Genomic DNA, 72,089 nt, shown 5'->3' with positions numbered 1-72,089 from the left:
TCAGAAGCGAAATTTGCCCATGTTGTTACAACTCTTATACTAGAATATCAAAGTGACATGCAAACGTAATCACAATTTAAGAAGTTAGAGGATGAACTAGCTAAATAGTGAGAAAAATACAAAGATATCAAGAATATGTTTGCTAATTAATTATCTAAAAAATGGATTTTTTGTCCCTAAAATATCATGGTCAAGAATTACTTGCACAACTTAAGAAGTCAAAATATATAAAGCAATGCAATCACAAAATAAAACCTTGATATATTGTAAGAGCCTCATCCTTTCAAAAATATCGGACCTTGATATAATGTAAGAGTCTTTGCCTCATTGTTAGATAGTCACTCCCTAATCCCTAAGTATATTCTATTAATTCCTTCTATCCATCAGAACCATAGATAAGATCTTCCCTAACCCAAACCCAAAGCCTGAACACTTCCCACCACTAAAAAAATTAGGTTAATATCAATATATACATTATAATTTATATTTTAATTCATTAACTATAAAAATATAATATTATAAGTTACAGATAGATAGATATATATAAGTATTGATTACCATACTATTTTCCAATTGTAATAGCAGGTGAATTACCATATTATTAGGTTAGTAACTATTAGGTTATAGGTTTGAATAAGAATACACTACTACAAACATATTAAGTTGGAATATGGCACATGATCTTTTTCTTTTTTGCATATTTTATATTACAAGAGAAATGTTAATTAGACATAAAAATAAATGGAGAAGTGAATCACCTCTAATTCAAATGCACTACATAATAACACAAATGAACCAAACCACCAATTTTTTTTTTTTTTATTAACTTTTCTCTAAAACATGATATAATTATAATTTATTACTATATTAATCATAAAACTTAATTAATATTATAAGGGTGGTCAATGAATTATCTCATAAAATAACCATAATAACTTACAAATTAAATCATATAGCATCCTCTATAAGATTTATTAAGTTGCCCATGCCTTAGATATGCCTACAACTTAAGGCATGCACAATGTTTTCTATGTTTCAGTTTTCAAGAAGGTGAGTATGAGGTATTGAAAGAAACTTCGTGGAGGAGTTTAAGATAGAGATAACTTTCAAAGTTTTATTTTATGTGGCATAACATAATTGGAAGATTGTAAATGAGCCCACATATAATGATAATAAAAGGCAATTACCCCTTACCCACATTACATTGATTAATAAAAAGGGGAGAGTATACATGAGAAGGGGCAATGCATATATGCGTAAGTAAAATATACTATATGTATATAGTCATATGCATAAATGCTAAGATTATTAAATATAAATATTTAAATAAAATGGAAAATTGAAGAGGTAAAGAAGGTGACTTACAAGAATGTAAGTGTGGAAAAATCCATGAAGGCACCTTTAGAAAAGGGCATATATTCTTGTTGACTAGTTTTTCTATGGCCATCAACATGGGTGGTTATGTACAAGGGAGCGTGAGGTTTCAATGTGTCATACCACATAGTTTTCTATATTTTTTGTGGGGCCATATCTGTTAAAATAACCACAATTTGTAAATAGTTACCAATTATATTGGAATAAAGGGGGAGGTCAAGCCACGGTGATAGGTTTACCAACCGACATTTCCCATAAGCACTGACAAAATTGAGGAGCCTTCTGATCCTTTGAAATAACGAAGGTCAAAGTCAAAACTATAGTCTCTCAATACCTAAAATTGGAATCACTGTAAGAATAAAATTAAATAATAATAACCTATAGTCTATACATGTGATTTTTCTAAAACTCTATGGTCTCAATTCTTTAGCATATTTGGGCAATTAAGTAGGAATAGGAATGCCATCATAGAAATGATTCAAAGATGGAGATCCTCTATGACAAAGAATCATATTGTAAATTGAGCTTGGGTCCTCATTCCAGGGTTTTTGTTATGGAACATATGAAAGGAGAGGAACAATCAAATATTTAATAACCAATCATCAAAAGGGGAGGTAATATGGGGAAAAGCATTGCAAAGTGTCTGTGAAAACAATACTACTCTATCCTTGGTTGTTGTCTAATTAGGAAGTTGAAGATTTGGATGCAACAAATTTTAGTAATCTCAAGTTGTTTCCATCTCCTTATATTGATCATTTGGCTCCAAGAATCTCATATTTTAGTTCTTAAGCCTCTTGGAGCCGTCCTCCCCCTGGATTCCTTAAACTTAATTTTGATGGGGCATCTAAAGGCAATCTAGGTTTTGCTAGTCTTGGAGGAATCTTCCATGGAAACTATGGGAAACTAGTGTTTTATTCACAGATAGTATGGTACATTCATGTGACAATGTGACTGAATTTGTAGATCTAGAGACTAGATTTGTTATCGCATCATCACAGGGCTTCTCGAGGCTAATTGTGGGGGGTGATTCTCAACTGGCCATATAAAGAGTAAAGATATTAATCAATGGAGCTTCTCCAAAAAAATTAAAAAAAAATAACAACTAGAGATTGGAAAAATATATCACACGTATTAACCATCTTATCCATATGATTCTAGTCATTATTCCCTCCCACATTAGGAGAACACTAAGGTAGTGGACCTTTTGGGAAACTTGGGATGCAAGTACATTCACTTTCATCTTTCGGCATGTTGGAAGAGTCACTTATGGGAGGACTAGAGAGTGGGACTTATTGATCTAAAAAGCAAAGATTGAGAAACCCCACAGGGGTGGAAGAACATGAAGAATTGTATTACATTGAGGAACAACTCTGCAACAAACCAAATCTTGCACCTCCAGTCAATCCAATCATTCCAAATACCATTGATATTTCTAGGTCCTCTTGATGGCTTCAATCAACTTATGGTTTTTTACTTCACTTGGAATTTACCAGCACTGTGTATAATAGCTTGCATAATGAAACCTTGGTCAGCATACCTTTTTGTATGTATCCAATTAGTATAACATTTGGAACAAAAAACATTAACTTTTTTCATTAGTTTTATTTCCAATCTAACCAGCCATGGCAAAAATATCTTTATATTATATAATTTAATTTCAGTTTAATAAAAAAAAACTTATTTAAAAACAACTAAATTTCTCTACAATATTTATTAACTAATTTCTCCTTACCAAATATATCAATTTACAAATTTTAAAAATTAATATCTTATTACATTCAATTTACAATTAAAATCATATACTAATAATTATCAAGTAATCCATGTGACTTATCATCAATTTAAAATTTTATTTTAACTACCATATTTCATAACATCCATTTAACCATAATTACTTAATTGTGTTTATTAAGAGTACATTACTTAAGAATATTCTCTCTTATTATCATTATGAGAGGTATTATCGTCACTGTTTCCCATTTCAAGTTCCAATTAGAGAGTGTTAGCTATAGCAGAGGCAAATTGGAAATGAGTAATAGCTGGAATGGTATTGAAAAATAATCATAAAACGAGTTAGCTATAATGTGATGGATCCTCGTCATTATTTGTTGTCATTAATAATAATTATTAATAATAATGGCAATATGATTTCCATTGCGTTATGTTAATTAACCAAACACAAGCAAGTAAATGTCAATATCAAACACAATGACTTATGTAAGTCAAAATTATAGATTTAAGGAGAAAAACATACCAATTTCAAAGGATTATACAATTATATATTGATGACAATTGACAAGGTACCATTCATCGTAGATTTTGTTGAAGATTGTAAGTTTTTGAATTATTGTTGATGATGAATTCTCTATGCCTTTTTTTTCTTGTAACTTGCTCGTACGTCATCGATTAGCGGTGAACCTCTAAGCTTGCTCTTTGGGTACTCTCTTTCCCTGTGGACCCCCGTGCTACAATCGGTTTGAAGGAGAAATGAATAAATATAGCAAGTGGGGAAGAGCTTCACCAAACTCAAGGGGTCTCACTCTTCACAATCTCCACACACACCAAAATCACGACAAAGCTCAATTAGTCACTCAACTAAAGTTTTGTATTAAGACAATTGTCAAACATTAAGGTGCATAAAAAGCGAATCTCTCTTTGTTTGATCTTGTTTATAGGAGTTTTCATTACTACAACTTGTCTTCTCATGCAAAATTATCAATTTCTATAATTTAAAACATCTTATTATTCACCTACCCATGTGTTAATTTTTATTAAGTCTCTCATGAATCTCAATTTCTTGTTTTATTTAAAGACACTGTTTTATCTCATCTAAAACATGTTTTCTAAATTTTCTCTTAGATGTCTCTAGATTCTTTTTAACTTTCTTATATTTTGGTGCTTATGTGTTTCTTTAACTTGATTTAATTATTACATATCAATTTATGCCTTTAACATCCCCTTCTTTTTCTCAAATTTCAAATTTTGGTTAGAGATTCTAATGGTATGTTTCTTGAACCGCGTTGAATGCTCTCATGAATATTACTTTTCTCATTATTAATTAGATTATATTTAATTCATGAATGCTTCCCTTTGAGTGTTATTATTAAATCCAAAAGTTTTATCTTCATTTTGCTTAAATATAATAATTCTCTGTATGTGTTAATATAGCTAGATTATTTAATTAATTAATTTTATTTCATTTCAACTTTCTTAATTTGATAGTTTGTCACAATATTCTCTTTTCTCCAAATTATCTAGAATTTAACACTTCACTAATAAAGTTTCCATTTGTTCTTCACATTAGATTTTAAGTGTTTAATCAATTACTTTGAATTTCAATTACTTTGAATTTCAATTACTTTTTGTTTTATCTATACCAAGGGTCCCAAGTCATTCGTTCCCTTCAGGAATTACATCACCGCAACACTTTCCATTCAAGTATATGTGACTAATTGAGGGGAATTTCGATGAGATAATGGAGACAACTGTTAACTACAGGATCGTCTTTGTTGTGAGACTAATAGTGACTTAGGAGTAAGGTGTCTATACCTTAATGCACGCCCCTCGGTTAAACATTGCAAGTAATTGAATCCATGGTCCAACCCTTACAACATCGTGCAACTTAAAAGTGAAAGCGCTCTACATTTTCCAACCCAAGCAACAACTGGAGTGCTAGTGTGTGAAATCATGGATGTTGTTCCACCCCTTCAAATAAGATCAAATTTGCTTCATACAAACCCATTACCCATATGTGAGTCATTCGACAAACACTTATTATGTGCTTGCATCCATTATACATGTGATTAATGTTTCTTAATTACATTTATCATTGATAATTAAAAGTTATATCAAATAATATTCAATAATCAAACCAAAATCACAGCTCAATCATGCTCTTATGCACCTTCAAGTTCCCCTACCACACTTAGACAATCACCAATAACATCTAATCATAAATTATTAAGAATCATCAAATTTATGCATGATTTTTTTTCTAATATCAAAATTATCAACACAATCTATCCCAATAATCAGTAATATGCATAACAAAAGTCATAATAATATGAAATGAATAACTAGATCTTTGGTATTTGATGTCCTTGAACAATAATATGTAAGTCACTGTATCAATCTTATGACTCATACTATAACTGAAAATATCTATCTCAAAGTGAAGATAAAATAGGGCACTACATTTTTAGGTCCTTCTTCATCATCTTTTCTATCTTTAAACTATTTTTTGTTTATTTAGTGCCTCCATTAATTCCTTCTTTGCATTCATCTTTTCATTCTTCTACATTCAACTTTGGGTAGGCTTTGCATCCAATTTTGCATCTCTTTTCCCATTTTTCATCCTGAGTGCATCTATATTGGATTTTTCCCCCTTTTCATATTGTTAGCATCATTTTTGCATATCATGTTATTCTTCTCATTAAAAAGTTTTGTAATCAGTTATCATGCAACGAAATCTAAGTCCATTTCAAACATATTGTGTAATGTCATCATATATTGATGTATAACCATTTATGTCATACTAGGAGGTCATAGGTTCAAAACCAAAATGGTGGTAGGATATGTACACCTTTGTAGAATTTACTAGTCAAATTTTATGTAAAGGAGGTTCATTGTCCCATAAACAATGGGAAATCATATACCAATTTGGTGTGTAGCTTGGTTTTGACCTATAATGTATATTATTATCATCTTATATATCAATATTCTATATTTATTATATTGTAATTAATGACAATCATACATTTTCTACAAGAAAGTCTTTTATCACTCTTTTTGTGTATTTATATAGATGTCCATTGTAATCATTTAAGAATCAATCATATAGATAGATAGATAGATGCACAAGATTTTTTTATGTGCACCCATGAATGATTTCATGAAGTGAACCATTAGGTTTTCTTCAATTTGTATGGAAGTGATATTTCCCATTGGTTAGTTAATTGCAAGTTTCGCAATTGCTCTAGTGATTTAATCAAGTTTACTTTGCAAACAACATTAAAAGAGAGAGAGAAGAAGAAATGAAAAAAGTTGTATATTATCTTCAAGTTTGTTGCCAGTCTTTAATCTCATAATAATAAATGGTCAAAGAATCAAAAGATTCTATGGTTGATATAAATAAATTGAACTACCATGTATATGTCAAGAAAAGATAATTAAAATGGAAAATTTCTTGATTCTTTAAAAGTGCAAATGATACCACATTGTCGAGATCACCTCGCCAGAAGGCACTGTTCTTAAAGGCACAACTCTGATAAAAGAGGCAACAACCTCTCATTTTAAGTTGTTGTTCAAAGAAGAAGGAGTGGAGGATGAGGAGGAAGCTTAAGACTTCCTCAAGCATGTTCCAAGGATGGTTAACGAGGAGGACAATGCAACTCTCCTGAAGCCATTCACTGAAGAAGAAATTAGCAATGTTATATGGAACATGGAACCAGACAAAGCCCTAGTACCTGATGGATTCTCAATACACTTCTATAGACTCTACTAGGACATCTTCAAGGTTTATTTTTACTGAATGATCAAAGGATTCCTACAAAAAGCCAAAGTGGGAGGAAGCACAAACTCCACCTTCCTAGCCCTAATTCCCAAAGAAGCCAACCCAGAGACATTTGACAGATTTAGACCAATTTCACTTTGCAATGCGTCCTACAAAATACTCACCAAGTTACTTGCTAATAGAATAAAGCCTTTGTTGGAAAAACTCATCTCTCCCAATCAAGGAGGGTTTGTCAAAGGCAGGCATATCCTAGACAATGTGATACTAGTGCAAGAAATCATCCATTCCAACCATCAATGCAAAGAGCAAGGTATGCTCATCAAACTGGACATGGTGAATGCCTTCGATAGAGTAAGACACTTGTTCCTCCTCCAAGTTCTTTCTGCATTTGGTTTTAGCTCTGAATTTGTAAAAACGATTAAAGCATGCATTGGAGAACCTTGGATAGCCCCTCTAGTAAATGGTAGGCCGACAAACTACTTCAAAGCTTCAAGAGGAATCAGCAAGGTTGCCCTCTGTCCCCCTTCCTGTATATTCTGATCGCAGACTCTCTAAGCCAAAAGCTCATAGATGAGAAGTGCAACGAGACTCTTCCTGGCATTAGGGTGATACTCGGAACAAACCCAATCAATCATGCCTTGTTCGCTGATGACTTTATCCTTATGGGAGGAGCCTCCATTAAAATAGCAAGAGCCTTCAGTGGAGTAATCCAAAGCTTCTAAAAAGTCTCCAGAGCTATGGTCAACAAGAGAAAAAGTGCAGTGTACGGATGGGCGGTAGACCAGAAATCTATACTCAGGATTGCCCAAGCCCTGGGCTTTACCGGATATGCCTCCTACGAAAAATTCAAGTATCTTGGCCTGTCTTTAACCTTGGGTACCACTAAGGCCCCTCATTGGATGGAAATTATCAGTAAAATTAAGGCTAAAATGACTGCTTGGGGTGGTTAGTGGCTTACCACAGCTGGGAAGCTCACTCTAGTCATGTCAGTTCTTTCATCCCTTCCTATCTACCAGGCTTCATTCCTTTTGGCTCCAAAAATGATCACTGAACAGCTAGCAAAGTTGATTTGAAAGTTTCTATGGCAAGGAGGAAAGGGGAACCAAAAAGAAATCCATATAGTAAGCTAGGACATAGTAAAAAGGCCAATATCTGAAGGTGGACTTTAGGTAAGAGATCTTGTGTTGGCCAATCTAGCGATGGGAGGGAAGGTCCTCTAGAAAATTTTCTCAAACCAAAGAAACCATGTAAGTCAAGTTCTAATTAAAAATTATCTCCATGGACTCTCAATAAAGAATATGGAAGAAGGAGCTTCCCACAAAGGAACCACACTGTGGAAGTTATGCAGCGAAGGCTGCAAATTCTTCAAACAACAACTCTATAGAATTCCAAGAAATGGGAAAATAATTAGATTGTGGGATGATAAGATCCTGGGACTCCAACCCCTAAATCTTGCTCCGCAAATAGCAGATTTGAGTAATTGGCTCATCCAAAAAGGCATCCACAAACTTGTTGACATATGCATATGGGATTCAGCAGGGAACTGGAGTAACTGGGCCCTGCATCGCCCCGCTGATTGGATGCTCCCTCAACTCCATCAATTATTATCTAAACTCACTGGTCTGGCTCCTGTACATCTCCACTCAAGGGACAAGTGAGGTTGGGGGAAGTCCAGAGCTTACTCAGCTTGGCTGGGTTTTGCAGCTCTTCAAGAACAACAACATCAGATCCATACTACAAAGCTTTGGCAGCATGTATGGGATCCATTTGGTCTCCCAAAAATCAACTTCTTTTGTTGGATTCTCATGCACAGAAGGACCCTCAATGGGGACAACTTAGAGAAAAGAGGAATCATGGGTCCTCACAAATTCCCTCTCTACTGCAAGGACCAGGAAACCATCGATCACCTGTTCATAGACTGCCCCTTTTCTCAAGAGATCTGGTTGCAAGCAATTATGGGGCTCAACGCCCAAATCCCTCAGCAGTCTTCAGTAGTAAGTATTTTCATAACTTGGAAAGAACGTTATCCTCACTCTCTGAATAACAACTCAACATGGACTAAAATCTGGAATGCAATACTAAAAAATATCTTTTGGGGAATCTGGTTGGCTAGGAATGAAGCCATCTTCAACAACAGACTTCAATCCACCAACACAGTGGCTACCAAGGCCAAATATTTGCTGCTGGAAACTTTTGAAAATAGACCTCATAAGCCATACAACTCCCTTCTCCCTGAAAAGCTCAACTGGCTAGGTGAATCCCTGAGACGGGCCAGCATCAAGAAGAATACCTTCTTACCTAGACATAATCCAGAGTGGTGTCTCTGGATCTTTGAGGCAGAATTTAAAAAATCATGGAAAAATCAGGGCAAAGTCATAGTTTTCTTCGACGGAGCTTCCAACGGAAACCTGAGGATATCAGGGGCAGGAGGAACAATTTACTCCACAGATGGAAAAAAAACAAGACAACTTCAGTTGTGGCCTAGGTCAGAGCACCAACAACTAGGCCGAGATCCTCAGATTGCTCAAAGCTTGTTAGCTAGCTCAGAGGAACAGAGGGGAAAACCTTCAAATCTTTGGGGATTCTGAAATCCTAATTAAAATCCTTAACACGGGTGACAAACTCAATAGCTCTGCTCTAAACAAGACCCTTGAAAGAATAAGAAATATGGCTCAAAACTTCACATCCTTCTCATTCTACCATGTCCTGCGAGCTCTGAACAAGGAAGCTGATATAATGGCTAACAAAGGATGTCTTCTAGCTCAAGGTATGCTGGTTAAGAATGATGAAGAAGTTGAAAGGTACCCAATTCCTTAACAGACAAGGAGAGCTAATCAAGGATAGAATTCTGCAAAACAAAGGCTGGCACAGACAGACTTTCACTGACGAGAAAGAGTGGGCCACTCCTCGGCAGGCATTCGGTTTTTCACATGGGCCAATAGTTTTGGGTGTTTTAACAGGGTGCAGAATAGTTTTCAATCAGAGGACGACTTTGAAGGCGCGATGCGTTGGATCTGGGCGGGGGATGATCTGACAGTCATCGCGAGCTGGAAAAGGTGGGGTGATAAATTCGCGAGGAGTCATAAACAGTTTACATTGCACCACTTCTGGCTGCTGGGCAGTATCCCATGAATCAGACGCGATGTACCTTAGGGCCTGATGTGTGGCATGTCAAAACTGCCCTTATCGCGCGCTCTTGTGGTGTTAATGATTGGATTGTGAGGGACGCGATAAGCGTCAGATCTGTCGGGGGAAGATCTGACGGTTTACACGCTTTGTACATGGCGGGGTATTATCCTTGTTGTGGGGTCAGGTACGGAGGTGGGTTCAGGTAAGGATTAGACAGCGAGGGATGCGACAACCGTCGGATCTAGGCAGGGTTGATCCGATGGTCATCGCGCATTGCAAAAGGAGGGGTGTTAACTATGCTGGGAGTGGTAAGCGGTTTTCATCGCACTACTCTTAGCTATTGGGCAGTTTTTTACGAAACGGATGTGATGCCACGTAGTGGCTAACGTGTGGTAGGACAAAACCGCCCATATCGCACACTCCTGAGGTGTTAAGGGCCGGACAGTGAGGGCACGCGATTTGCGTCGGATCTAGATGGAGGAAGATCTGATGGTAGCCGCACGCTGAACATGGCCGGGTTTTAACCTTGAAGTGGGGTCGGGTACGGATGAGAGCCTTGGTACTTCGAAGGTGGGGTAAGGTTATATTTTAATATAGTTTCATTTTTGCAGGTTTTTGGATCGAGGATTAAAGTTTATACGGGAATTAACTTAACCCAGGAAAGTACCAAAGCTTCAAAAAAAAGAGGAAATGTAAGACAAGACTCTAAGATGCCAAAAGCATAAGAAGGATCTCTCAGCCATGCCAAATGCGTCAAAAGCAGTAGCTAATTTCTAATACAAAAGCCAGATTATGAGGACTCTTTAGAGCCAGAATTCTCTCAATTGTCTGTAATCGAGGTTGTTTGGCATGCCCAACCTCTTCTTACAAATAAAATTCAACCGTTTCTGTTAAAAAAAAAATTGCACATGAAAAAACATCAAATCAAATAAAAAACTCCATAATAATATAGAAGTAAAATTATATATATATATATAAGTTGTGAAAATATATGTGTATTTTTCTCAAAGTATAAGAAGAAAAAAGTTATTACCATAAAGAAAAACTATATTAAAAAAACATGTTTGAAAATTAATTATTTAAAATAGAAAAAAATTATTGCATAAAATATCATAATCAAAAACTACCCACACAAATTTATAAAAATCAAAATATAAAAAAAAAACACAATTACATATCAAAACCTTGATATATCATAAAAGCCTCATTCTTTTAAGAGCATTAAACCTTGATATATTATAAAAAACATCTGCTTCATTATTAGATAATCAATCCCTAATCCCAAAACATACTCTATTTCCTTCCATCCATCAGAGCTATTAAAAAAAAGGCTTAGCACTTGCCACCTTAAAACTAAAATAAAAATTAATGTTAGTATATACCATATAATTTATATTTTAATTCATTAACTATAAAAATATAATATTACAAATTAAATAAATATAGGATATATTTATGATATGAGTATTGATCACGTTACTATTCTCCGCAGTAGTAGGTGGCGTATAATAATGTAAGTGTAGAGAAATCCATGAAGCCACGTTTAGAAAAAGGCAAATATTCCAGTTGACTAACTGTTCTATGACCATCAACGCGGGTGGTCATGTACACACGAGGGTGAGCTTTCAATGTGTCATGCCAACAATTTTTAGTTTTCTATATTCCTTTTTGGGGTCCTACGTTAAAGTAACCACAAGTTGTAAACCATTATTACAAATAATATTCGAAGAAAAAGGGAGGTCAAGCCATGATGATAAGTTGGTAAACCGGCATCTCTCACCAGCACTAGCAAGTTGAGGAGCGTTCCGATCCTTTGAAATAAGAAAAGTCAAAGTCAAAGTCAAACGTAAAATATTTTGATACCCAAAATGGAAGGATAAAATTAAATAATAATAAAAGAGAAAGAAAAGTCAAAGTCAAAGTCAAACGTAAAATATTTCAAAGATTGGGGAAGATGCGCATTCCAGGATTGAAATGCATCTAGTTAATTTTTAAATAAGGAAATACTCTTTAACTATATTGATAATATAATGATTTATTATTAGTATAGATTTATTTTAATTTTAGATTTATTAAGTATTAAGAAGGATTAAATTTCTTGAAATGTAAAAATTCTATCGTTTAAGATAAGTCAAGTTAGTTGTAATGAGTTAGTTATAGTCTTACTCAATTTTATAAAAATTAGAGCATAACAACTTATACATATATGAATATGCAAACGAACAGTTTTGATAATTGTTAAAATACTTATATTTTCCTTGTAATAGTTGTTTTACTTAAATGTCATATTTACAATGTTTTTATTTGTGTGTAAATTATCTCTCTATATTGCACTTTTTATGTCTCAAATCTCTCTCTTCCATATATAGAGTGATTTTTTAATTTCCATCTATATCGATATTTGACTAACATATAACTTTAATATTAGTATTTTTATAGGTGTTATATATTTTTTGACACTACATATGATGTTGTAAGCAATACCAACATGACATCTCTATCATAATAGATTGAGATGCACTTTGCTAGGTGAAGTCTAATTCTTCTACATTTTTGTCTTTTTTGTTGGAATTTGACAATACAATTCTTGAAGAGATCACTATTTTTCATCGTTTGAAATGAATTGCAAAAACAAACCTAGTGCCTCAAAAAATGTCTCTTGTCAACTCGTAGGTTTCCTCCTCTCATATCGTCCATCCTTCTCAAGCTTGAAGAGTCATTTTTCTCTTTATATTTAATTCCTTGTTGATTTCTAGACATGAGGGAAGCACTTAATTCCCTCGAGGAACGAATGGACACCTTGTAGGACATGATGAAATTGTCTCCAAGTTCAAATTGGCAATGCCTTTATGCAAGTTGTGGTCACCTTGGACATGCCAATTCAAAAGAGATTGTTGAGAAATGGCAACAATAAATTCCAGTTTAATTTGTGCTTGAATTACACTGAGAATTAAAATCAAATTCTATTCTTATAGCAACTTGTAAATAGTTAATTAAGTTTAATTAACTTAATTAGCTTAGGAATTTCGAGTTGGAAGTCTTTATGTAGTCATGTATATGTTCTACCTAAGTTTTAGAGGTCTAGTATGAGTTTAAATTGAGTTGGAAATTAGATCACCTAGTTTACTGAGTTAAGTAAAATTAGTTCAAAATTGTTTTTGGAACTAATAGAAGACTAACAGTTAGTTGGTGCACTAATGCATCCACTAGTGCTACTCTAGTTAACTGAAGATTCCCTCATGAGAAACTCATGCATGTCAGTTCAAAGAAAGACCAAATTGAGACTAGAGTGTAGGGACAATGTACTATCATTGGTATTATTTACCAGAGTGTAAATATCATGCATGCATCGAAGATTGATCCTATGTTTGGATTGCGCAGTTTTGAAAGCATGAATTCCCTTTAAATACGGGTTATTCATCTTAGGAATTAAACAAGAGATTAGGGGCTTGGAGAGCTGTTGAATAGGCTAAGGATTTAGCTTGAGCTAGCTTGTGAACTGAGAGAGTTAAGCATATTTGTGCAGAAATTTTCTAGTGAGAACAAGTTTTGTATCTTCACTCATATTTCTAATATATGCAATACAAATAGCGGGGTTTTGAGCAGTGACTTTCCCTAGATACATCTTGTGTTATGTGCCATTGATTTATCTTCTTCTTGTTCATATTTTTTTCATCGATCTATTGGTTTTCGCTGGTTGAAAGTAGAAGTAGATTCTTGTCTTGTGCTTTAGTAAATTGCATGATCTTGTGAATCTACAAGATTTTCTACAAATATATCTTCTTCACAAAATGGAAGTCGAAAGTAGTACTTTACATCATTAAATGGACTCAATTATGTTCAAAAGTTCAATGATATGCCATAAATTAGTTGGTAATTCTACAACTTATTCTTCATTCCCCATTCATCTCAATGTTTTTTACTTGAATGTTCCAACTCCAACAAAGGAACATATAGACTCCACACCAACCAATATAAATAATTTCCCAAGTTGACGTTGACTTACACTTTTTTTAGAGTTTGTAAGATCCTCAACATTTTTCATTGGATATATACTACTAGATATAATAAAAAAGCATCATTGCTTCTTATGGGAAATCTGATTTGAAAATTAAATTGTTATCTCTCTTTCGATGTAACTCCACTGCGAACCTCGATTGCAATTTTCTTATTAATATAAATTTCTCAATTCTTGTTTAAGAAGAAGAAAGAAAGATGGTTAAATAACTTCACTCCACACTAAATTAAAGATAGCAAAATCCAAATCACGTGTATTCTTTCAAAGTCTATGAGTTTTATATTTTAAATTGATCTAAATGATAAAGAGTTTTTAATATTTAAATGTTTATGCAAAAAACTATCAAAATAACGTTACAAAAATATATTGATTATTTGATATTAAATAAATAATTAAGGATTGGGTTCAACCATTATTAACTAATATTTGATTATAAAGTGACACTTAGAATTGAAGGATTGGGTTTAACAATTGTTAACTAATATTTGATTATAAGGTGATAAGGTGACATTTAGAGTTGATATTTTAAAATTTTTTTTGGCTCCGCCAATCCATGGGTTGATATTATCATCTCAAAACTCATTGCTTCAATTTAAGTGTTTTTTAGTTAATAAAATTATATGAGACTAACTCTTGACTCGAAATTCCCCAATTGCAACTTAACGTAGAATAACATTTCTCTATTTTTTTTAAGGCAACCATGGTTCGCGTTCACTGAGTGGTCACTACGACCATGGGCAATAATCCACACAGATCCACCAAAGGCGTCCTACTATATCGGGCCTAACCCCAAGGGCATTGAAGAGATTTGACCTCGTGGCTTCCCAATAGGAAAGGTACTTAGCAATGAGGGCTCGACCAATTGAGCTATCCCTTGGGGCTTGAACAAAATTTCTCTTATACTCCATAGTGAGTCAATATTTTTTTTGTATCTTGCATTCTAAATTTGACAAGAATATAGTAAGGCACAATTTTCATTCTATTGTTGGAAGTGATTCAATATTTTTATGTATCTTACATTATAAATTTAAGAAGAAAAGGTAAGACATGATTCTCATTTTGTTGTTCTGTTTTTCCACTTGTTTTTTCATGGTACATTTCATTTTCATTGTATTGATGTTGTGCTCATTTTTTAAAATTGAAATAGATATTTTGTATTAAGTCAAAATGTGGTAGTTGAACGCATTTTGCTAGTGGTACAAAAATATATAGAGACTCTGACATGATAATGTATACTAATAATATAAATTCAATTTTGACTTAAGAATCTTCACCACGTCTTTTGCAATGAAAATTTACTACTATATTGCCTAGTAAAACTTATAAAAGAAAACACTTAAAAATCATTATTACATTTCAAACAAATATTAACTCCATCTAGGGTGTTGGGAAATATTGCACTCAATAGTTCCTCATGAACTCATCAGGACCTATAGTCTAGCCATCATTAGACCCTATTGTATATATTATTAGGGGCACATATGACCATTTTTCATTCACTACTAGGCATTACCTATCATTGCCAAATTTTCTATTTTTATGGTTTTCTAATTTGAGCAAGTTTATTTTTAGTTAGGGGTGCCACCTAGGATGACTGCTTTGGCATTGACAAGACTTTGGTGGAGGATGACATGAATAATTCCACTCCATTTATTAATACTACCTCGTTCATAGGCCTTCCTAGAGTTAGTACACACTTCCTCCCTATGTTGTAGCATTTAACTGTCATTTTTCACTCTTCTCCCCTTGTTAGTTGACTTTTAGTCTTATTTTGGATTTTAACTAGTTAGTTTTTTGTGTGGGAGGGTTATTAATTTGTTCTACTTAATTTCTAACTCCACTTACTTCCACTTCACTTCATTTTAGGATATTTTTCTAATTTTGGATCTCCAAGTCTATTTTTGACTTGTTTGTCGACTAAGGAAAGTGATTTTCAATTATGTTGAGTGCATGCACATGGAACCTCAACCTAATTTGAATCTGTTGGCCTCCTGGAGAGTCTATATATTTTTTTCATGTTGAACACCAACACATAATGAAATTTATGAATGATTTGAATTCTCTTCTTGGTTCATTAGTCAATTTATCAGCAATCTTATTCTCTCTTCTTTCTTGTTTTGCAAGTACTTAGTCTAGTATTTTTTCACATTTAAATCTTGTGATTATGCTTAAAATCCAACATGGTATCAAAGCGTAAGTAATTTAGTGAAAAATGTTGATATTTTAATGCAAAATTGATAATATTAGAGCATCCCATAGAGAATGGACCAACTCACGATGATACTCACTCCTTTCAATTACTTTGACTAGAAGCCAAAGATGCTTCTATTGTTGTGCAGTAAGGGACTTTATAGGATTAAAATGGGAATTTAAATTGATCCTAAATCAACTATTGAGAAATTGAAATATCAATTGGATGGATGAATCCTATGGGATACTTTGTTTGTCTATCTCCCTTGATCTACTCTTTCATGTTGAGTTGTGTTCAACACCTAAGGAAGTTTGGACAAAACTAGAGGGATTTTTTGGCAAGAAAAATGAGCTTAGAGGACATTAGTTGGAGAATAAGATGATTACTCCAGATCCCAACCATTTTGAGACCCTACAAGACTTTTTATCAAGATTCAAGATTCTAGTGACACAAGTAAAATCTTGTGGGATAAATAGAGAGGAGGAAAATTTTATACTTTCAATGCTTTCTTAATTTCATAGTTCATTTCTTCTAGGCCACTCAATCCATTTTTATTTTCTTTAATATTCTCAAACCATATCCCTCTTACTCCCCACCCATTATTGTATGGGACTTATGAAACCATACTATTGAGTCTTATATGAATCACTACTTTCTCTATGAACAACATTTTGATCCATAAGGATATTACTTCTAGTAGTGTATTTCTCAACTTAGCCTCAAATTCACATTTTGTAGTTGTTATGAAACCATCTCACAAAAAGATAGAAAAGATAGATGAACACCTTAGAAATAAGCCTCTTTGAGGGGGCAACCTCCTTTACATTACACAAATGAACAATTCTTGTATGATACAAATGACAAGACCTCCTTTATATATATAGGAGTTTAAGGAGTCATAATATCACTACAAGAAAAAAGGACATTGGTGAGGGGCGAAAAATGTCACCATAAGCTCATTGGTGATGGTCAAAAGAGCCTTTGTCACCAAAAACTGAACGTCACCAAAAGTGGCGTCGCCAAAAGTATAGGTGTTGTAGTGACATTCAAATTCCGTCACTAATAATGATTTATAATGAAGGATACTGACCGTCACCATTTCATATGAGCAATGGTGACAGACCATAGCCTCCATCACCGAAAATGAACGTCACCAAAAATGAACGTCACCAAAGGTGGCGTCGCCAAAAGTATAAGTGTTGTAGTGACATTCAAAGTTCGTCACCAATAATGATTTATAATGATAGATAGCGACCGTCACCATTTCATATGAGCAATGGTGATGGACCATAGCCTTTGTCACAAAAAATTAACGTCACCAAGGTGGCATCACCAAAAGTATAGGTGTTATCGTGACATTAAGGTTTGTCACGAATATTAATTATAATGACGGATAGTGACCGTCACCATTTCATATGAACACCAATGATTTATTGTGATGGATCTTTCATGGCCGTCACTATTGGTGCATATATATGGTGATGTTCGTTGACCCTCACCAAAAGCCACATTGCCATAAGTATAGGTGTTGTGGTGACATTCAAGGTCTGTCACGAATAATGACTATAATGACGGACATCAACCGTCACCATTTCATATCAACAACAATGATTTATGGTTATAGACCTTTGAGGTTCGTCACTATTGATGCATATATATGGTGGCGTTCGTTGACCATCACCATTTCATATTTTGGTGACGGTTGAAAAATGTCACCAAAGCTCATTGGTGATGGTCAAAAGCTCATTCCATATGGATCATGTCAGGGCACGATGGAATCGAACCACCAACCTCCTGCTTGTAAAGCAGGTGCTCTTCCATTGAGCTAGCACCCTTTAAAGAATTAGACTTTTAAAATTAGACCTTGAAACTTCATAAATTGTAAATTCTACAACTTTCAATAAATTAAAGTCTCGACAATATTTTACTAAACAAGCAAAGCAACATCGAAGCTGCAGGTCCCTACCTAATGGTTATGGAAGTTATGAAAAGTGGGTGGAGGGAAAAATAATTATGTATAAGAGAATCAATATGTTCAGTTGAATACTCAATTAGAAGTGAAGTTTGAAGACATTTATAATCTATAAATGACCTATAACTAGAAAATGCACCAAATATTGCAAAGGAAATGTCATAAGTTGATAACATATGGAAGAAGAACATTGATGAAGACAGATGCAATATGTTATAGGTTGAGTGAAAGAAAAATCTCAATGTTGTTGTTGTTTGGTGTTTAGATATCTGAATGATATCTAAACTTCTGTGCAAATGTAACATGGATCTCCGGAAACCATGAACGATATATATATATATATATATATATATATATATATATATATATATATATATATATATATATATATATATATATATATATATATATATATAGATAGATAGATAGATATATATATATATATATCCCCTTTACATAAATAAACATGGAATTTGGAATTTCACAAGTCCACACTTAAAACATGACAACAACAAACAAATAAAAGAAATTGACTTGGACAGAAAGAAATAGCTTCACCTTCATTCTTGAGCTGCTTCTGTTTATTTAAATTTGACTTATGACCTTCTTTATCTAACAAGGAATCAAAATCATCACTAGTATTAAATTCATCCAACACGGACTTTGGATATCCCACTAACATCTGCTTTTTTGTTGCCATGCCTAAAAACCATGGAGTTTCCTGTTGATAGTAGAATAAGATGTGTGTTTGCTGCTCAAGAACACATTCCTTATTAACCATTGTTCCATGACAAAAGCCAAAAAGACAAAACAATATCAGCGTACACAAAATCCCCTACCGAAATTTAATCATAACTTAGCAAAGAAGTCTAAAAGATGTTCTTAATTAATAAACTTTGTATTTGGAAATACTGTTTCTTTAGATTTAAAAAAGACTATGTTGTACAAAATTTCTGTCTATTTATCTAGGCAAGTATATCATAGCATATGTCACACAGTAGCAATCTACCGTAACTAGAGTAAAAAGACAAATTTTCTCAAGAAAATAGATTTAGAAAAGAGATTTGAAAACTATAAGTTTGTCATCAAAGCTTTACTTAATTTAACAACAAACTAGTTGGAGTTTGAAAATCAAAATCATTCATAGGAAATGAATAGGACAATGGCCAAAGTCATTATTCATACAAATAAAGCTAGAGTCACTATTTCCATTGCAGATAATTGAAATTTGGGCAGTGGTCTAACAATTGGAGCTTATTTTCTGAGAAGATTCATCAATACCATCATTTTTTTTCCACGGTCTGTTGTGTCTCTAGATCCAGATTAGATAGCTTGCCATTCTCAAGTTCTACCTTTCAAGTACTGATTTCTGGCTCACCCTTTAAAACACAATTCTACAACTCCATTTTATTTTGTTTTGTCAAGAGAATTGGAAGGACCTCCCCATCCTCTGTTTTACATAATCAATAACCATCCATTAATGATATAGAGAATAACAGATACACAACAAAGGCGAAAGATGTTATTGTTTTATACTTATGTTCTAGGACTCATCTGACCTTACTGGTGCAAAGAACTCACCCTGAAAAAATAACATCCACGTGGAATTTAGATTTTTTTAAAAATCAAGCTCCAAGTAAACCAATCAAAATATGAACATCCTTTTAATTAATAAAATCTTTGACTTAAAATAATAGTGGCCTAGAATTGAATGTTATGTCAACCATGTCAAGTAACTAACATCGGGTGAGAAATACAATCCATGCATATTGGATTAGTGAAATAATTGATCTGGTAAAGCTCAAAAACAGATGACTTAGAGCTAAGAAATGCAAATAAATGACTTAGAACTAAGACATGAGGTTGCCCTTTCAACCCTATCGTTAAATAACTCTTCTTTATGTCACTTACCATTAAAAAAAAATTGATACTAGGTGGAAGTGGTATTGTAACATTAACCTCTGATAGTCTGTTTCCATGACTACTTCTCAAGATCCGCTCCATTACCAGCATTTGGGGCTAGATAAGATACATGCAAAAACCATCAACATGAAAATCAAATCTACATCCTTGTAAAAAAATGGGAGGAAAAAAAATATCCACAAATTGAAACAGACTGTAGGATACCTCATTCTTGCAACATGATTATCTTGTCATGAACAATAAAAAAATAAATCAGGAGAAATGTAATTTTTGCCACATTTTGACAATGAAATCTTTTGCATATTCTATGAACAATTGATGAAAAAAGTCAGCTAAAGCTTGTCAGCATTAGGATTATAGTAAAACATAAAGGAACCGCTCCAACACATATATAATCCTAAACATAAGTATATATACATATAAGTATTTATTGTGGACATTGTATTTTGTGATAATTTGGAAGTCAAATCTTTGAAATAACACAATTTATGGTACCACTGCCTTATGAAGTCAATTCATTTGAGTATTTATGAAGTCCATTCAGGAATTTATTCAAAGTTCAAAGTTCAAACAATTAACATGTAGCCTAAAAAAACTCAAATTTGAAAAGGAGATAACTCAAATATGTAGAGTATATATCTCACATTTATATATCCTAATTTCTAGACATTAAAATGACACTTTTTAGCATACTATTGCGAATTCAGCCCAAAATGCTAGAAAATAATATTGATGGTTATTTTGCTAATATAGAAGTTTTATACATGCATTTATTTAAACAATTAGCTTGCAATGTCAAACATATCTAAGGATGCACACAATACGTTGCATCTTTAGCATTGGTGTGTGAACTTGAGACAATGAAGTCCAACATTAACAGTTTACCTACAATATGCACTAGCAGAATAGGTGAACAATAGTATTGTAGGTATGTGTTATGAATATATGTATTGTAGGAAAATAAGAGTATGGTTGGAACATTCATGTCCAACCCTTCCAACTTTGCCTATAATTTTCACTGGTCTAATAGGTGAACAATAGAACTATAAGTGTGCATTCTGTATCACTTACCTAAATCCAACACCTTCAACATAAAAATTTCAAAGAATATGTCCAGAATTGGTAAGTAATTTGCAAAATGAAAGAGTTGGCTTGATTGTTTTTGGAGAAGACTAGATTCTTACATTGTTAAATGTAAATTCATGACACTTTTCCAAGCTTGGATGGAACAAAAAGGAACCAAGCTAGAAGGTTATTTAAAGAATCCTTACTTAGCTAGGGTAAAATGTTAGCCCTTTTTTGTCAAAAAGCATAAATGTAAAAACTTTAAGAAATTCAATGAAGAGACTGTAGAAATATTCTTATCAAACCACTAACGTAAACAAAGCTAAGAAATATTGCTTTGTAGAAGAGATATTCATGGTCAAATTAACAAGAAAGTGACCTTTTAGCATAGTTAATGCACTAGTGCTCATGTCGTAGTGTCCTAGGGCATGCTAGGGACTACAAGGAGTGCTTGTGTACATCTAGAGAAGAGGTGGGGAGACATCGAGCTGTAGTCAAGAGGACTACAAACGATGAGGGACAGATACTTGAGGTACCCAACCTCTTGGATTATACCTTGCTACTGGAGCCCTGAAGAGAGAGTAGCAGGACTAGCGGATGTTGGTAGAGATGGATGTAGATGAAGCAGCAGAGAGTGCTACAGTGCGGGGGTCCCTAGGCAGCGCGAGGCTAATAGGCTACAATAGTGTGAGCCCTAGATGCAGTCACAAAGGAGCCCTAGCTGCAGTCATGAAGGGAGACCTAGACGCAGTCTTGAAGGAGCTCTAGCCATAGTCGAAAAGGAATCCCTAGCTACAGTAAAAGGCATCCCTAACTGCAGTCAAAAGGAGGCTTAGCCACAACAAGAGAGATGCCTAAGATGCAGTCTAGAGAGAGGCCTAAGATGTAGTCAAGAGAGGCCAAATACACAGCAAAAGGAAGGCTCTTATCCACAACAAAGGAGGCCTTAATTCATGGCAAGAGGGAGGCCCTTATCAGCCATCAAGAAGAAGCATATAGCTACAGTCAAGGAAGGTCTAAAGTAGCACTCAGAGAGGCCCTAGACACAGTCAAAGGGAGGCCCTAGCCACTACAAGAAGGATCCATAAGACAACAAGAAATAAGCCCTAGAAGAAACGTGGAAGTCTTAGGTTTTACTGTAGGTACAACGTGTGAAAGAGAGGTTGTTTTGAGTGTTGTTCTTGGGTGCTATTGTAGGGATAAGGGCCGAAGTTTGAAGTTTAAGATCACAGGAAGAAGAGGCATTCAACGTGGGTTAAATAGGGTTGTTCTATAGCTATTCTAGGAAGACTGAAGGGTTGAAAAGAGGTTGAGTATCTTGCTTGAAGCTTCAATTAAAGGATGACTTAGCCTAATAAAGTTCATGATGGCCTTTTATAATCATATACTTATGAGTGAACCCAACTCTTATTATTGGGACTTATCCTAGTGTCTTGATAGGTGGGATATATAGGACAAATACGATCTCCCTTTCTCCATTACATTCCTCCCACCTTGAAAATCAAAAGGGGACATAATGAATTTCATATAAACATACTTAATAGATATATATTCCCAATCTCTTGCCATCTACTAGTTGTGCCTGCTTGAGCTAGGCTCAAGAAATTAGTCATTCCAGAGCATACATATCCCTACTTATTCTCCACACGCCTCTGGGTGGATCTCTCTATCCTTGTAGTGCCAGTAAAAGGGTTTGTGTATGGTAAGGGTTGCTAGCTAGTTTTTTGAACCTTTATATTTACATCTATTTTCTTCTGGTCTTACCCTACTCTCATCTCTATGTATTCTCAGATTAAACCAACTACACAATCGGAAACTTTGTTCTTGTGTGGTATCTCAAAATACTTTTCAAACATAAAATTACAACATATTGTCACAAGGAGACTAATCATGGTTTAACAGATCAAACTTGACATCTTACATTAACAATTTCCTTTTACGTGATGCCAGTCTTCTGCCCAGGCCTTGGAACCATGCCTAAAGGGGTGTATTACATAACTGGGGGTTTGCACTGCAAGTAAACTTAATTATAACTAATTATGAGAACAAGATAGCATTGTTTATATACCAGATAGCTTAAATTAAAGATTAGCTTCCTGTATGAATTACAATGCACTGATAGAAACATAGATAGTTTCCAACAAAAATCACCCAAAAAAGCAGCAAAAGTCATAGGAGACACTTATTTCACTTCTTCGGTGCTGGTCTTTTAAGAACTCCACCACCATCATCACTTCCACATTCATCCTCCTACACCTCAAGAGTTGCAGGTACCACTCTGCTCCTATTTCTTGAAATCTCTCTGATAGGAGTCTCTACAGCCTTCTCAAAACAAGGAATCATAAGTGGATTGGTTCTGTGAGGCATCAACTCCTCACCACTTTCAACAACTTCCATCATCAACTTCCAGTCTTTAAAATCAAACCGAAAAACAAATTGGCTGTAAGAAGATTCTCCATATGCCATTTCTGTAGCTCTGGGACCATTTTTGGGGACAACAAAATGTTTTCCATTTTCATCGACATTTATTTCAACTCTACCATCCTTTACTAGAAATGATAATGCAAAGATGTTTTCTACTGTATAGGAAAATGATATTCTATTTAGAACCAAATTCTGATCTAATCTAGCTTGATTCTTTTTTTGCAAAATTTTAAATATGCTTGCCATATTCTTGTCTATTTCTGATTTTTCATCTTCTAGGGACTCTTTCACTGCTTCAGGTTGAGTGCTTTCTGTCGGCTTAATCTTTTTTCTCTGTACTATAACTTTCCTTTGCTTGGGTTCATTATCCATTGGTCCAAGCATAATGCAAATTCCTGCCACATGCTGGAAAACAGAAGTAGCTAAAAGCCCAATATTTCTCCATGATATTTGGGTTTGATCATCATTTCCCTCCAAAGACCTGCTTCCATATGCCTGGTCACTATAGTTTCTTATAATATCACTACTAATAAAATCAACTAGAGTATCACCATCATTGTTTTGTGATCTGTTAATAGTAGCAAGGAGTGTGGATGTGAGATCAAAGAGTGTATCAGCATCTATAACTTGCTCACAAGGTCTCTAAACAAAATTGTGCAAGCTTTCCACTTTGCTAATTATAGCCTCAAATTTGCCAGATTCTACTTTTAAAATATTTTCTCTCTCCTTAGCAATCGAAGTCTTGAGGGGATGATAATGGTACCTTAATATACAGTGTTGCACCATACTCTGATTGTTACCACTGCATGCAGTAGCATATTCTTTCTCTCTCGGGGGCTTACTGTGGCCTTGTTGTGATCCTTTTACCCCACAAGAGGAATCTTCTAGTGTCTGACTCAATGTTTCTTCCTCTTTAACTCTAGCTTGGGTACCAAGCCTTTTACCCATCCTTTCTATCACCTGCTTTTAGAGTTGATAGAAATGAAAATATTCAACCAAATCTGGAAGGAAGGGCTTGAAATTGAGATTTCTGATTGAAGAACTTCTGTGAAATGGAAAGAGAGTAAGAAAATATTTTCGTGTTGCATTGAAATGAGGGAGGGCAGGGAATTGTGATTTCCCCTACCCTGAGAAGTTTGCTTTGTAATAGAAGAGGGATGAAGGCCCACTACAGTGGATATAAAGTCCCAAGACATACGCATTGTCGAATGAAATGCGTAGGTGCAGTGTGCCAATTAAGCGTGAGGATTGGGAGAAGTGACACATGTGGGAGTGGCCATCTTATTGAAGAATTATTTACATTGAGGAAGGACACCATTTGAATATGGTAAGAATGTCAATTCTAACGTGGAGAGTTTCCAACACCACTTTCTCATCTACATGAGGGAGTTTACAATTTGTATATCTTTGTCTCAGTCCCATGGTGAATATATTAGTGTGAGGATCCACTGTTTCATGATCCATATGTTGGATGCTTTGCTGAACTTGAGCTTTATAAGGAAATCTCTTTAGATATCCAGAACGTCTCAGAAATTTATTTGAACAATTATTGTCTTGCAACAATGTTTATTGATGATAAATTGCTTGGTAATGTACACATGCATAGAAGAGTGTGACTAACGGCATGGATACTCGGCCTTTCGGGTCGAAATGGCAACTTCTAAAGATAATATTTGGAATATCCTTTGAGCCTTTCTTTGAGATGGCATCCAAGAAGTTGGAGTGAATACATCAAGGAATTTTGTATTTTGACATATTCCAACTGAATCGCCAAACATGCAAGAGAAACTAAAACCAAGGGTTATATAAGTAATAGCCCCAGTGTATGGGAAATCTAAGCTTTTAGAGGAATATTTCTGCATTTAATAATTGGATGAGGATGAATATTTCTGTTACACTATGTGTTGTTATTGATATGTTTGGACATTTTGGGTGAACACTTGGCCCATCTCCAAGAACATCCAATAACGTTCGAGTCCAAGACAGATTTAAAGAGATCATTTATCAAATTAGTTGTCCAGCTATGAAAGACAATCAAGTTTTGGAAGAGATACATTGTAGTAATATCAAAGAAGATTGTGGACCATGTTAAAAAATGGATCAAAAAGGTTTTCAGTATGTCTACTAAAATTTGACATTTAGCATTGTCTTAGCATTTTCTTATCAACTTTCATGGAGGCAAAAAGTGACAAGAGAAACGTGCACAATAATGGTGGCCACTAGAATGAGAAACACAATGAATTAGCAAAACAGAATCTGTTGCTATGATGACACATGGGAAGATACTTATTACTCTCAACGTGGTTGTACAGGAAAAATATTTTTTGCCTTTGAGTATAGTTGATGTATCGTAATGTAGCGGTTGTTTCCCTATTGCAATAAAACAAATATATATCCATCTCAAGGTGAAAGAATAACACCATTATATCTTCGAATGATATGGGCTATGTGTTGTGCTCAACAGCTAGAAAAGTCTCTATCGGTCATAGTGCAATGAAGCGATGGGTTTAGGTTTACATGCTCGTGCTGTCAAAGTATATCGATACAAGTGATGAAAAAGCATATGTTCAATTCCCTGGAACATATCTTATTTTCATTACTTGTCCAGGATAAATCCACGGCCATAGTTGAGAAATGTAATCAAAAGAAAATAAATATGTATTTTATTTAAACAAATGTGGCATGAGCAGAAAACAGATGCACCAAATTACAAAATGTGAAAGTCAAAGTTCAGTATAAAAGTTTTAAATTAAAAAAATTTCAAACAGTTGCCAGGAAGTTTAATGAATGCAATTGCCCAGCACTCATCCAATGGCCATTCGACGAGGGTCGAAGCCATTCATCAATATCAAGAGATCTATAAAATTAAACAAGGACTTTGAAGAAGGGATCCTTGATTTTTCATACCCAGATGTTGCCCGATTATTGAGCAAGGGCCTAACAAGTTAGTGAGGGTTTCCCTTTTGCTTTTGTTTCAATCTATTTTCATGCTTAGATTTTTGCTAATATGATGTCATTGGTGGACCTTAATATACAGCACTGCACCATACTCTGATGGTTACCACTGCATGCGGTAGCATCTTCGTTCTCTCTCGGGGGCTTACTATGGCCTTTTTGTGATCCTTTTACCCCACGAGAGGAATCTTACAGTGTCTGACTCAATGTTTCTTCCTCTTTAACTCTATCTCGGGTACCAAGCTTTCTATCCATCCCTTCTGTCACCTGCTTTTGGAGCTGAGAGCAATGCAGAAATTCAACCAAAGCTAGAAGGAAGGGCTTAAAATCTTTGTTACTAGAAACCAGAAAGGGGAAACGAAACGAGAAACGACAATGAGACGAGAAACGGAGTTTGGAGATTTCACATTCAAGAAACAAGGAGAGAGAAAAACAAGACAAATATGAAACATACAACCAAGCATTTGTTTCACATTCAAGAAATGAGGAGAGAGAAAAAACAAGAAAAATATGAAACATAAAACCAAGCATTCATCATTAACATTCTCGAATACTATGGTTCATAGGTAGTTTCTCATAGGCTTTGGCTGCTCACATTGGCCATTCCTTAATACTTATATTGATCAACAAAGCTTCCATTTCTCACATAAGCCATTCTTGAATACCCATGTTTGATCCTCTAGGCTGGCAAATACAATAGTGAAGAAACACTTGGCACCGAATTCAAGTTTGATTTAGCCTTTGCATTTTCCAGATGAGTACATGATCCCACATACATTGTATATATTCTTGGATGTGACATGAGTGGACCTCAAATTTGGGATATATTGTATCATTTTCCACACAGTTATTGGGTTATTGTTTTCTTGGTTGGGTAACAAGATGGTGGAGATTGAGTTGATCTCCATTGGATATAGAGCCAAAAATAGAGGGTTGTCTCGAACTATTGCCACTTGCAGAACCATAAATACTACAACATGTGTTTGAAGACAAAATCTAAAGAGAAAACTTTCAAAAATTTATCTTTAATCCATTATAATAGAAAACTAATCTTTATAATAATAAAAATAATATGTTTTAAAAGTATAGTTGAACTAGATATTAAATTGCTAGTTTGTGAGAAAAAAAATTCACTAAATTATTTAACTACTAATTTATAAAAATATATATAAAATATCTATACACATTACTAATTTATAAAAGAGATTTGATCCCTTTAGGGTGTTGGTATATCCGAAATTAAGATGGATCTAGGCTAGTATATATTATTTACCATAATTATTGTTAAAGTGTATAATGGCTATCTCATATTTGTATTTGCATTGATTAAATGATTATTATATGTAGTCATGTTTTATATTAATTATTTTAATGCATCATATATATGGTTTTGTATAGTAAATTTATTTTTATGTTAAATTTTAATAGTTAAATTTAGATATTATTTCTTGATATTAGTTATTTTTATTAATTTTCATTTTATTCTGTTGGATCCATTAAAATTTGCTATCTGAGTCAATGTTTCCAATTAACAAGTGTGGTTGATCAATATAAATAAGTGAAATAAATTATTAAATTGTGATTTTTTAAAATTTCTACTTAGTTAAATATTATATATAAATATCACTTATGGTTATAACATACCAAACCATTCATTTTTAGTTGTTAACTATGATTATGTTAAAATAACTTTAAAAAAATGTTATCACCAATGGTTAGAACTTACCAAACCATTCTCTTTTAGTCCCTAGATTTGTTTATGTTAAAATAACTTTTGAAAAAATGTTATGGCTAATAGTTTTGTTATATTCCATGGTTTTGTACTTTATATTCATTTAATTTGCTAGTTTTTGCACATGGTTTTGTATTTAATATTTTTTTAATTTATTACTTTTTTCTCATCAATTTTCTTTCATAAATTAAAACAAGCAAGAGAGACCTTGAAGCCTTGAACAGAAATGTCATAATCTAGGTATTTTATTATGGGCCCCTCTTTATATAATTTTGGTTGTTAGATTTTTGTGCGAGACCCTTTCCACCTGGGGAATATGTTATAATATTTGACATTTTAACTCAGTCAAAATAAAATAAAATAAAATAAAATAAAAAATTTAAAAAACATAAAATTCACCGGTGTGTAGTTTTTTCTTGCCCCTAGTTTTTTCCCATGGTACTCCTAACCCATGGTTTTTGTCCATGGTATTTTTCTGCAATGTAGCCTAGCCTATTCGAAGGCTAATAACTAAAGCAACCTAGATCCATTTTAACTGTGGATCAAGCGTTGAGAGGATCAAATCTCTTCACTTAAATAGATCCATTTTAATTGTGGATCAAGCATTGAGAGGATCAAATCTCTTTCACTTAAAGAGGTTTGTAGAGAGAGAGAGAGAGAGAGAGAGAGAGAGATATTTGAGCTCTCTTGATGCTCGAGAGAGATAGATCTACGCTGGTTATTTATAAATGAAGAGGAGTATTTTCTTGTAGTAGTACTCCTATTTGTTTTGTATTTAAAATTTATTAAATGATGGATTTCTATTTTGTATTTTGATTTTTGAGACTTGTTTATTTTTATAAATTTACAATTATTTCTATCACTATTTTTATGTAATTATGAAACTTTCCATATTTATCATAGTTGAAATTATGTTTGTATTATAGACATATTAATCAATAGCTTGTTGCTCTTAAGCTTTATTATTGCAAATTACCTAACATAATCTCTCTTATCACCGATGAAAAAAGTATTTATGGGATAAAACTATTAATGGGATGGATAATAGATAATTATTATTTTTTATATATTAAATTAATGTCTTTGGTTGATGATATTTAATATTATAGATAGTCTAATAGTTGATAAAAGTTTCTATAGGATGGTTTTATCAAAATCCTTTTCCAATCATTTGAGAGGTTATAAACCAGACCAATGGCAAAAAAAATATTGTGTCCCAATGTTTATATAAAATAATTAATTAACTAGAAAAATTAACTAAATTATTTAACTACTAATTTATAAAAATATATATAAAATATCTATATACATTACTAATTTATAAAAATATATATAAAAAAACCTTATACATTTAAATTTATAATTTTATATAAAAACACACATTTTAAATATTAAATACACTCACTAAATCCACTTTTAAATAAAAGCAACAAAAAAATAACAAAAAAAAAATTGTAAAAACTTAACCATACACTGCTACACATCAATGGCTACAATTAAAAAATTAACATAACTTTAACTAATAAAATCCCTAAATAGTCAACGTTGTTAAAGATATATTAAGCACTATTGCAAGGTGTTGTCACTAGGGAGAACACCCAACCTATTTGCAACAAACCTGTTCTGTTAGCACCTAAGCTATATATGGTTATATATGGTTGACTTCTAACCATAGACTATGAAAATGTCTTCAAAAACTATCCAGAAAACCAATGCTTTTTATGATTCATGTCGACGTCCAATCGAGAAGAGATCCATATTGCAAATGAACCAGATTAACGTTTTCCATAAAACAGTTTCAAGAAACGAACCATTTTTGGAAAACCTAGTTTCTTGCATTAAAAAACGAAAACTACCATATAAAACACCGTTTTCCGTACCGTTCCATTTTTTATATGGTTTTTTCTCAAAAACCAAGACTTCCATTCCATTTCTGGTAATAGATCTTGAAATTGAGATTTTTGATTAAGACTACTATGAAATGGAAAGAAAGCAAGAAAATCTTTTCGTGTTGCATTGAAATGAGGGAGGGTAGGGAGTTACCCTGAGAAGTTTACGTTGTTGTTTTTCCGCTATTTTCCTGGTGTGGTATACTACCAAACTACTATTTTTGTAATTACTATAAGAGTTCAGCGTATATTTAATATAAATTTCATTGCCAATATAGTAATTGTGGGGCTAGTTCATTTGAAGCTAAATTCTTAAAAAACAAAACCCAAATAACCTAATTTCAGGTGAAAAAGTTGGTAGACTGTTTGAAGCAATTGAAATCGAGGAAGGAATTAAAGGAGAGAAAGGGTACGTCTGCAAGTATTTTGTTAGGCTCGTGAAAGAAGACCAAGGCGACTTCTGATCCTTCCATTGTGGCCCACATTTGCCAAGCGAAAATAGATCTATGTTTTGTGAGCAAGCCATTGAAGAGATCCTCCTCAATCTTATTTCTCAACGCATCCAAATTCAACCATGAAACAATAACTGCCAGCGAATTACTACAACATTTCATGTAAAAATATAAAACAAATTTGCAAATCAGTTCTAAGAATGGCCATCAATCTAGAAACCCTAAAAATTGATCCAACGAACTATACCTGTTTCCATATAGCCACAGCCACAGATCACATTGTGCCCATGGTCTTTCCTTTTTTTTTCAACTACTCAACATACATTTCATGTGAAAATATAAAACAATTTTGCAAATCAATTCTAAGAATGGCCATCGATCTAGAAACCCTAAAGATTGATCCAGCGACCTGTTTCCATACAGCCACAGATCAGATGGTATTGTGCCCATGGTATTTCCTTTTTTTTTCAACTACTCAACATTCATTCGAATAGCCACAGATCAGATTGTACTGTGCCCATGGTCTTTCCTTTTTTTTGCAACTACTCAACATTCATTCGAATACACTAAGGCGGGGAAGAAAACTTGTTCTGGTCTTTCCTTTTTTTTTTCAACTACTCAATATTCATTCATTCGAATACACTAAGGCGGGAAGAAAACACGTCATAATGGTCTTTCTTCTTTTGCCAACTACTCAACATTCATTGGAATACACTAAGGCGGGGAATAAAAAGCCGTAAAATGTTCTTTCCTTTTTTTCAACTACTCAACATTCATTGGAATACACTAAGGTGGGAAAGAAAGCACAGTAGAAATTAAATTTTTAATTTGGATGATTGTTAAATTTTTTAATTATAATTTATTTATTTATTTTTATTTATTTATTTAAACATTATATTTTATGAATATATTAGAATGTATGGAATGTATATTTTCTTATCTTATTATATACTCATTTCAAAAAATTATATTTTTTATTTTTCAAAATTACAAAATAATTAACCATCTTGTAAGTTGTAAGTTTAAACAAATTCAGATTTGGATTTTATATAATTAAACAAAAAACTATAAATAATTTTTATTAATGTTTAATTATCTAATACTAATATTATGGGTTTCCATGTTATTTAAACAAATGAGATTTGGTTTTATAATTATTATGTCAAACTTTAAAGCTAAAAATTAACTTTTAACAATGCAACCTTTTATAACCAATTTGGATGTAGGTCATTGTTATGGCTGTAAAAAATGAATCTCATGAGTCAATTTGGTTGTAGTTCATTGTGATGGTAGTAAAAATGAATCTCATGAGCCTAGTCCCACCCACACATTGGTATAGTTGCACCCAAGGAACCATTGATCTTTCTCCATGAATCGGTAATATTGTACCAAGAAGCACCATAATGTATGACATTTCTATTTCCCACAATTGAAAAAGAACCATAAATCCTTCTACATGAGCATTTTGCTCCTGTATTGTTGAACTAAACATGGCAAGACTTTCCTGTGGCAACAAGAATTTCCCAAACCCTCACCCCCCCATCACGATATATCATAGAATCTGTCATGTTGGAGTGTAGTATCCCTAGTAAGCATATAAGAGTGTAGGGGAACACAACCTCAAAGTCAATGGGAAGCCAAGGGGAAAGGTTTGTGCATGTAAGAGGGATACCTCGATTACATAGATGTGGTTTTCCAAGCTTTTTCATTAATCAAATGTATATTTGAGGCCATAAAAAAATGCTTGATTGAATTTTCATACACAAGGGTTGATTCTACTTCGAATTTTGATACTTTGCGTTTAATCACTTTAATTTCATTACATATAACTAATAATTTGCAAGTCCTTGTCTCATTTGATCTCATTTTATTTCAATTGTGAAGTGATTAAGCCTTGAACCCCAAATCCTCATAGCTAAGATTTACAAAGTATGCATTGCCTCATTTCCTTTCATTTTAATTCAGTTAAATGGAGCAACTATGCCTTAGCCCCAAACCCACACAACTAAGCTTTGCACGCTACAGAATCCTCTCTCTCCCTGGTATTGCACTTGGTTTAGATATACTTTTCTTAGAAGACAAGCAACGTCTCACTAAATACCTTACATGTTAACTTATCATCTGATCCCGTTACATTTTCCAAGCATTGAGGACATTAATAAAATTTCAAAATTGAATTTCACACTCATTTGATGTAATCACCATGTTCCATCAATTTCAAGTAAACTCTACAAATAAATATAAGTAATTATTTTGATTTTTTTCATTGATTCTAAATTAGCAAGTGAGAAAACTGCAGATGCAACTTTATTTTTAAAGTACAATCATCCAAAAAAACTCATCAAAGACTAAATATAGGTTAAAACCTTTATCGATTGAAAAATGTTGTTGGTATCCTCTAGAATAACACTACTTTCAGAAGTTGGGATAAAATTCACCCTCTAGAAACATACTTCAGTAGCTACAATGAGACTTGCGCTGCTCTGCAAGCGCTAACCCTAACCCCTGCCTCCCTTCGATCTCCAACTGCTTTGCTACAGGACTCGTGTTGAACTCTCAACCATGGATGCGCCCCTGGGAGGGGCGGGATCAGCCCCCCTCCTCACTCAGGTACTTCTTCTGACAATACTCAATCCGCACATTCTCTGTCCATATCAGAGGATCTCCCAGGGAAAGATCAGGGCTCAGGACCTGATAACGGTGAAGATGGGAACACAGAGGCACGTGATGCGACTGCCAATGACAAAAACGTAAATCAAAAGTCCCCAACGTCACAGCCAAAGGCGTCTTCGGCAACCTGCATTCCGAAAACTGCAGAAAGAATCAAAATCGACCTCCCCAGTCAAAGAATCAACAACGAGATCCAATTCATGAAGGATCATGCATTAATAGGCAAGTTCCTCGGATTCTGGCCAACGAAAAAGGCCTTGCATGGTTGGATTGCTTCTAAATGGAAGCCTAAAGGACAAGTCACTCTGTAGCTAGGCCCCAAAGGCTTCTTTACTGCAACTTTCAACTGTCTGGAGGACAAAACTCGCGTATTTGAGGGAGGCCCGTATTTCTTTAACTCTTCAGGTCTATACCTTCGAGAATGGAAAGAAAGGTTCAACCCTGATAAAGAAGATTTCAGCTGGGCTCCAGTATGGATACGCTTGTACTCCCTGCCTCTGGAATACTGGAACGAGGAGACGCTAATGGACATAGGCAACAGCCTGGGAGCCTTCATCAAAGTTGTTGAGGAAACCAAAACTCGAAGATACACCTCATACACCAGGATTTGTGTTCAAATGCACCTGACCAAAGCTCTTGCAGACTCGATAAGTCTTTTTCATGATGACTATGAATGGATCCAAACAATAGATTACGAGCACATTCCTTTTCATTGCCGAAAATGCCATGAACATGGCCATCTGTTTAGGGACTGTCCTTTAAACCTTCAACCCAAAACCCCAGCCGCCGATCCCAGCAAAGACTCTGAAGGATTTACCAAAGTCCCCACCCGTCAAAGGCATGCAAAGAAAACTCCAGCAGGCCCAGAAAGCTCTAACACTCCTGATACCAAGAACAGATTCATCCTTCTTTCTTCTCAAGAAAATACAGAGGATAACCACGCTGATCCTCCAGAGAACCCTCCTCCCTCCGTTTCTTCCTTGATTCCAAATGCCTCTCTGCCTTCCTCATCTAATGCCCTCTCTAGATCTCCCAACCCGACATCATCGGGGAAATCTAGTCCAAAGATCGCCCAACAATCTTCTGCAATGGAGCTGGATGCAACTTTAGCCCTTAGTTTGCAAGATAACACTATAGAAGAAGACCAGAACACTTCGACAAAGATGGATGAGGATCCAGAGAGCATAAGCTTGGAAGGCTTGGACATCCTCAAACTGGAAACAACATGCAAACAAAAAGAATACAATACAATCCCCCCTTGGGAAATTGAAAGACTGGAAGGAGTTCTAACCAGGGCTCAGCATAATAAGTGTTTAGGTATCCAAGTCAGAAGTCCATGGGATGGAAAGAAGATCTTGAAAGAAACAAAGAAAAGAGGGCGCAAAACGGATCTGCAAAGAACCATTATTCTAGGAGAAATGCTTGTGGAATCCGGGAGATTCCCCAAGCTGACAAGGTTCTACAAAACCAAACCCCACTGTTCCTCATGAAGCTCATTTCATGGAATGTGAGAGGGCTAAATAGCCCCTCAAAGCATAGAATGCTAAAAAACTTGATCCAGCAAGAAAAACCCACACTAGTTTTTCTTCAAGAAACAAAAAGTAATAGCACTGTTATAGAAAGGATTCTTAATAAAGTCTGGTTCGGAAGTTGTTCAGTCTCAGTAGATGCATCAGGTGCTTCAGGTGGGCTGGCAATTTTATGGAACCTGCAAGTACTCAACCTTCAGGACTTCCATGCCTCTCATTTCCTCATTCAGGCTACCTTCCATCTCATAGGGACAAACATTCATGGTCATCTCTCCAATGTTTATTTTCCGCAAAATATACAACAAAAATTGGATCTTCTGGATACACTCACAACTCTCAATTCTAACAGGCAGTTTCCCCTATGGATTGGCGGCGGCGACTTCAACATTATTACAGCCTTGGAGGAGAAAACAGGTGGCAGATCGAAGCTAGAAAGCGACAGTATTGGTTTCAAAGATTTCATTCAAAGCAACCAATTAATGGACATGCAGACCTCAAATGGTATATACACTTGGACAAACAAACGGAGAGGACCTCAGCATATTGCCTCCAGGTTGGATCGCTTCCTCATCTCGGATAATGCCATACACCTGGGTGGGGACTTTCATGCATCCATCATGCCTCAAGCAGGATCCGACCATTGGCCCATCATGTTACAATGGACGCGCCTAGGCACAAAGTGTAACAGACCCTTTCGATTTGAAGCCTTTTGGTTCTCAAATCCCAACTTCAAAACAGTGGTCAATGAGGCTTGGAAATCCTATATTCCACCTGTTAACACTCAGGTTGTCCCTAAGCTCCTTAAGGGATACGGCCGAGGTAACCACAAACCAATCTTTGGATTGCAGGTCCTAGCCTACCTGCAATCAGAGAGGGCTCTCTCTTTATGATTTAGCTTTGCTTTGGTTTAATTTTAGGCTAGTTATGATGTTCTTGGGTTTTGTTTTGATTTTTGGTGGGATGATTGATGTTTTCAAGTAGGGAGGCATGCATAGTGTGAGAGGTTCAAACCATTGGGCGTGGAGTCATGGAGTAGGGCTGCTGGTACGTTTTCTTGGTCACAAGAGGAATACAGAGCAGGATAGCTACACATGGAACAACATTCAAGCTGAAATAAGGGTGAAATGGAAGTCAGAAATGAAAGGCAACTAAGGATCTTTCATCCAACTAACAGAGGGAAAGGTGAATGAATTTATCTAGGAGCAGTCAAGGATTCCTAAATAACAGTCATACATGGATGAAATAGAACAAATACGAGCCATAAGGTATTCATATTTATGCCTAAATCAGCAGAAAATATATAGAAATCATAGAAACTGAGCATAGAGTGCTGCTAGGCAAATTCTAACCTAATCTTTATTTCTGCAACTTGGATCATGACATATAGATGGTATAACATATATAAATTGAAAAACAGAGACAAGGAAGACTTACTGAGCCATGTGGGAGCACGAGGATCCTGTAGTCACTCTTCAACCATTAAAACATCCAACAGAAAGTCCATCAACAAACTCTTCAACTATCTTTGATTATATAAGTTCTCAAACATACAGTGCGAGTCTCAACTCTGGATTATCAACCAACCAACCCCTTAAACAACGAATTAGGGTGGTTTATATAGAAAAAATATCCAAAAATATCTATTACAGCAGATCTTAAACAGATCTAAGGGAAATGAGTTTTTTTAACCTGATCTTGTCTTGAAGTTAATGCAATAAGATATTTATCTGAGCTGCGCTGGAGGCAGCTGCATCAAAATGAGTTAATATGGTGTCCTTGGTGGCTCGGTGCAGTGAGGTGGTTTTGCTGCTTTTTAGGTGGCTTTAATGTGCACTAATCTCGATCCGATGAGCTTTAAATGGCCTTTACTGCTTCTTTGACTTTGGTGGAGGCCTTTAATGTTCACCTGCTTTGATATTGCCGATCTGATACTCTTTGCCGCTTCACTGATACTCTTCAATTCAATCTGGGCTTTATCTTTCCTCTGATACTCTTGAAACTGTCAAATCGCCCCTTTTCTGCCCTTTCAAGGCAAAAATAACTGCTGCAAATGTTTTTCGTGGCCTCTAGAATGCTATCGGCGCTGGCCGATTGAATATGAACATACCAGCATACTTTTAGTTCTCTCGTTCTGTTTATGCTGTCTTTTCTTTAGTTTCTCTGTTTCCAGCGTTGCCTCCCGCGAATTTTTGGGTTTTGCAGGTAGCCGAGCCATGAGAAGCCCTCCATTTTGATCAATTTTTCTTAGCAATGCGTGATTAGCACTAAGCGCTAATCGCGCATCGAAAGCTGCCTCAGTTTCTCATTCCGGGCATCCTTTGCTGCGATTTCCACCCTTCGCGCCTTTTCGGTGATGACATCAGCATGACGTCAGCGGCGGGTCCCGGTATGGCAAGGTGACGTGGCAGTACGGCAGGGTGACAACGTGGCACAGGACACGGTGGCGGGGTAGGGATAGAGAGACAGAATGCGGTTTGTGGTTTTATCGGACCGCCTTCTGTACGAGGGCAGTATGTGTCAGAGCCCACCCGATACAATCGCATGGAGACACGCGTCCTTTGTACGGTGGGGAAACCGCTAGCCCATCGGAGGCTAAGCGTCGGATGTCGGGGTGGCTCCGAAATGCGCCTGGGCCGTTGGATCTGGGCGGGCGGATCGGAGCGCTGATGGAGTGCGGAGCTGGCGGCAGGTTTATGTGCGGGGGCTCGCCCGAATATTCGATTGATTTATTTATGTGGGGGGGGGTCAAGACTTTGGGTTTGTGGGTAATGTGGGTTATACATGGTTTGTGCGTCGGGGGTACAGTTTAATCAAAACATTTAAACCAAAACCCGAAAATGTGAGCGCGCAGGGTAAAACATCAAGGTTTATGGGTAAGAGAGGGGAAGGGAATGGTTATTAGTTTAACTAGAGGTTAAGCTAACTCCTGGTTAAGACGCGAAAAGGCTAATGCTAAGCCCCAAATGGACTCAGCATTTCCCCAGACTGATGTTACAGGGCTATGGTGCCAGGGGATGGGGGTATGTACATAGGGGAGCTATTTAGTGCTTTTTTTTAATACGGGGAAGGGGAAATAGATAGGGATTTACATAATAATGTTAGAAGTTAATATGAAAATGATAAGAAAGTGATAAGTTTGAAGATCTTAGGCTATTTAAAGGGAAAAATGACTCAAAGAGTGAATAAGAGTACTCCTAAGCAAAGTAGACCTTTACTTAGGCAAATATAATGAAAAAATGATGAAATCAAGAGATATCAAGCAGATCTTGAACTCTTTGGGGAGGTTAGTGAATGATTTGGGGAATGTAAGAAGGGGAAAGTTAGGCATGCCTCGCTTGAGCTGATCCAAAATGGAAAACTGCCTTATACTTGTGATCTGAATAGATCTAACACTTGAAACACAAAACTGATCACAATCATTGATTCTGCAACCTCAAAACTACCTACCCAGACTACTTACCTAACATTTTTTCTTCTTTTTGGTTTGGGTGCACTTGAACTAGCAAACCTAGCTTTTCAACTTTTCTTTTTGCTGTCCTCCTATCTAAATCAATCCTTATTCCTGTCGGGGCTCAGGTTAAGCTGTTGAGCACCCAAGATTCTCTACCTATCTACAAATCTGCCAAGATTAGGCTGTTTGGACAGATATTCTTTCTCTACATTCTACAACAAGAGATTGAAACCTAGGGAGGTCAAGATTAAACTGTTTGGCCTTCCCTTAACTAAAAATTCTTCAAAAATGGAATACAACAGTGGCAATTAGACTAGCACACTTTCATGGCCTTTTCTTTGGCCTCTTTTGGAAATATGGAACCTTGCAGCATGCAAAGATGACATATTTGGCACTTTCAACTGTCAATCATGAAATATGAACACCTATTGCAATAGGAGGCTAACAGTGGCTCCACTTGGGGATGGCTTTTCCTTGTGAAAAACCAAGAACAACAGGTCAGACTGCCTTGATCTTTTATTGTTGCTGTAGACTGAAACTTCTCTGTTGGCTGCTAAATGATTTGACACTCTTGAAACCTGAACACATCATTCTCATAAACTGAATTTTTATACAATAGCAGCACTGCCTGCTTTCTTCTGCATGCTCTATCATTACATGCACCTCTGCCTGAGAACCTGCCTTTGAAATAAACACAACATAGGGGAACAAAACTGGAGCACTTCCCTTGATTCTGTCTTGAAAAAGGGTGCTGATGTAAACTGAAAATCCTCCTTTCTTTTGATACTATTGACTGAAAAACTGCTTGCTCTTTTGCTGAGATTAATGCAATGACAGAGATCTGAATGGAGGACTTGCTTTGGTTCTGCCTTTAAAGAACTTTGCTGCGCTGTTCCATTATTCGGCCTGCTATAAAAGCAAAACAAAGTGCTGAAAATACAAGTATTTATGTACAAATATAATACAGCTGCGTTGTGTTCAACAACAGGGATCATGATAATGCTTTAACATTCGGCCATTAACAGGGCCTTCTTCAGCTGTGCCGCCCTCTACAGATTTGAGGAAATATGTGTTATTGCCCTGCACAGCGCTGATAACAAATGGGCCTTTCCATAGAAAATCAAATTTTGCATGTTTGCCCTTGTCTTCTCTTCGTGAGTCCCACCTTAGAACTTTGTTGCGAACACAGAAATCCTTAGCCTTAGCTCTCTTATCAAACATCCTTTTGAGCTTCTCTTGCAAAATTTGAGCTCTGTCATAGACCTACTCTCTTGTTTGTCGAAGATGAATGGTCTGGTTGATTCTTCGTTGAATGTCATTTGGTTCAGCCTGAATCTCCTGTAACAGTTTGATAGTAGGAATGCCCAAGGATGAAGGAAATCTGGCCTTCATGCCATATACTAGCTCATAAGGGCTCATCCCAATGGATCTCTTGGTTGACAATCTATCTGCCCATAGGGCATTTACCAACTTTTTGTGCCAGTTCTTCTTGTTTTCTTCTAGCACTTTCTTTATGATGTTGATGAGGCTTTTGTTGGATGATTCGGCCAAGCCATTACCTTGAGGGTAATAGGTTGTGGAGTGGCCCAGAGTGATGTGGAATTTAAGGCAAAAATTGATCATTTTTTTGGATTTGAAAGCAGCAGCGTTGTCTGTAATGATCTTCTCAGGGCAGCCAAATCTAGAAAGGATGTTAGTCTCAAGGATGTTATAGACAATTTTGTGCCTTGCAGCATCAGGCATGAATTGTCAATAATCCAAGGGATCCAAAGTCCCTAAACATGATGTTCCTACCCCTAGAGGAACAAGGTCAGCAAACCAACAGCTCTCAGATCAGTTCTCCGCCTGAAAACACTAAAAAACAAGCAATCCTGAAATCAAAGCAGGTGCTCCACTAGGCTTCTGCGCTGAAACTCAACTCCTCCATGGTGTACCTGCGTTGCAAAGCAGGTAGAACAAAGGCCACCTGCGCTGAGCGAGATGGGACAAGTGGCACACTGAGTCATTGCTCTGGAATCTTCCAAAAATGACACTTGGATCAGGGATTTCGCCTTGTGATGAGTCAGAGGCTCTGTTTCTCCAAGTGGAAGCAAAGTTCTCCAAGTGGACTCAAGAACTGAAGATCAACTGAAGAGAGAGAGGACACAAGGCAGCTACACATCAGTTGCAAGCTGACTCATCCTTTCTCAATTCATCTATATATTGAGCTCTCTCCTATGAGCTCAGGAGGCTGGAATTTTGTGCAAAGTAATGATATGCTGTTGGTTTCACTATAGAACTATTGGGTGATTGCTTGAAGGAGGTGAAGAGGAGAAATTCTTTCTGCTGGGAGGTGTTGCTGGATTGGGGCCTTCAATGGTTGTAACCTTCTCAGAACTTTACTTCTTCCATTAATGAAAGCTATTGAGGTTCTTCTATATGCATTTGTTTCAATGGTGTATTGTGATGATTGTATATTTGATTTATGCTAATCCTTGAATCAGTTATGAATGCATGCTTCTTGTAGTTTCCTTCTTTGTTATTTTGCAGGATCTCATTGTAGCTGGGCCAGCAAAAGAGAAAAGAGCTAGGAGCAAGCAGCAAAGAGAAGAGATTGGAGCAAATATTAAGCGCAAGGCAACGGTTAGTGCATTTCTTCATTCTCTCTTGCTTTCATAAAGAAGTAAACCTTAAGTAGTTTTGTTTACAGTTGTTGCTGAGGTACTATCACCCTTAGAGTGGGATAGGGTCATCCGAATCGGATACTTTTCCCTACAACAAAGGAATTGGATAATGATGGAGTCATTAGCCTGTCTACATGGGATGGCTTCAATCCACTTGGTGAAATAGTCGGTGGCTGTTAGAATCCACTTATGCTGGCCTGAGGAAGAGGGATGGATTTCTCCAATGAAGTCTAGACCCCATTGTTGAAAAGGCTTTTCGGTTGAGATGGGCTTAAGGGGCAAGGGCAGTAGCTTTCTTTTGCCCTCAAAGATTTGGCATTTGTGGCATGAGATAACAAACTTTTTGACATCTGCAAATAGAGAGGGCCAATAGAAACCAGCCCTTAAAATCTTGTCAGCAGTGGACTTCCAATATAAGTGCCCTCCACAGTCCCCTGCATGAAATTCTTTCATAACACTGTCAGTTTCATTCATAGTTAGACAATTAAGCAATATGCCTTCATGGTTCTTCCAAAATAAGGCACTATCTACGACACAAAACTTTGAAGCCTTCATTTTTAAACATCTTTTCTTGGTTCTGGACAATCCTGGGGGAGCAAACAGGTTTAACAATACAAAACAAATATCAGCATACCATGGGGATTGCAAGAAGGTTTCACTGATTTGTGGAGTCGCCAGCTCCTGTTCATTGTCTAGTTCATTAATGTCTAAGGCTTGAAAATTTGTTTCGGACATCAGTTTGGCTAAACCTTGTCCCTTTATCAGCTTGGTGGGCTTTATTTCAATGTCATACTCAAGGATGTTAGCAATCCATTTTCCCCTTTTGCCTCCTAATCCCTCTTGAGTTAATATGTCTTTTACAACAGCATTTGGGACATAGGCAATCACATGTGAATATAAAATGTAAACTCGGAAATCTTTGATTGCTTTAACAAGGGCATAGGCCTGCTTCTCCATGATTTGGTACTTCAAAGGGGCATCCCTAAGGGCTCGGCTGAAAAAAGCAATTAGCTTTTCATTTCCCTGATCATCTTTCTGCAAAAGGACAACAACAATGGTGTGTTCAGATGCAAATGAAAAAATGATAAAGTCCCTATCAAATTTAGGACTTGTGAGGACAGGGGCTTGGGTTAAGGCAGCTTTGATACTCTCAAAGGCTTGCTTGGCTTCAAGAGACCATTTTACCTTGGCATCCTTTTTTAACATGTTGCTTAACAGTCTTATCAGCTCGGCTAGATTTGGGATAAATCTCCTTAGGAAATTGATCTTTCCTAGGAATGCTTGCAACTCTTTTATGTTTCTTGGATAGGGGATTTGCAGGATGGCTTGAATTCTTTCTGGGTCTATTCTAATACCATCTTTTGAGATGATATGTCCAAGTAATTTGCCTTCTTCAAGGCCAAAGAGAGACTTCTTGGGGTTTAAGGAAATGCCATATTTCCTACATGTCATGAATATTTGCCTAAGATGTTTGAGGTGCTCTTGATCAGACTTGGAGAAAGGGGTAAGGTCATCAAGATAGACAACCAAGAAATCATGGATTTCCTTGGCAAATGCAATGTCCATGGTCCTTTGAAAGGTAGCACCTGCATTCTTTAGGCCGAAAGTCATCTTCACATACTTAAATGTTCCCCACGGTGTTGTAAAGGTTGTCTTGTCTTGATCATCCGGGTGAACCAGTATTTGATTAAAACCTGAAAAGCCATCTAGCAAAGAGATTCTAGATGACCCCACTACTCTTTGTAGGATGTGGTCCATCTTTGGCAATGGGTAGTGGTCTTTAAGGGAGACTTGGTTCAGATTTCTTAAGTCTACACATAGCCTAATCTCACCTGTTTTCTTTCTTGTGGGAACAAGATTGGATACCCATTCTGAAAATCTAATGGGTGCTATGATACCAGCCTCAAACATTCTTTTTACTTCTTTCTCAATCACAGGGAGAAGCACGGGATTGATTCTCCTTAGTTTCTGTTTAAAGGGCTTTTGATTTGGCTTTAAGGGAATGGTATGTTGAATCACTGAGGTGTCATAGGACTTGAGGTCCTCATAACTCCAGGCAAATACATCTTGAAACTCTTTAAATAGATCAACATATTTTGGTTTTTGATCGGGAGGCAAAGACTTGGACAGTTTAATCATTTTGGGCTTCTCTGCTGTCCCAATATTGTATTCTTCTATGGCAATGTTTAAGGGCTGCATCTTAGGCTTTTTGGGAACATCATTAGCATCAAACATGTCTTCTAATGGAGTGAGGCCATCAGGCAGAAAGTTGTCCTTTAAATCAATGATTTCGGCCTCTGTTTTGGCTATTTCCTCCAAATGCATCTGTTTCAGCTCTTCTATGTTTTCTTCATCAAAGATGGTTGGCTGTAGCATTTTTCTAGCTGTTTCAGCTGTTACAGTTTGCTGGATTTGGTTTATTGCCTGCAGTTGTGGGTAATCCATGGCATCTTCATCAATTTTTAGGCCTGAAAATTCTTGCTGCAAAGTAAGGAAATTGTTAATTTGAGCATCATCCTCAAACACTTGCCAATCTTTAATATTGTTAGGGACAGCAGGCCTGTGCTTTATCTCAGCTGTAAAGTGGTGATTGGGCTCAAAGGGCAGCTTGCAAGTGCTAGCAAAAGTAGCTAGGTTGTGAGCATGTATGTTATGGCTTCTAGAAATCTTAGCAAGCTTGGATTCGGTGAAGGTATCAAGTATTGCAGTGGCAGCAGTCACATAAGCTCTTAGCCTTCTATCATTGGTAACAAAGTTGCCTTTCATTTGTTGTATGATTAAATCGGAGTCACCTAGAATGTACACCTTTGCAGCTCCTAGAGCTTTGAGCAGTTTAAGGCCTAAAAGGAGAGCCTCATACTCTGCCATATTGTTGGTGCATTTGAAATTTAGTCTATAGGCATGACCCTCTACATGATTGTTATGTGTATTGTGAATCCATACACCTGCCCCTGCTCCTAACTTGTTAACAGAGCCATCAAACTCTAAATACCATGTGATGTCTTGCTTGTGGTCAGTATTAAGAGTTTCAGTCATTATAGGATTGGGCAGATTTGAATTTTCTGTTTCGGGAGGTTCTTCTTGTGTGCTGGTTGCATTGATTGTTTTGACAGTTACATGGGTATGGGCAACCGATTCCTCATTCATGCATGTTTCTTGTTCTAAAGCCAAAGGCTTATCATCAGTTGGAGGGGTTGTTTCATCATTAAACAAAATAAAAGAATCCATATCAAAATGGATTGAATAGATTGGAAAGTTTTGGGGCTTTTCCTCACTACTTACCACATACTTCATCAGTGTTTCCCTATACAGTCTCTTTGGTTGCCCAAAGACTGAAATAGTGGCATAGGAGAGGTCTAATTGGAGAGATCCTTGGAGTTTTGCTCCCCATGATCTTGACAACAGCATGCCATACTTTGGTGGAATGTCAGCAACCACCACGTCCATTAGAATTGTTTTGTTGGGATATTGCACTAAAGACACACATAAGTCTTTGATTAAGCCTAAACACTTAACCTGACTTGAGTCAAAGGAGAATAAGTCTTTGTAGGGTCTTGTTACATCAAGGTTTAGCTTCTCCATTACAGCTTTGGGCATAAGGTTGTGTGAGGCACCTGAGTCAAACATTGCATTATGTAAAACTTTATCATGTATGTGCAGACTGACATAAAAGGGTAGAATAGCTCCATGTGCTGATTTTCCATCGACTCCAGGTCCGAAAAGGAGCTCAGGTTGATCATCTAATACATTGACATCATCCTTGTTCTCTGGGATTTGTAGCGATCTTTTGATCTGCTGTCTGTAGATGTCATGTTTAGCAAGTTCAGATAAAGGGACGGATATCTTAAGTTTGCCAATCTCTGCTTCTAAGTTAAATGGTTTCTCCAATGGAGTCTTTATGTTGGCAGTAGCAGATTTCCCCTTTTCAAGTGTATTTTCTGCGTTTTCCTTTTGATTATCAGTGTTATGGTGAGTGATACCTTGCGGTATTTCTGTTTTGGGAAGGCTTTTAGGAGTGCTGTTCAAATCTTCTTTTGAGGAAGAAGGTAGCAGAGGCTGATCATTAGAGGGCTGCATGTCTGTTATGTCTTCTATAGTTACTTCCTGCGGGTTTGGGACAGTCTTATCTGCCGGTTCTGTAATAACAGCCTTGCCTTTAATCTTGTTGGACTGTTTGCCCTCCTTTGGTTTGCTAGGTTCAGGAATATCAATGGTCCTTGTTCTCAGCTTATATTGTTTGTGGACCTCATAAACAGCTGAATCATAACCTTGTTTAAAGTCAAAAGACTCACCAGACTTAGTTTGAAATTGATTTATATCATGGTCATCTTGGTCTTCTTGGGTTAGGAAAATTTGTTGCTCACCCTTTAAATCCACCAAGTTCATGTGAGTGTCCTCTGTGGGCTCACTAGATGTAGATGCTTCAGCATAATTTTCATGAAAAGGAGGCCTTATATCATGGTCTGGGCTAGACCTACCAGCATTTGTGTTCTGAGTTTTCCTGAAATTTGGGTTCCTTATGGTATTGGGTTGTTGTCCTTCCCATGATGATTTCCTCTCAACACTCTCTACTCTGTCTCCTAGCCTATGCATGCCAGTGATAATAGCATCCAGCTTTTGGTCTAAGGCTGAGGGTTCTTCCTTGAAGGTGGTTCTTCTCTCAGTTCTAGCTCTGTTTCTTTTGGCAATTAGATTTTCCTCTACGCTAACAGCAACATTTTGCATGTATGCAAGGCTTTGAGGGGCTCTTTCCCTTAACTGATAAGCCATGTCAGTATCAAAACCATCAGGGAATTTATACAAAGCAAGATCAGGTGGAGGTCTTAAGTTCTGTGGTATTGCATTATAAACATTATTAAATCTTGCGCAATAGTCCAAGACAACCTCCTGAGGGCCTCTTTTGATGGTGTCATATTCAGACAATATGTGCAGGGGGTCTTTCTTTTTCTCCCATCTGTTGATAAATGACTGGTATAAGGCTTCTGGGTCTGCTATGGAATTGGCTGGGAGTGCTCTAAACCAAGTCCTGACATCACCTGTCAAACTTTGGACAAAAGTCTTCATTCTCATACCATCATCGTCAATCTCATAGCTTTCAAAGTAATCCTGCATTTTATTTGTATGCTGAAGGGTTGTACAAGCACTTGTGCCATCAAAATAAGTTATTTTGGTCTGGTAATCCTGAGGCATAGCCCCTGGATTTGCAGGCAGCTGTAAAGGTGCATATCTATTCGCCATATTCATAGGGATAAGTGGAACAACAGGGATAAATGGAACAGCTGGAACAACTGGGATAATAGGAGTAATGGGAGTATGTGCAGTGAATGGAGGTGTGGAAGGAGTGCTTTGAGAGGTGGATGATGAACTAGGGGAAGTTGGGGTTGAACGAAATAAAACTTTAACAGGGGTTGGAACACAGCTTGGCTGAACTGTTTCAGGACTAGAATCAGCAAAATCCTCTATTCGCTCTAGTTTCCTGAGGTTTCTTGGGATTAAATTCAGATTTTCAAAAGCAGCTGGGGGATTTGGGTCTGGATTTGACCTTGTATAACATGAATTCTTTTTGGGATCCAACTTCTAGCTTGTTTTCTGGGGATTTTTCTAAGAATATATGGGTTAGAAAGAAACTTTTTGAAGGTCTGGTTCTTTCCCAGCGGAGCTTTCCAACTTGATTTGTGAAATTATCTGAGGATTTTCCCCAGTGGAGTCGCCATTATGTTAACACTCAGGTTGTCCCTAAGCTCCTTAAGGGATACGACCGAGGTAACCACAAACCAATCTTTGGATTGCAGGTCCTAGCCTACCTGCAATCAGAGAGGGCTCTCTCTTTATGATTTAGCTTTGTTTTGGTTTAATTTTAGGCTAGTTATGATGTTCTTGGGTTTTGTTTTGATTTTTGGTGGGATGATTGATGTTTTCAAGTAGGGAGGCATGCATAGAGTGAGAGGTTCAAACCATTGGGCATGGAGTCATGGAGTAGGGCTGCTGGTACATTTTCTTGGTCACAAGAGGAATACAAAGCAGGATAGCTACACATGGAATAACATTCAAGCTGAAATAAGGGTGAAATGGAAGTCAGAAATGAAAGGCAACTAAGGATCTTTCATCCAACTAACAGAGGGAAAGGTGAATGAATTTATCTAGGAGCAGTCAAGGATTCCTAAATAACAGTCATACATGGATGAAACAGAACAAATACGAGCCATAAGGTATTCATATTTATGCCTAAATCAGCAGAAAATATATAGAAATCACAGAAACTGAGCATAGAGTGCTGCTAGGCAAATTCTAAGCTAATCTTTCTTTCTGCAACTTGGATCATGACATATAGATGGTATAACATATATAAATTGAAAAATAGAGACAAGGAAGACTTATTGAGCCATGTGGGAGCACGATGATCCTGTAGTCACTCTTCAGCCATTAAAACATCCAACAGAAAGTCCATCAAAAAACTCTTCAGCTATCTTTGATTATATAAGTTCTCAAACATACAGTGCGAGTCTCAACTCTGGATTATCAACCAACCAACCCCTTAAACAACAAATTAGGGTGGTTTATATAGAGAAAATATCCAAAAATATCTATTACAACAGATCTTAAACATATATGAGGGAAATGAGTTTTTTTAACCTAATCTTGTCTTGAAGTTAATGCAAGAAGATATTTATCTGAGCTGCGCTGGAGGCAGCTACATCAAAATGAGTTAATATGGTGTCCTTGGTGGCTCGGTGCAGTGAGGCGGTTCTGCTGCTTTTTAGGTAGCTTTAATGTGCACTAATCTCAATCCGATGAGCTTTAAATGGCCTTTACTATTTCTTTGAATTTGGTGGAGGCCTTTAATGTTCACCTGCTTTGATATTGGCGATCTGATACTCTTTGCCGCTTCACTGATACTCTTCAATTCAATCTGGGCTTTATCTTTCCTCTGATACTCTTGAAGCTGTCAAATCGCCCCTTTTCTGCCCTTTCAAGGCAAAAATAACTGCTGCAAATGTTTTTCGTGGCCTCTAGAATCCTATCGGCGCTGGCCGACTGAATATGAACATACCAACATACTTTTAGTTCTCTCGTTCTGTTTATGCTGTCTTTTCTTTAGTTTCTCTGTTTCCAGCGTTGCCTCCTGCGAATTTTTGGGTTTTGCAGGTAGTCGAGCCATGAGAAGTCCTCCATTTTTGATCAATTTTTCTTAGCGATGTGCGATTAGCGCTAAGCGCTAATCACGCATCGAAAACTGCCTCAGTTTCTCATTCCGGGCATCCTTTGCTGCGATTTTCACCCTTTGCGCCTTTTCGATGATGACATCAGCATGACGTCAGCGGCGGGTCCCCGTACGGCAGGGTGACGTGGCAGTACGGCAGGGTGACGACGTGGCATAGGACACGGTGGCGGGGTAGGGACGGAGAGACAGAAGGCAGTTTGTGGTTTTATCGGACCACCTTCTGTACGAGGGCAGTATGTGTCAGAGCCCGCCCGATACAATCGCATGGAGACACGCGTCCTTTGTATGGTGGGGAAACCGCTAGCCCATCGGAGGCTAAGCGTTGGACGTCGGGGCGGCTTCGAAATGCGCCTGAGCCGTTGGATCTGGGCGGGCGAATCGGAGCGCTGATGGAGTGTGGAGCTGGCGGCAGGTTTATGTGCGGGGGCCCGCCCGAATATTTGATTGATTTATTTATGTGCCGGGGGGGGGTCAAGACTTTGGGTTTGTGGGTAATGTGGGTTATACATGGTTTTTGCGCCGGGGGTACAATTTAATCAAAACATTTAAACCAAAACCCGAAAATGTGAGCGCGCAGGGTAAAACATCAAGGTTTATGGGTAAGAGAGGGGAAGGGAATGGTTATTAGTTTAACCAAAGGTTAAGCTAACTCCTGGTTAAGATGCGAAAAGGCTAATGCTAAGCCCCAAATGGACTCAACATTTCCCTAGACTGATGTTACAGGGCTATGGTGCCAGGGGATGGGGGTATGTACATAGGGGAGCTATTTAGTGCCTTTTTTTAATGCGGGGAAGGGGAAATAGATAGGGATTTAAATAATAATGTTAGAAGTTAATATGAAAATGATAAGAAAGTGCTAAGTTTGAAGATCTTAGGCTATTTAAAGGGGAAAATGACTCAAAGAGTGAATAAGAGTACTCCTAAGAAAAGTAGACCTTTACTTAGGCAAATATAATGAAAAAATGATGAAATCAAGAGATATCAAGCAGATCTTGACCTCTTTGGGGAGGTTAGTGAATGATTTGGGGAATGTAAGAAGGGGAAAGTTAGGCATGCCTCGCTTGAGCTGATCCAAAATGGAAAACTACCTTATACTTGTGATCTGAATAGATCTAACACTTGAAACACAAAACTGATCACAATCATTGATTCTGCAACCTCAAAACTACCTACCCAGCCTACTTACCTAACATTTTTTCTTCTTTTTGGTTTGGGTGCACTTGAACTAGCAAACCCAGCTTTTCAACTTTTCTTTTTGCTGTCCTCCTATCTAAATCAATCCTTATTCCTGCCGGGGCTCAGGTTAAGCTGTTGAGCGCCCAAGATTCTTTACCTATCTACAAATCTGCCAAGATTAGGCTGTTTGGACAGATATTCTTTCTCTACATTCTACAACAAGAGATTGAAACCTAGGGAGGTCAAGATTAAACTGTTTGGCCTTCCCTTAACTGAAAATTCTTCAAAAATGGAATAACTCATCAAAAATGGAATACAGCAGTGGCAATTAGACTAGCACACTTTCATGGCCTTTTCTTTGGCCTCTTTTGGAAATATGGAACCTTGCAGCATGCAAAGATGACATATTTGGCACTTTCAACTGTCAATCATGAAATATGAACACCTATTGCAATAGGAGGCTAACACCACCTAAGGGAGCCAAGATGTTCCAGTTTAAACAAAAATTAAAGAACCTCAAACAAGTTCTAAAAGTTTGGAATCGGACTCAGTTTGGCAACATCCTTGAGCATCGAAAACAGCTGGAGCAGCAAATGTGCTCACTCCAACAGAACATAATCTTGGAGGGAAGGACAGACAAGCATGCGCAACAGGAGCAGACCCTCTTGACAGCCATTGAAGAACGCAGGCGGCAAGAAGAAATCCTGTGGAGACAAAAGTCCAGAATCCGGTGGCTTAAGGAAGGGGAGAAAAATACTAAATTTTTCCACAGATCGACCATCCAAAGAAGAATGCACAATAATATAGCCTTCATCAATAATCGACAAGGGGAAAGATTAGAAGCGCATGAAGATATGGAAAAGGAATTCAAAGAGCACTTTCAGGAAATTCTCAGGGAACCACCAGGGAGTAGAGAACAAGCCATAAGATCAATTACGCAGCACATCCCAAAAATTATAACGGAGGACCACAACAACAAGCTGCTCCAACCCATCTCAAAGCAGGAAGTGGAAGAGGCCATGGCCCAACTCAAGGATGGCAAGGCACCTGGTCCTGACAGTTTCACCGCCAACTTCTTTCACGAGTTCTGGGAGCTTATCAATACAGAGGTTTGGGAATTAGTGGAGGAATCCAGATCTATGCACTGGATTCTACCATCCCTAAACGCTACTTTTCTAGCGCTTATTCCGAAAGGGGATGAACCAAATATGCCAGACAAATACAGGCCAATTGCATTATGTAATGTCATCTACAAACTCATATCCAAAATACTGGTGAACAGGCTCAAACCTCTTCTCCCTCTTCTTATCTCGCCAGAGCAAACTGGATACGTAGAAGGGCACCAGATAATGGACGGAATCATTCTTTCAAATGAGGTAATCCACTCACTGAAGCTTCTCAAAAAGCCAGGTATGATTCTTAAGCTAGATCTCTCCAAAGCTTTTGATAAACTAAGTTGGACCTATATACATCAGATGTTATTGGCTTTTGGTTTCAATGCAACTTGGACAAGGTGGATCATGAATCTCATCTCCTCTCCCTGTTTTTCGATCCTGCTCAATGGTTCACCCTCCGCGCCCTTCCGCCCTTCCCGAGGTATCCGACAAGGGGATCCCCTTTCCCCCTTCCTTTTTGTTCTCATGGCTGAGGGTCTCAGTCGTCTGCTTCACTCGGCTATCTCTTCTCACTCCCTAAAGGGCATCCCTCTCCATGGTCTCCAGCCCTTATCCCACCAGCAGTTTGTAGACGACACTATGCTTTTTGGCCACCCGTCTACTCAAGAAGCTACCGCCTTTAAGTCCCTGCTCTCTCTCTTCTCTGAAGCCTCCGGGACCTCCATCAATGCCTCCAAATCCCAGCTTTTCTTTTTTAACACCCCCTCCTCCACTCAAAGGAACATTGCCAGGATTCTCGGGTTCTCTATAGCTGAGCTTCCCTCGAAATACCTGGGAGCTCCTTTGATTGACTCTGCTTTAAAACACGCTTCCTGGAGAACCCTTCTAGACAAACTGGAAACCAGACTCTCCTCATGGACTTTCCGCTCACTCAATATTGCTAGCAGGCTCATCCTGATCAAATCAGTTCTTCAAGCTATGCCTCTTTATCTCTTTTCTATTCTAGCTGCGCCCAAATGGGTTCTCAAAACCATTCGCAATCTTCAGAGAAATTTTCTTTGGGGATCCTCTGGTCTTAACAGGAAATGGGCTCTTGTTAACTGGAAAGAGGTCTGTCAGCCAAAATCTGCAGGTGGGTTAGGCTTAAGGGATCCCCTTCAAAGCAACAACACTATGGGAGCCCGAATCTGGTGGAACTAGATCTCCAAACCTCATATACCTTGGGCTCGGCTATGGCAAGCAAAATATGCGCCAGGCAGTCAATGGGACGACCTTATCAGAATCAGCACCACCACTCCAGGCTCTTTGATATGGAATGCCGCCAAGCTGCATAGCACCTTCATCCAAGAGCATTGTTTCTGGGAAATTCATTCAGGCACCTCAGCTAGATTCTGGGAGGACTCCTGGCAACAACTTCCAAAACTAGCCTCACTCTTTCACAAGCCCATTTGGCAAACTTCTTTGCAGCAAAATGCTCTTATCCATGTCCATCAATTCTGGCAGCAGCAAACAACCCAAGGTTTTCGACAATGGAAATCAGCTAGTACCTGGCAGGCAAACTGGCAAGGGGAAACCTACACAGAGATCGATCAGGAGCTAAATCATAGAAGAATCAAACACTCGGTTCAACAGGACAAGCTACGATGGGGACACACGCCTAAAGGAATGTTTACCACTAAGGAAGCATATCAACTACACTATCCACCCACGCAAGCAGATAAGGATCAGCTCTGGGACCAGGTCTGGCAACCAGGAAATTGGCCCAAGGTGTCCACCTTTTTATGGCTCTTGAGTAAATGGCGAATCCTGACCTGGGACAACTTGCAAAAATGAGGATTCATTGGACCCTCGAGATGCCCCAACTGTAATCGCAACTCTGAATCCATCTTGCATCTCATGGAAACCTGTCCTTTAGCTACTCAATTATGGGAAAGAACTGACCAATGCAATAGAAGATCGGGCAAACGACCAGGAGATATCACAGATACCATCAGAAAATGGCCAAAGCAACCTTTCCAAAGTCCCCTCCTCAACTCTCTGTGGAACCTCACGCCGGGCTTTATCTACTGGATTCTTTGGAAGGAAAGAAATAACAGAGTTTTCAACAACATCAGCAGGCCAACAGATGCTCTATGGCTTCTTCTCAAGCAAAATATCCAAGAAACTCTGGCAACTAGACAATGGCAAGACTCGGACCTGCCAGACTCCCCTCAGGAACACCTCATTATGAACACTTGGAACCTGGACCTCACCTTTATGGCTCTAGCCAAATCCAGACCCCCATCGAATTCCGCCTCTCCCATCATCTGGTCCCCTCCAGCCTCCAACTCATATAAATTGAATTTTGACGGGGCAGCCAAAGGCAATCCTGGGCCGGCTGGTTATGGCGGTGTCTTTAGGAACGAAATGGGCACAATTTTACACATTTATCATGGAACAATTGGCAATGACACCAACAACGCTGCTGAACTGGAAGGATTATGGAAAGGTATTTGTATAGCAGAACAAAACAACTTTTTCCCTCTTGAGGTAGAAGGGGACTCTCTTATCCTAATATCAGCAGTCACAAAGATTCAAACAGGTACCTCAGCAGCTAAGATTGCCTCAAGCTAGAGGCTGCTCAGTAGAATGGAACAAATTGAGGAATGGCTCAGGATCCCCTGGAGCATCACCTTCAAGCATATAAGGCGCACTGCCAACAAAGTAGTAGACAGACTGGCCAATCAGGGAGTCGACCAGCAACTCCCATTCTTCTCAGGACCTCTAAGTGACTCAGATTATGCACAACTCCAACATGAATGCACTTCTTTGGCGCAACAGGACTATTCTCCCCCGGATGTGGGTGAATAGCTGGCTCAGAGGTACGAATCCGGCATGGAGGGTGGGCGTGTGGCCATCCACAAGCGCCAAATGTTACGGTAGCAGGTGGGAGACATGGTCTTGCACAAACCCATTAATGGCAGTGTTAATGCTGCCCCTCCCGGAGTTAATTTTATTTGCAATGGCGCTTGGGTTATTCTTCCATCAGGCATCTCCTCCGCGTGCTTCCATACTTGGCAAGGTTGCAGCTCCCTACTGCACCGCATCTGCTAACTCCTACCTCCACCTTCCATTAGCTCTGAATCAGTGTGCTCAGTCTCCTCCTTACACGGTGTGCTTGCTCCTCAAGCGCTCACTTGTCATTCCTCTGTGCTTTCCGGTCCAGCCCGTTGCAGAATGCCAAGGGAACAACCTATAATGGGATGCAGACGGGGCAGTTATCGTGGTCGTGGCTCCCGCCAGTCATCTTCGACCACCTCGGAACCTTCCTCGGATGCTTCGGAGTTCTATTGCTACAGATACCCGGCTACCAGAAGCGGTAGAGGCAGAGGAAGGGGGCAAACAACAGCTGAAGTTTGCTCGCATCATTCTCATATGCACACTACCTGTTTTCGCATTCCTTGCTCACTAGGAAATTCATCTTTTATTGTTTCAGTCTCTGTCGAAATGTGTGAGGCAGCGGTTAGCTCGAGGGAGGTTAATCCTGAGGCTCCCCTGCAGCAGAGAATGGTTAATTAGGATGTCAACCAGTGCCAAGACTCAGGTGGTTTGCACACTATGAAGATAAATGCAGATGCTGGCCCGAGCGTGCCCGTGGGAGGTGACCCTTCAAGCTCTGCTGCTCATCATTCTGATTCAAAAGATTCAGATCATTTTGGGTGCAGAACTGTTGAAGAACAACCATCAACCTCGGAAGATGAATGATCTTGTCTACGTCTACGGTCTTATTTTTTGGTCAGTTGGCAAAGAAAGATGCTTGTAATTTCGCTGATTCTGGTCTCAGTCATTTCTACCTGTTGGTCTCTACTAAGAGGCAACATTTTTCTTATATGCTGGTGTCTGTTAACGCTTATGCTTATGGTGGAACTCGTCCAAGTACTAGATGCGCGCAAGTCTATCCTGGTTACTGTATGGGTCAGTTTCTAGTTGCAGTTTGGATCAATTTTGGTAAGGTCATTGTCAAGTTCTGGAATCTCATGCTCTCCGAGACAACAAATCCTGATGCAAGTCATTATGTAGGTTCTATGTTTGGCATGTTAAGAGTCTTTTGTAAGAATGCCAACTCCATGGCTAGAACTTTTGTGGCCTCGGCCTCTCTGTAATATCATTTTGTATCAATATAGGAGTAGATCAATTGAGAAAAAAAAAAAAAAAAACACTACTTTCAGAAGCTGGATTCAGATTATACCACAAATGAAAGAACCAAAGTGAGAAGCTTATTTTAAAGTTTTTATAACATGATATATTATAATTTTTTTTGAAGAAGCACGCAATAAAAAAAAGTTTTGTATCTAGTATCATTCTAGATAGATAAAAGTACTCGTTAGGCTATCTATGACATGAGTAAGAATTGCTAACCACCTACTTTCAAAATCATCATGGACATTTAAATATTAAAAAAGGAATTGATTAGGCTACCTATGACTAAATAAGATTTATTCCCCACCTTTCCAAACTATCATGTGCATTTAAGCTATCATATTTTATCAACATCCTTCCTATGATGCAACACGTTACAACTTTCCATTATATTTATGCATTATATGAGTTGACGTACTTCTAAGGTGCATAAATTCCAAAATAATTGTCCAAATACCCATGTTTCCACTAAATTAATTGTTTAAGTAAGAGACACATTCTATTGTAGGAAGCATGCATCAATCAAACACTGCTCTACTCATAGTTTACAAACCCAACCAATTTTTCATACACAAACACATTCAAGACTAATCCACAATAACAAACAATGCTCAAAACAATATTCTTCATCAAACATCTACCAATGCATAAACAATGAGGAGACAAGAGACACATAGAATATGTGATCAACCAGGGCCAAAACCTCTCCAACATGAGAGGAAAACCCAAATGAGATCTTCTTCTTATATAGATTTCAATTGACGAATACCAAGACCATGGCCTAGACCCTTGACTCAATGACCTCTCCAAGACCAAGTCACAAGCCTCCTTGATTCAACTTCCTTATTTTTCCTTGAGTCAATGATGATCAGGCTTCTTCCTTCAATAACTCAACTATCCTTCAAATTCCAGTTCCATGGATTAGATCTGTAGTTCTTGGCCCTCTTGCATAAACCCTAGAATGTGTAGTTGACCAACCTTTTGAACCTTGATCTTCTTCGCTTAGATGGTATGAAATCTTATTATAATTTGTCGTGTAACCTTTCTTATCTTCTTCCTTGATTCAACTTCTTGGACAACAACAAGATCTTCGACCTTTTCTGTAGTAGATAATTCTTCCTTCCTTCGCACGTGTGGATTTATTAGCCGTAAAACAACCCATAAACAACACCAAAATATTCTCTCTTTGTTTCCTTCTCTTGGTTGGTTATCTTCACACTTCTTATTACAGACTTACTTAACCAAATTTCCTTGTCCACAAATGGAGGATGAGCTGCCCTATATATAGTGTTTTGTCCATCAAAAATATGTGCTAGGAAGTGTTAAGGAGTGCTAGGGGAACACAAGGGTGCAATAGGTGAAAATAATGCATGCAAATGAACAATTAAGATTTTGTGACAGGAAGTGTTAATGAGTTCCAGGTGTGCTAAGGAGGGAGTGATAAGATATGCTAGGCAATGTTAAGGCATATTAGAAGCCAGGGAAACATGCCAAGATATGTCAAGTGCTAGGGTGTTCTAATGCATGCCACGGAGTGGTATGGAGTGCCAGGGAAACATAAGGGAGCACTAGTTTCAAATGCATGGAAATGAATGACTAAGAATGTGTGACAAGGAGTGTCAGCGAGTTCTAGGTGTGCTAAGGAGGGGACAACAAGGTATGTTAGGTGGTGCCAAGAAATGCTAGAGTGTTAGGGCGACATTCCAAGGTATGCCAATGCATGTCAGGGTGTGCCAATGCGTGTTAGTGTGTGCCTATGCGTGTCAAGGAATGTTAGGAAGTGCGACATAAACACAAAGGAAAACTAGTTCAAAATGCATGGAAATGAACGAATAAGAGTGTATGATAGGAAGTGTCAGTGAATTCCAAGTGTGCTCAGGAGGGAGAGACAAAGTTATATGCTAGGTAGTTCCAAGGCATGCAAGAGTGCCATGACATGTCAAGGAGTGGTACGGTATGATAGGGAATGCTAAAGCATGCCATGGCATGTAGGGAATGCCAACATGTGCCGCATAGTGCCAAGGGATTGTTATACATGCCAGGTGCTATGCCATGTCAAGATGTAAACTATGTTGCTTAGTTGTTTTATGGCCATGGTTAGACGTGACCCTTGACTTGGTAACTTCTTAAGTGAGATGAGCTAAGATTGGGCATGAGTAGCCTAAGATGAGTTATAGGCCATTCTTAGGTGAACAAGGGATAGTATAGTTGTAGTAACTATAACTTGGTCAAGATGTTGTAGTCGAGGTAGGACTTGGTTGGTTCCCAAGTCTTAAAACCAATAAGGGTAGTTATGAGGGCATGATAGATAAGGAGTGCCAGAGCATTCCAAGGAATGAAAAGGTGTAATAACACATGTCAGACAATGTCAATGCATGTCGAGGAGTGTTGGGGAGTGTGAGGGCATCACAAGGGAGAACTAGGTCAAAGTGCATGGAAATAAATGAATAAGAGTGTCTTCCAGGTGTCCCAAGGACAAAGTGTATTAGGATAATTTCATAATAGGACTTGCAATAGGTAAGCCTACGATTACGATAAGGGGATGGAAAAAGCAATTTTAGACAAAGGGAGACTTTTATATAGGGACAACACTTTTTTTTCAATGACTTGGTTGGGTTCCAAAGTCACAAAAAAGTAAGGCTATCTATGAGGGCATGACAACTAGGGAGTGCCAAGGTGTACAAGGAATGCCAGGAAGTGATAACACATGCTAGAAAGTTCCAAGGCATGTTAGTCATTCCAAGACATGCCAAGTGCTAAGGCATGCCAAGAGGTGTCAAGTGCTAGGGTGTGGCGCCAACGCATGCTAGGGAGTGCCATGGAAACACAAGGGAGGACTAGTTTCAATTGCATGTAAATGAATGAATAAGAGTGTGTGATAGGGAGTGTTAGTAAGTTCTAGGTGTGCTAAGGAGGCATTGACAAGGTATGTTAGGTAGTGTTAGGGAAACACAAGGAAGGACTAGTTTCAATTGCATGGAAATGAATGAATAATAGTGTATGATAAGGAGTGTTAGCAAGTTCTAGGTGTGCTAAGGAGTCATATTTGGACAAATTTTGGGAGGTTTTGGAGAAAATTTTGTGTTTTGGTGCAGACTTGAAATTTTTTGGTAATTGTTTGTCTAGCAACACAGCGAGCTCATGCTTTGCTTCTTCCTCAAGGTTCCAAATGATGTCAAATCAACATTTTTGGAAAGCTTATGACCCCATCTCAAACCCCATTTGCCCACTTTCCTGCTCTAGGGCTCAGGTTTTGAGAAATTTGCAAAAAAGAGGCCAAAAATCACCTTTCTGCCCCTCTCTTTCCATTTCGTTGCGCACCTGGAGACACCTTGGGAGAATGGCCATATCTCAGCCAAAAATTGGTCATTTTGAGTGAAACAATACTCTAAAGACATATACACTCTCCTAGATTTCCAGAAAAGGCTTCCGATCTGGATTTGGACTTTAGAAAGAAACTCAAAAATGGCCTCCAACAGCTCCTTGTACACCTGGAAATTTATGAGATTTTTGTAAAATTTTCACTGTGTAATTTTTTGTAATTCCTAGTTTGACTCTGGTAAAAGTCAAAAGGGTGAAGTAGATGAATGTGAGGGGTAAAATTAAATGTAAATAATGGGTGTTTAGTATTTATAAGTTGTTTTGATCTAAATTTGACCTCATTTATGAGAGAGGTTGGAGTCAAAGTTAATTGTAGAAGTTGTTTTTAACTTCCCTAGACATTAGGGTTTGGTTAGAACACCTCATGGAACAATTCCTAGAGTCATTGATTCAACCCCTAAGAGTGGGGAGATGTTTTTTTGGTCTTTATGTATCAGTTTCTCAGTGATAGAATGGGTTGGATTTCATAGGAGAGAACTATTGTAGCTTTTACTTTGACATTTTCTGGAAATCAAAGGACACAATTTGCAACTATTATCTAGGAATTCATGTGCAGTAAGTTTGTGATGTTATTTTTTCTCTGTTATAGCTTTATATGAAAGATATTAATCTTCTCTTTCCATTCGTGAGTTATTCAATGGTTTTCCTTACATTTTATAAACAAAAGTCTTTGCATAAAGCTTCGTTTTGATGGAAAAATCATTATGTGTTACTTTATTTCTTACTTAATGAATTCATGTTTCATGCTCATTAATACCTTTTGCTTCTTCTAAACACTACACTACACCGAAAAAACCTAAGATCCATCACAAAAGTAATGCTACCTTTCTCCTTTTTGTATTTTTTGTTGTAACCCTTTGATCCTCTGACCTAGCTACCTGGTTTTTCTCCCTTATCCAGTAACAAAACCCTAAATTTTCCAAAACCCATTTAAACCTAGCTATCTAGCCTAAAATCCTTTACATTCCATTCATCTCTTTGTTGTGATTTCATAGAGAGAGGCCTCTCTGGTTTGGTAGGACTAGCTACCAAACTAAAAGCTTGGTCTATGATTACCTCCATTGATCTCCTCATCAGCCTGGGACATTGTGGAGGATAATAGAGGGCATGAAAACTAGGGAGTGCCAAGGTGTTCTAGTGAATGTAATGTTCCCAAGTCATGGAAAAATGTAATGCTAATTGTAAGGTCATGACTACCAAGGTGTGTTAGGGAATGCTAGGGCATGCTAACATGTGCCAGATAGTACAAAGACATGTCAAACAAGATAATATGTGCCAAGTGCGAAGGCATGCCAAGATGTAAAAGGGTGTGACAATGCATGCCAGGGACTGTCAAGGGAAAAAAAAGGGAGGAAAAAGTTAAACTACAAGTAAATGAGCACATAATAGGGTTAATAAGTCATCAATTTACCTTTTCCATGAGGGTCATGCTAGGAAAACCAACACTAGGTGCAAATAGGTGCCAAGTGCCAAGTGCCAATGCATTCTAAGTGCCAAATCTTCCTCCATTTCTTCTCATCTAGTTTCCAATAATTGATCTCAAATAACTTTAATATTAAACCATGCCAAATCATACCAAGTCATCTCAACACATGCAAACATGATAATACTTTCCAAGTGCCAACACGTGCCAAGTGCAAATTTGCGTCAGGGAGTGTGATGCATGCTATGAAGTGGAAGAGCATATCGAAGAGTGCTAAGGTGTGCTAGAGAGTGCCAATGCATGCTGAGGAGTGTTAGGGAGTACTAGAACAACACAAGGGAGCACTAGGTCAAAATGCATGGAAGTGAATGAATATAAGGGTGCATCGGGGAGTGTTAATGAGTGCTAGCTGTCATGCCAAGGAGGGAGTGACAAGGTATGCTAAGCAAGGATAAGGCACACTAAGTAATATCAAATAATGTCAAGAAGTTCTAGAGTGTGCTAGGTATTTTCAGGGTGTGCTAGCATGTGCCAAATAGTGCCAAGGCATTCCAGGTGCTAAGACATGATAGGATGTGCATGGTGCCATAGTATGCCAATATGCGTCAAGGAGTTTCAAGGCAACAAAAGGAATAAACTATCTAAAATGCAAGGAAATGAACACATAAGAGGGTTGATATGTCGATACTTTATCTTTTTCAAAAGGGGCATGCTAGGCACACTTATAATATGTTCCAATACATGCTAAGTGCCAATGTGTGCTAAGTTCTAATGTTTTTCAATGCAATATTTTGCCAAGATGTTCCAGGGCATGCCAACACATGATAGGGGAGTGCTATGCTATGCTAGGGCATGCCAATATGTGCTTGGGCATCCTACTCATGGCAATATGTTCTATGTACAAAGATGTTCCAAGACATGTGAGGTACCAAGGAATGTTAGTGTACTGTTCCAAAGCATTTTAAGGTGTGCCATGAGTGTTGAGGAGTGTTAGGTCTCTCTCATTAATAGAATTGATAGAGCTTGATTATGTATTAAATAATATAGTTCCTACACACACTAGTGGAACTTATTTAAAGGAAATTTGCTAGATAATAAACCTAATAGAGATGAATCATGTGTTGACTCATAGGAAAACTATATTCTTATGACTTGAGGGAAATGATACACACTAATTAATTCTTAACAAATTGATTGACTATTATAACCACTATGACCTTGGACACATAATAAAAAGGACTCCGCAACAATGGTCTTAAATCATTATCTTTTGACAAAAAATATAGTAACAAGTACATAGATTCATCAAAAACTCATTGGAATGATCAATGATGATGAACATTTTTTGACCGTCACCAAAAGTAACAAAAAAGAGCATTGGTGAGGGTCAATAAAATATCGTCACTATAAGTGTCACCAAAAACAGAATTAGTGATGGGCCTTTAACGACCCTCACCAAAAGTGTCATTGAAAATGGATTTGGTGACAAACCTTAAAGGACCATCACTATATACACTTACAACAACGATTTTTTAAAGACTGTCACCATATGCGACATTGGTGACGGGCCATAAAGGTTCGTCACAGGCATGAAGCGGCATAAAAAACTCATTGGAATGATCAATGATGATGAACATTTATTGACCATCACCACAAGTAACCAAAAACATCATTGGTGACGATCAATAAAATATCGTCACTAGAAGTCTCACCAAAGAGAGAATTAGTGATCGGCATTTAATGACCCTCACCAAAAGTGTCACCAAAGAGAGAATTAGTGACGAGCCTTTAACGACCCTCACCAAAAGTGTCATTGAAAATGGCTTTGGTGACAAACCTTAAAGTACCATCACCATATACACTTACAACAACGCTTTTTTAAAGACCGTCACCATATGTCACATTGGTGACGGACCTTAAAGGTCCGTCATAGGCATGACCCTCACCAATGACCTTTTTTCTTGTAGTGTATAATCAAAGCTGACATAACATTAATAATGTAAGGGCACAATAATAACAATAGTGAGCTTCTGTGGGGCACAACAATAATAATATGGGGACTACATGGGCACAACAATATAATAAGGGGGTTGTACTAATAACAATAAGGGGTTACACTAGTAGTATAGGGACCTAACATGCCCCTCTCCTTCAAAAAGTGTTGTCCTCAACGCTTGAGTAGTTCTTGATGCTTCTGTATAAAAATTTTGTCCTCCCATATGGAATCTTCAGGGGGTAAGTTCTTCCACTTGATGAGATACTTTGAAATTGATCGATTTCGTAGCTATCAGGTTCTTGTTTCTATGACTGCTCTAGGTTCCAATATGATTTTTGCTTCCTCGTCAAGTTCTAGCGATATTAGTTGAACTAGGATCTTCTGAAACTTTTGAATGAGTAGCCACACTTCTTCATCCTTCCATTCATCTCTTGCTTCGTTTATCCAATCTAGTTGGATAATAGAAATAGCACAAAATAATGCTTCCACATCCTCATCCTTTCTTGAGAGTGCATATGCAACAACATTTTTCTTCCCTTTTTTGTAGATGATTTCAAAGTCATAACCCAACATATTTGTGACCCATTTTTTTTATTCTTCTAAAGATAATCTTTGTTCTAAAAAGCATTTAAGACTATCATGATCCATTTTTACCTTGAAGTGTCTTCCCATTAGGTAAGGTCGCCATTTCTTAAGTGCGTGTATTATTGCTAACATTTCCTTCTCATAAATAGCTTTCTTGAGGGACATTTGTTTGTATGTATGTAACCATAAAAATACCCAATCGCCTACATCAAAACTTCTTTCATTGAGATGTTGATCTGCCTATTGTTTCATTCGATTCTGCACCAAAGTGGCATTATCCTTTAAAAGTTGGAGAACTTGTTGTTGATGCTCGATGTGATCTTTCACTGCTTGAATCCTTTTCTTCTTGTATGTCCTTCTATATTGAGAGTGTGAGGAGTGGTAATTCCTTCTAGTGCATTACAAGATATGGTCGGATTCATTTCTTGATGCTCTATGTGATCTTTCACTTCTTGAACATTTTTCTTCTTGATATGTCCTTCTATCTTGATAGTTTGAGGAGTGGTAATTCCGACCATTGCATTACAAGATATGGTCAGATTAATTTCTTCTTTCTTGATGTGGTCTTTCACTTCTTGAACCTTTTTCTTCTTGATATGTCCTTCTATCTCAAGATTTTGAGGCGTAGTAATTATTTCCAATGCTTTACAAGATGTGGTCAGATTCATTTCTTCTTTCTTCGGGGTTGGTTCCTAGTGTATATACTCTTCTTTTGACGTTTCTTGATCCTTTTCTTCCTCCTCTCCATAATCAATGTAAAATAATTTCTTCTCAGCACACTTATTACCTTTAATGTATTTTTTATCACAATTGTAACAAAGCCCTTTTTCTCTTTTTTCTTCCAATTGTTGTGGTGTTGCTCTAAAGAAGGTGTTGCTCTTTGTATCCTCATAATGTGTTATAATTTCCTTCGTGAAAATTGACCACGTAACAAGTGGTTTACGAGAACAAAGCCCTTTATACCATAAAAATTGATCTTGTTCTAAATATGAAGATGCAATACATACCTTTTGTAATAGTGGTACACCATGTAGATCGAAATATTTCTCCATCTGTAGTATCCAATTTACCAGATCCTTGCCATCAAACTTCCTCATCTTGATTTTTCTTGATTTTAGGAGCTCGATCTTGAAACCACTGTAACTCTGTAATTTCAGATCTCCAAGTTCTGCAATTTCTTTTTGCGGCATCTATTTGAGTTCTCTTTCTCACCCCACAAGTCTGATCAGAATTTGATTATCCAAGAAAGAGTTATGCCAAATCTCCTAAGATGACTTGATTATATAATGTTTCAGTAGAGCGAACTTGTACGACGTGCCATGTGTCATTGTTTCGACCTTCGGATTTGAAAACTATGCACATAAAACCACATTCTGTGATCTTTCTGTAACTTCTTATGAAATTTCAATTTGTTGCTTAGAGAGAAAGTTATGAAGATTTTCCCAAGGTCACCTGTTTAGGATGTAATTCTGGAGTGTGCAAAAACCCTAACTTCCTCAGATCATATATCCGAAAATATAGCGATACAATATCTGAAATTTGGACCCAAGATTCAGAATGATTTCTTCTAAAATATGTTTTTTCTTTAGGTTCTGAAACTTCGAAGCGAAAAGGTTATAGCGAAAATACCACGATGACCTATTTTAGATGAAATTCTGGAGCTTGCAAAAACCCTAACTTCCTCATATCATATCTCTTAAAATATAGTGAGACAAGATCTGAAATTCAGATGCATAGTTCAGCACGATTTCTTCTCAAATGGGTTTTTTTTTAAGCTTCTGAAATGTCACAGAACAAAAGTTATAGTGAAAATACCACGATGACCTGTTTGGAGCAGCGAAACCCTAGAATCCAAAGCTCCGATACCTAATGTTATGAAACCAACTCACAAAAAGATAGAAAAGATAGATGAACGCCTTAGAAATAAGGCTCTTCAAGGGGGAAACCTCCTTTAAATTACACAAATGAACAATTCTTGTATGATACAATTGATAAGACCGCCTTTCTATATATAGGAGTCTAAGGGGTCATAATATACTCAGAGCCAACATAACAATAATAATGTAAGGGCACAATAATAACAATAGTGGGCTTCTATGGGGTAGAATAGTAACAATATGGGGACTACATGGGTACAACAATATAATAAGGGGGTTGTACTAATAACAATAAAGGGTTACACTAGTAGTATAGGGGCCTAACATTAGCACTATAAGAGGTGTCATATTCGATAGAAAAATGCACAATGTATCCTTCTTTGAATTTTGTTAACTAAAATCAACCACTTGAGTCCATTTATTTCTTTGGATTTATAATCTTTCAATTGTTGTTTGATCCCACACTACTAGTTCTTAGGAACATCTTAGCGTATTAATATTTTCCTACTTCTCTATCCATGGGAAATGTTAGGGTCCAACCCTAACCCCCTTATTTATGTAATAAGGTTGAGTCATAGTTATAGTCAGTTAAAGAGTCAATAAAGCCCATATTAATAATTGTAAGTGGTTGACCTGCATTTAAAGAAGGGACCACAGTTAGTTGGAAATGGACCATGGTATTAGATAGATGGTATTAATAAGAACCATGGTATTGCATGTATGAATCCTATATAAAGGATAGAGACTCCCCTCGAGGAGCATCGTGTCTTATTTTGTAATTGAGCCCAGCTCTATTGGAGGGTGCCCCATCGAAGAGGCAAGTGAACATTACTTTCCTTTCTGAATAATAAAATACATGTTGTTATTTCTTATTGTTCTGTGTTTTGGGTATATTTCTTCGCATATTTGGTATTTTGGTATCTTCTCGCAGGTCAGGAGCATAACAAGTGGTATCAAAGCGCTTTCCAGGGCCGTGGGATCTCCATTTTTAGCAGAATTTTTTTTTGGCTAGAGACGTGTTCCACCGTCTTTAAACCACGGGATCTGTCATTGAGCGCATAAACCTACGGATTTGGGGAGGCATGCACACAGGAAATACAAGAGGTCGTCATGCTTGTTGGACTCCCTTGTAACCCCTGTAGGTACCCCTTCGAGTAGTAGCACATTAGATAGAACCGCGCATGGATTGTCTTCCAAGTACCCTCTGGGTATATCGGAAGCCCCCTAGACTCTCTTGAAACCTTACCATAGATAAACCATCAGTTTTCTTGCTGCTACAGTACACCAAGAATAGCACTCGGGGAGATTACTTGCATGTACGATAGGGTAGTCGGGTTATATAGCTAAGGGTACGGTTGATCCTCCTTGGTTAGTGCCCTGAAAGATTGGGCCGAGTACTACTGTCGGACCCTTATGTATATTGCGATCTATATCACCTGACACTCCTTGAGACCACAGTTCCCTTGTCTCTCTCTAGATCACGCATCATATTTTCCAAGATCAGATCTAGAAAATTGGGTTCTATTGTAGCCGCAACAATCAGTTCCGCCATTTAGATCTATTAGATCCACCATTTAGATCTATCCGCCAATCATATCTATCAAATCCGTTATTTAGATCCAGCAGTTTGGGTTCTGTAGCAGTCGCAACAATCAGATCCACCATTCAAATCTAGCAGCAAGGGTTTGATCACTGCCACATTCCTACTCATACTCTGCAGTTGAGGGTTTCGCCGACAGATCTGACTATTTGTGTGGCTCCTATACCTGGGCGTGATTCTTGCAAGACATTGGGAAGAATTAAATTTTCTGGGAATCGACTACTACAATATTCCTAAGCGAGGAGTAAAACTCCTTTCAGAGTAAAAAATGTTGGGTGTGGAGCATGATTGTTCTGAGGTCTTTATTTAAGCCGGATGTATACGCTAGGAAGTTTGTACACCCCTCCACGTGGGGGGGTGCGGGGGGTACTTGTCCCCCCCACGGGGGTTCGAGGAGGCCGATCCTCCCCGGCTGGGGGGTCTAGGGGCCAGCGGTCCCTCGGCGGGGGTTTCGAGGGCAGTGCCCTTGAAGCTAAAAACAGATGTAAAATTGACTTGTAAAAGTATAGTAATTTCTAGTCAATCTGGGCTGTTCATTAGGCGGATGATTTGATGGTAGAACTTATGTTTAGTTTAGGGTTTTTTTCCCTAGAAGGAAACCCCTCTCTTTTTATGAGGGCATTGTATTGAGGTTGTGCAATAGATGTGTATTCTCCAAGCGAGAAACAGAGAGGTGACATTGTGAGAGAAAATAGAGGATATTACAGTGGATCTGCTGTAGGTTGTGTCTCTTCATTTTGCTGGATAATAGAAAGGAAGGACTGGTTGTTCGGGGTGGACGTAGCCCAAACTAGGTGAACCACTTATATTTGTGTCTCTCTGGTTTTATGCGTTTTCTATGTTTGTGTTTTTTCACATATTATATGTCTTGCATTTCTCTGTCATATATACTATTTTTCTAACAAAAAAAAATAAAAAATCAAGTCGACAGGCTGAGCAAAGTGGCACCATTCACTTGTTAATGTCAAAATTTCAGGTGGTCCCAATTTTTTTTTTCACAATAACGACAAGTGCACTGGACCTGTGCATGGTACAAACCGAAGCTCAAGCTATGGCCAATGAGAAGATAGACACCCTTGAACAAAATTTGGAGGCATTGACGAAGTAGATCCAGACCTTAAATGACACAATCACAAAGGGAAAGATGGGGGAACAATCAGAGGCATATGATTTTAATGAAAACCTTGAGGGCGTTTCTAGCCATTCTCTTCACTTCTATGGAAACCGCCAACAGTCCCAGCCTCAACCACCCAAGCTGGACATGTATAAATTTGATGGCTCTCATCCGGCCATATGGCTAGCACAAATGGAGCAATATTTCACATTGAATCACATCAGAGATGATGTGACTAAGGTAAGTGTGGGAAGCCCGTACTTGGACCAAGAAAGATGGCAATGGTGGCAGTGGCATAAACGTTGTTATGCAATGCCAATGACTTGGCAGATATTCTCAAAAGCCCTTTCTGATCGCTTTGACCATGAATCAAACTTTTTGAGTCGTCTTACTAAGCTTTGACATTCAGGCATAGTGCAAGAATATATTAAAGCCTTTGAAGCATTAGCCTTCTGCACAGGAGGTCTAGCAGATGAATTCTACTTGGAATGTTTTTTCAGTGGTCTCAAAGACACCATACAAACCCACATCCGACTACAACGCCCCGTCTCATGGCTGGCAGCTTGCAAGATAGCTCGTGAAGTAGAACGCGTGTTAGCGGCCCAGTCAACTCGTCCAAATTTCATAGCCAAGGGACGCCCCACCCAGGCTCCGAGCACTACCCAAACACGTAAAGTTCAAAAGGTGTCACCAGTGGAAATGGCAGAAAGAAGAAAGCAAGGATTGTGTTACTACTGTGATGAGAAATACTCCCCAGGGCATAAATGCAAGGAACCCAAATTCTTTGAAATTGATGCTACTGATCACAGTTCATCTGAGGAAGCCCCACCATTTGAGGTACCAGAGGAGGAAGATGAGGACAAGCAGTCGGACAATGAGCTCCCAGCTACACCTGAAGAACCAGTTATCTCACTTCATGCTTTGGCAGGAATTTCATCTCCCCAAACTCTCAAAACCAGAGGTTTTATTAAGCATCACCCTGTAGTAGTCTTGATTGATAGTGGAAGTATGCATAACTTTATCCATCAAAGAGTCGCTGAAGCAGTGCATTGTTTTGTCAGAGCAGTCTCTAATTTCCAGGTCTAGATTGCTGATGGGGAGACAATGAAATGTGAAGGCCGCTGTGAAAATGTCAAACTTCAAATGGGGGATTATCACCTAAAGACCCACATGTTTGCCATCAACATGGGTGGGTGTGACATTGTCTTGGGTGCTGAATGGCTCCGCACACTCGGCCCAATCACAATGGATTTACAGGAGTTATATATGAGCTTTAAGTAGAATAACTACACACATACCCTCCGCGGACTCCAGGCAGGTGCTCCTTCTATCATCAGCTCGCATAGGATGGAAAAATTGTTAAAAAAGGGCCACCATGGAGTTATAGCCCAATTTAATGCCATCCAGGCCTTCGAACCCACTTCCCTTCATATTCATCCTGAGATGCAACAGGTCTTAAACAACCATCTGCAAGTCCTTGGCAAGCCTCATGAGCTTCCACCCTCGAGAGGGGAACATGATCATAGCATTACTTTGGTCCCAGGGGCACAACCACAAAATGTGCGCCCATATAGATATCCTTTTTCCCAAAAGAATGAAATTGCAAAAATCATCAAGGAACTCCTGGAAGCCGGTGTCATTCGTCCTAGCATTAGTCCTTGTTCATCACCTGTGGTCATGGTGCTCAAAAAAGATGGGGAATGGTGTATGTGTCCAGACTTTAGGGCCCTCAACAAGCTGATGGTCAAAGATAAATTTCCCATCCCAGTTGTTGATGATTTGTTGGATGAACTAAATGGGGCTCAATTCTTTACTAAGCTCGACCTTCGCTCAGGCTATCACCAAATTTGCATCAAAGAAGTAGACATTCCAAAGACTGCTTTCTGAATTCATGAAGGCCATTATGAATTCCTGGTCATGCCATTTGGTCTCTGTAATGCCACATCCACTTTTCAGAGCCTCATGAATCACCTGCTCAAACCATATCTCAGAAAATTTGTCCTTGTTTTCTTTGATGACATCCTCATCTACAGCCTCACCTGGGAAAAACATCTTCAGCATGTAGATCTGCTCTTGCAACTGCTCTGGAAGCATAAATTATTTGTCAAATTGTCCAAGTGCTCTTTTGGCATGGACGAAATTGAGTATTTGGGCTACATTGTGGGGCGTTAAGGTGTCATGGTGGATACCAAAAAGATCCAGGCAATGTAGGATTGGCCTCAACCAAAGACCTTGAAGAGCTTGAGAGGATTTTTGGGTCTCATCGGCTACTGTTGCAATTTTTTCCACAATTATGGTCACATTGCTAGACCCCTCACTCACCTTCTCAAGAAAAATTCGTTCCTCTGAAATGATGAAGCACAACAAGCATTTATAGCTCTCAAACATGCCATGTGTTCAACTCCCGTATTGGCACTCCTTGACTTCACCAAATATTTTGTGATTGAATGTGATGCTTCAGGTACGGGTATTGGGGCTGTCTTAATGCAGGAAGGTCGACCCTTGGCCTTCACTAGCCAAAAACTAAGTGGGACAAATCTGGGACAATCTACCTATGAGAAGGAGATGATGGCTATCTTACATGCAGTGGATACCTGGTGACCATACTTATTGGGGTGGCATTTCCAAATCCGCACAGACCATCAAAGCCTTAAATATTTTTTGGAGCAACGCCTATCCTTGCCACAACAAAATAAATGGCTAGCCAAAATGTTGGGATATGATTATGAGATAATTTACAAGAAAGGGCGCGAAAATGTCGTAGTGGATGCTTTATCACACCAATTTGAGGAGGAAAGCACCCTGCTAGCAATCTCTCTTCCCATTCTAGAGTGGATTGAAGAGGCTCGCAAGGAATGGTTTTCACATCCTTTGCTCTCCCAACTCATTAATAAATTGCAGGCGGATCCAAATTCCACAGCGGGCTACTCTTGGCAGGATGAGATTCTTCGCTACAAGGACAAAGTAGTGATATCACCAACATCCACCCTCAAAAGTCACATTTTGGCAGAGTTGCACTCATCTCCCACTGCAGGCCATTCAGGCTTTCAGAAGACTTATGCTTGCACTCGACGTTCATTCTTTTGGACAGGCATGAAAAAGGACATTCTTACTTTTGTAGCTAAGTGTGATGTGTGTCAGTGCCACAAAGGAGAAACAATCAAATCCCTAGGCACATTACAACCATTGCCTATCCCTGCCTCAATTTGGATGAAGGTTTCTATGGATTTCATTACGGGTCTTCCAAAGTCAGGCAACAAGTCCGTCATCATGGTGGTTGTGGACAAACTTTCTAAGTATGCTCATTTTTGCGCCCTACCGCACCCTTTTACACCAGCTTTGGTGGCTCAATCATTCATGGACCAAATCTTCAAATTGCATGGCATGCCCACTTCCACTGTGCCTGATCATGACCCAATCTTCACTAGTAACTTTTGGTAGGAACTCTTTAGGCTACAAGGTACCCAACTACAACTCAGTACTTCCTATCATCCCCAAACTGATGGTCAAACCGAAGCAGTCAACAAATGTCTGGAGACCTACCTTAGGTGTTTCACTTCAGAAAAGCAACATCTATGGGTACAGTGGTTACCTCTAGCCAAATGGTGGTATAATGCTAACTGTCATGCCACCACCAAAATGAATCCATATGAAGCAGTTTATGGTCAACTCCCTCCTTCACCTGCTTCTTATATCCAGGGATGCTTGAAGGTACAAGCAGTGGATCAACTCCCACAAAACCGTGCAACCATGTTGGCCCACCTCAAAGAGAATCTCCATTAAGCTCAAAATCGCATGAAGCAACAAGCAGACCAACATCGTTCAGAGCGCAAATTTCAAGAAGGGGATCAGGTATTCTTGACGCTACAACCATATAAACAAACATCACTCAAAGACAAGGGTTGTCAGAAATTATCTCCAAAATTCTATGGACCATATCAAATACTTCAGCACATCAGAGAAGTAGCCTACAAGCTAGCCTTGCCACCCACTACAAAAATCCATCTCGTCTTCCATGTCTCATGCCTCAAGAAAGTGGTTGGGAACCGTTTTAGAATTAAAACCAGTCTACCGGAATTGGATGAAGAAGGTTCATTCTGGATCCAACCTGAACAGGTTCTTGACACAAGATCATGGCACCTGCGTGACCGCACGATCAAGGAAGTCCTCGTCAAGTGGAAAGACACCTCTCCAGAAGATGTGACCTGGGAACCAACCACTGTTCTTCAATAGTTTCCACAGCTTCAGCCTTGAGGACAAGGCTATTTTTATGGGGGAGGGCATGTTAGAGTCCAACCCTAACCCCCTTATTTATGTAATAAGGTCGAGTCATAGTTATAGTTAGTTAAAGATTCAATAAAGCCCATATTAATAATTGTAAGTGGTTGACCCGCATTTAAAGAAGGGACCACAGTTAGTTGCAAATGGGCCATGGTATTAGATAGATGGTATTTATAAGAACCATGGTACTGACCCATGGTATTGCATGTATGAATCCTATATAAAGGATAGAGACTCCCCTTGAGGAACATCATGTCTTATTTTGTAATTGAGCCCAGCTCTATTGGAGGTTGCCCCCTCGAAGAGGCAAGTGAACATTGCTTTCTTTTTTGAATAATAAAATACATGTTGTTATTTCTTATTGTTCTGTGTTCTGGGTATATTTCTTCGCATATTTGGTATTCTGGTATCTTCTCGTAGGTCAGGAGCATAACAGGAAATTTAGCAAAAACTATTTCAATTTTTTCAAATGAAAGTACCTATGATTCCATGCTTCGGGATTGATAAGTAATGGAATTTGAGTTTCCTTATGGGTGAAATCAACTTCCTTCTTAGTCATATTAGTCAGCCAATCTTGAATCTCACTTCATGATGTCTTCCATGACATATCCATGCTTTCTCTAGTATCTTCTTCCTATCCCTACAATGGTACCAATTTTTGGTGATGATTTTAGAGTAGGGGTTTCAAAATAAAGAAAATAATAAACCTCATAAATATTTACATTATCAATATTCAATTATGAATTAAGTCTCACTCAAGGAATTAATGAGATTTATTGAAAGATGATTAAATCAAAAAGAAAAAATTTCTCGACATAGCATTCAACTTTTATTTTGTAACATACTCACGTCATTATACTTAGAAATTGAGAATGGGGAAACCATTGCATAATATTTATTATTCAATCCATGAAATAGGTTCATAGTGTGATTTAGGGTTGAACCCTGATTTCTTTTTGTTTTCTCTCATACATACTTCATATTTGACCTGATAGAACTATTATCCCACCCTTTTTGTTGTACAATTTTTTTTTAAATATATATCCATGTAGTTACAAATTAGTTACATTTCTAATTATATTTTATGCAACTTTATATTCCAAAGATAAGCAATGACACTGAGTTTAAATATAGTTACCAAATTGATGAGAATTGTTCCCTCAAAATAAGAACTCTAATCCTAAAAGCTTA

The 72,089-nt window shown here is 37.8% G+C and overlaps 1 protein-coding gene across 1 annotated transcript; it reads left to right on the top strand.

The window, feature by feature from the left end:
* Positions 1-52,358: 52,358 nt before the first annotated feature.
* Positions 52,359-53,075, top strand: LOC149144997 (uncharacterized). Its single transcript, XM_089452330.1, has one exon. It carries the CDS (start codon positions 52,359-52,361, stop codon positions 53,073-53,075), a length of 717 nt encoding a protein of 238 aa, XP_089308456.1.
* The last annotated feature ends 19,014 nt before the right edge of the window (positions 53,076-72,089 follow it).

This window comes from Pinus tabuliformis, chromosome X (assembly GCF_031772625.1).
Source record: "Pinus tabuliformis cultivar Carrire ecotype Pingquan chromosome X, CPIR1, whole genome shotgun sequence".
NCBI classification, from domain to species: Eukaryota; Viridiplantae; Streptophyta; class Pinopsida; order Pinales; family Pinaceae; genus Pinus; species Pinus tabuliformis.
Note: the sequence above shows the minus strand (reverse complement) of the source record. Positions and strands in the feature narration are given on the sequence as shown.

Excerpts from the sequence above, each read along its gene's own strand:
- LOC149144997 (XM_089452330.1), top strand. The coding sequence starts at position 52,359 with ATGGAAACCTGTCCTTTAGCTACTCAATTATGGGAAAGAACTGACCAA.